At 39.5% G+C, this 72,089-nt stretch overlaps 2 pseudogenes; one reads left to right on the plus strand and one right to left on the minus strand.

The window, feature by feature from the left end:
• Positions 1–8,973: 8,973 nt before the first annotated feature.
• LOC134390205 (transport and Golgi organization protein 1 homolog) lies at positions 8,974–29,329 on the minus strand (annotated as a pseudogene).
• LOC134390875 (Parkinson disease protein 7 homolog) lies at positions 25,177–25,959 on the plus strand (annotated as a pseudogene).
• Positions 29,330–72,089: the final 42,760 nt, after the last annotated feature.

Below are 72,089 nucleotides of genomic sequence, written 5' to 3' on the forward strand. Positions count from 1 at the left end.
ATGACTCTCTTCAGAAAGATCAATCTGAATAAACATTCTGCCATAAATGACTCTTTCTAAGAAACACATCTGACCAATCCCTTTCCCACTTAAAATGAGTGGCCTAATGCCACTCTTCACGGCACACATGACTCACCCTGCCTCCCTTCACAGACCATCCCCCTCTGGTCCCACACGCTACCACCACCAACCACCCACGTTCCCCTGGCTTCATCAAGTAACCTCGTCTTCAGGCCTCCATTTCTCTGAACATGTAATTTCCTGTCTGGCTGAATGCTGCCCCCGTCTCCCTCCCCCAGCCCTTCTATTCAACCACAAACTACATGTCAAACTGCCATTTGACTCTGCTTCAAGCCTGTCTCAGCATCGTCCCACCACAATGATCCAATTTATTCAATATACTGTTCTACCTTCAGGTAAATACTTCTTTCTGCCTGTATCATATTATGTTTCAAGTGATTGTCTTTATCTCCCAGCTAGACCAAAAGATCCCTGAGGGGAAGAACCATTTCTTACACGTGTGCCCAGCCCTGGCAAGCAGCAAATCCTCCTCTTGTGCTGAACTAGGAACCCATCAAAGCCATACACCTATGGCTCATTTCAGGGGCTATCTTCAAAGGATCAGTAGCATTTTCATAAAGACATTTTAAGGTCTTTAGCTCATGCTCAAAATCAACTTAAAAACTGTAATAATCAACATTCTACTGTGTTTATAAGAAACTGTATGTGTCAAACTTGCTCTCTTAGTTAAATAAACCATGTATGAAAATAGTGAAAGAATTGTGTTTTTCAAAGGAGTAACACTTGCTGGCTCTTCAGCATTTGTCTCTAGTTGCTTTCTTGCATCAACTGCAGTGACAGGACTGCCTTCTATTGTTAGCCGTATAATTGAGGGGAAAAACAAGTATTTTATTTTACACTTTAGAATAAGGATTCTCTTCAGTTTAAATATTTACTGAGTATTCAGTAAGTATTAGTTACTGTGCCTTGAATAAGTGTTTCTCATAAAGACAATTACACAGAGGAAAAATCTTCAGAATCCCCATTATAGCCTTCATACCCTTTAATTATAAAATGAACATATCTCTTTTGGGAAAATATAGGAAAATGGTCAGGGCCCCTCAAATGTTCAGAATCTTGCTGAGCATTTGATGTAATTATGCACGTGCACCCAGGTATTCCTTGGTTATTGTCCAATGTAATTGCATATGTGCATCCAGTTGTCCTGGGTTACGGACTGAAGTATAAAGGACGAGTGGCTCTGATCCACGGGGCCCCCACCCCCAGAATGACCCTGAGGGGCCAGGGGGAGGCTGCTACTGCTGCTGGAGTCTGTTGCTGCCAGTGCCCCTGGGATGCCCTGAGAGACGACCACCGCTGCTGCTGTAACCTGCTGCTGCTACTGCTGAGGACTGAGCTCATGTCGTCTGCCAATGGCTCCTGGGATCTTTCCCAATTACCTAGCATGGACCTGCATGTGAGGGGTCTATGACCCAGTCTGTACAATGGGTTTGAATGGTCTGAGCCCTAGCCCTGACAATACAAATGGAAACTTAATATAACTAAAATAATGAAATGTTTTGGCTTTAATCAGGAAATGCCTAGCCATACAATTAGTGTAGCTATTGCCTCAACCCAACAACTGGCATAGTTGTGTAGCTTTACAATCTCCAACCCACCCTACCCCCCACCAGTCCCCCATCAACTCCCTGGCAACACAACTACTATGGGAACAATAGGAGTATTTACTCATGGGAATTGAGAAAATAAGAATTTTAAGCTTTCTCCATATAGACAGTCACATTCAACAAACTATTGTTTAGTGCTGGTGAAGCAAATTAGTAAAAACTTCAGAAAAACGAGGAGTGAAAAAGAGTGCGTCCTGGCTTGCAGATGTAGGCAGAATGCACTCGTGCTCAGCACAGGGTCTGGCACCCGGCAGGGTGTGCAGTAAGTGTCCTCTCAGTGAATGAATGGCAGCTGCATAAAAGAGAAGAGGGTAAATGCCAAGAGAGACCAAAGGGAATCGCTTACAGGGCAGAGAACTGGCTCCGGCCTCTGAGGAAGAGGTAGATACTTACACCTGAAAGTATCTCCATGTGAGGAGGCGGTGGGTGCGTGGATTTTGGTATGTCTTATATGGGCCTGGAGCATGTCTTACAAACAGCTAGGAGTCCAAAATGCTGATCAATTAGTGAGGGGTAGGACTAGTTGCCTCTAAGGTCCCTCCCAACCCAAAGGTCCCTTCCACCCACTATGGATCTATGAAACCTCTTGTGAAGTTTTCCCAATTAAGTCAGCACCTCAGTGCCTGCAATGCACGGAGAAGCATTTAGGAAGACTTGCCTGTGAAGGTTACTGATGTTATTTTGTGGTGGGACTTAAAAGATAGGGCAAAGAATTTGTTAAATCTGGAAGCAGAATTTTGCCTAATCCGGAAAGTTTCTGAGCAAGAGATTAACAAGTCTTAATATGCATAGCTCATCTTCAGCAGCAGAACATTTCAAGTAAAACAGTTTAGAAGTAGAGAGTATTATATATGAATGCAATGTCCTCTAGAACATGGGTCGGCCTCTGTGATGTCATTCCTTTGCAAATTAGCTTCATTCCTTTCCCTGTTGTGACCTCCTATACTTTGTGTGTGTGCCAGGGGTGGGCAGGTGTCAGCCCAGTGCTTCCCAGCCCTGCAGTGTCACTGGGTAATGCTGCACCTGTGCTCAGAGATCAGAACCTCTAAAAACACAAAAAACAGTAACGATGTCATCATGCCACCATACTGGACAGACAAAATAACACAATCAGCTGTTCTCTGATTCACTGGTTAAATCTGAGCTATGCAAGCATTAGAAAGCTGTTGATAGCATTATTGGGTTTCTAAAAAAATATTTTAAACTTTCTCATCTCCCACTGGATGTTTACTGTGTGCTGCAATGACAAATGACAGCCTACAATGGACTGTCACATGCTGCAAAGTTCTGACTGCTTCCTATGAGCACATAGTATACAGATACCTGGACCCTTCCCTGTATTTTAAAGTTTGTTCTTTTTTTTTTTTTTTTGGTTTTACCATGTCTAGGTAGCAAATCAGAAAAAGAACTGTACTACATTGTATCCTATTTATGGAAAAGGGGGTTAAGGTGGACAAAAAACACAGAATCGTTGAGTTTTAGAGCAGTGGTTCTCAAACTCTAACTAGAATCAGGCAAGAACTTGCTGAAGGGCTTGTTAGACACAGACTGCTGGTTCCCATCACCAGAGTTTCTGATGCTATTGTTTTGGTTGAAAACTACTATTTGAGAGTATAAGTCCTTTTAAGAATAATACTTTAGATTAAAATGTTCTACACAGGTTAGTAATAGCCAAACATTGGTTTGTAGGTTAGTTATGACCCCTGGCCTCTCCTATTTTTTATTTCCACCTTTTAGACGGAGTCACAGATCCTTCAAACCCATCCTGTGCAGACAGGGCACAGACCCCTCATATGCAGGTCGTGAGCTAGGTAACTGGAAAGACCCTGGGAGCCATTGGCAAGGATGACATGCTTTATTCAGATGCGAGCTCAGCCCCTGAAGGATCAGAGCCATTGTCTTTTATATTAGAGTCAGATAGCCAATTAACACATGGGTGCGAGTCAGATAGCCAAGGAACACTTTGGTGCACATGTGCAGTTAACGTATTTACAACAGACATGCTGTTGTGGTCAGCCAGGTACGAGGTGAGCGAGCCTGACCAGTCTGTCTCGACTTTCCTCACACCATCTTTTTAAACTCCTGCCTTTCTCTCAATTAGCTCTGGGATCTCTTAAAAAAAAAAAAAACACCTCTTATGTATCTGCATTATCTTCCCCTCTATTTCCCACCTTTGACTACAAATCTCCTAGAAGGTTTTCTCTATGAAGTGCCTCTACTTTGTGGAGAAAAATGAGCACGTTTTACCTGGGTCTAAGTTGTTCTCAGTATCTGGCATCTGTGATACCTCTGAGGCTCCTGTGTCATCAGTTGTTGGCTGATCCAAGTTGCTGAGCGCCGCAGTTCCCTGAGTACTAAGGTCTTCTTTACTCTCTTGTGGGAGATATTCACATGGTGATTGCTTCTCTATAGGGAGGGAAGAGGAGAGTGCACCAGGCTAGCACATCTTGACACCACCTGTGCAGCCCATCTGCACCTCAAGCCCACCCCCATCTCAGCATTCTCCCCCGCATGCCCACCATGCAGGGCCATCCCATGGAGCCCAGCTGGGCAGGAAATAGGAGTTTCTGTTTCTTTTATTCCACTTCAAGGATGACTAATCTACATTATACAACTTACAAAGAAGCCTGTATTCTCAAGTATTACATAAATAAATAGATTTATAATAGGGACTTCAATAATTTAATTCCCCTTGGAAAACCAACATATATGCACACAAATAAATGTGTAGAAGGGAACTTCAATCAAGAGCAAAAGTGTGAAATGCCTCTTCTATTCAGAGTAATACAGAATTTCATGCACAGTTACGCTTGTCTCACAGAGCTAGTACAGAGAAAGGCATTCCACATGATGCAGGTGGCTGAAGTGTCTTTCAAATATTCTCAAAGTATCTCAAGGAGCCAAAAGAGTACAACCATCCCTTTCCCGAAGACACTCAAGACTTGGTGCAAGGTGATCCATGGCAAAGACAAATTTCTTTGCAGCCTCACAATTTACCCTGAAAACTCATTTGAATTTTTTATTCCCATCCAAAATATATCTGCTTTGATTAAATGCAAAAATGTTTTCCTCCCCTAATTCTTAGGAATAACTGGCATCCTGGGGAGATATGTTTTTCTGAGGCTTTATGTCTTCCTGTTACTCTAACTTATATCTTCAGTTCAAATACCTCCATTTGAAAAGCCTGGGTACAAAGAATAGTGTATGGAACGAGGAATCAGAAAGTTTATATCAGGATACTGGCTTGGGATCAATTCAGCAAATGTTTACTGAATGACTTCTACGTGTCAAGGGCTGTGTTAGGAGGCTCCTCATACTGGTTCCACCCTTGATTATTTGGATGCAGGAGCCCTAGTTTAACTGGAGAAAGTGACTGCTGCCAAGAGGCACAAAAGAACATGACATCCACAAAAGACGAGCTTTGGGGGAAATGCAGGAACTCAGGCAAGGCTCGGTTAGTGTGCAGGTAACTTGAATAAGAAATTGTATTCACTGAAGCCCTTTCAGAATTTTACATGATATCTGTAATTTGTTAACAAGTGCAACTGTTACATCATTTTCTTATTGATGTCTTTCTCTTTAGCTTTCTATAAAGTTTCATATTGAAATGCTAATCAGTCTCATCTGTCCAGGAAAAGTAAGAAATTCTTCTCCATACTCCAGCCTAAACAAAAGAAGGCAGGAAGGAACATGTGGTCCCGTGTGTGGTCTCTGTCCTTCATGCACCCTGGAAAGGTGAACAGAGCTTTATGGAGAAGGTATGAGGCACTTCAGCGACCCCTTTCCCCACCTTCTTCTCCAGGCCTGCTCTATGAGGCCACAGGCAGGTACTTTACCTTCCATGGGTCTGCCCCAGCCCTCCTCTAGGGGTGGTGCCATTACCAGTGGGGCAGTCTCATCCACTGTAGAGTGCTGGTACCTGACCAAATAGATAAGGTCTTGAATGTCATCTAGCACCACAGCCTCTTCAAATATATTATTTCCCTTCATTCCCAGATCTCTGTTCTTGGACACACGTGTATCGAGCATGTTCTCTGCTACGTTCAGAATTTGCAACTCAGAAGCACGGAAGACTTTATCTAGGACTTTTTCCACATTGTCTGGCAGGTTCTCCCGCTGTGCTGACTTCAGTTTTAATGACATTTCTTGTAGCATGGCTTCCAGCTCACGGACATCGAAGTACTTCTGGAATCGCTGCAAGCACTGTTCTTCTTTAAAGAACCGGCTTATTATACGCTAGTCCTCCCTATGGTCACTGTGCTGATGTATGTGTACATCTACAGGTGTATGTGGAGTCCAGTGGGACAGGTCATCTTCAAGTTCTTCAGAAACAGACCCCTGGTATTCTGTGTCCATGAATTTCTCTATATCCTCGTGGTCCTCTTTTAAGAGTTCTCCCCCAGGCTTCTCTGCAACCCCGAGAGGATCCTGTGGGTTGTCTTTCTTCAAATCATCTCTATTCCTAAATGCTTTGCCTTGCTCTGGAGTCCTAGTTTTCTCCTTGTTCGGGAAATCAGTTATGTCAGATGGATTCTGTGCTTTCTTATCTACCAGAGGGCTCTCTTCTTTTCCCACCACCATAACGCCTGGGTCCCTGCCTATTGTGTCTACTCCTTCGGCCATGGGTTCACCTTTTTCTTTTAGTATCCCAAATCATACTGGTTTCTTGTTTGTTTTCTTCAGTTTCCAGCTCAGGATTAATGGTTCCTAAAATTGTTCTTTCGGCGACTTCCACATTTATGTCTGCCTGCCTGTCTTGAGTCCCAGGGCTCTTCTCTCTAGACTGTTTTGCAGTGACAGCATTTTCATCTTCCAGTAGCTCTTCAGGGGGATAGTCATCCTCTGCTGCTTCTGGATTTTCCGCATGGAAACCTGGCCTTCATGCACTGTCAGTCTGGTCTGCCTCCCGCGTGCCGGAGGAGTCCTCGCTGTCCTCTGCCGCAGCGGCCTCGTCTTCTCACTCACACGCTTGCTGCCTGCAGCGGTCACAGCTCTTCCTCGTTGCTCGGAAAGACTTCTTCCCGGAGAGGGAGCCTCTGCTTTCTGTTCTCTTGGCAAACAGATTTTATCTGCAAAGGAGAATCTAGGCTGATTTTGAGTTTTAAGAAATACTTGCTCTTTAAATTCCTCATGTTGATGCTCCCTGAAGGCATGTGTGGTTCTGGTTCACTTACCAAAACATTCACTTCTGCCACACTGTCTCTGGATGCATTATGTGGACTATCTCCCAAAAGTGGCACAATGTCCAAGGATTCCCATTTAATCTTTTTTTCATTCATTTGATTCCCCACCGTGTTATGTACAGATCCACTCTCTGAGCCACCTTCCAAAATCTGCTCCCCAGGCTTTTCTCCGTGGAGTGTGCCTTCTGAGATATGAATAGCTGCTCCTTTCTGGTCATTTTCTCTGTCAACAGATGTGGATTTTAACATGTGTCTATGCTTTTCAGCAGCTAATAAAGAGTCAAGGTTACTGTCTGGAATAGAGCTGTGCACAGCCATCTCTTCCTGCCTCTCATTGTCTAATTCATTCTCACTTTGTACGAGGCCCTTCTCAGGTTCTTGAACTTCCCTCCTTTTGCCTCTAATGTGAAAGTTCAGTGTCCACTTCTGGGTCTTCCCATTATATCTTTCAGGGACTTCTACAATCAAAAGACCTTCTTGTACATTTTCAGGGTCAGTATAATCTATGGCTGATCTTGGTGTCACCTGTTTGCTATTCAGGATGAATGAATCATCATCTTCCTTTTCTTCCTCTGAAGAAGGACTCTCTAAATCCATCACACCTGTTTTCTCTTCACCTCCCGTGACAATAGAGAATATAGTATCCCCCAAGTTGTTAGTATATTTTTATCACCCTTTTTGATGGCAGGAGGCAGAGTTATCTCAACCTTATCCTCTCCATTTGAATTCTGTTCTTTCTATGTTGAATATTTCTCAACTCCAGACTTCACTGGAGTTTTCATATAATCTTCACTTGTAAAGATTAGTAATGGTAGCTCATCAAAGTTTTCTTCATTCTTATCTTCTTTTGCAAATGTGTAATACTCAGCATCCAATTCCTCATCAAAATTATCTTCTAAACAAGTAACAAGTCTAGTTGTCTCATCGTCAGATACAAGTGCATCAGCAGTTGAGCCAAATTTCGTTTTCAAGTCCAGAGTCATGTCCTTTTGCAAAAGTTTATAAGCATCAATCTTTTCCTGTTCACTGGAAACCTGAAAGGTATTGCTGGTTTTGTTGTTTTCACTTTGTTTAAATTTAATTGACCTTGCAGCATTTCTTCAAGAAGTTCAAACAAAGACTGCTCTCCCTTAGCATCACCCATTTGACTGTTTGCATGTTTCTCCTCAGCTATAAACCATTCCTTGAGATCATTAGTGTTTTCTAGAAACACACTTGTTTTCCCCTGAGTCAGCTTCTTCTGGTTTAGGTTCAGGTTCATTTTCCTTAGATACTTCAGGAGTTTTTTCCACATGCACATGCAGAGAAGTTTTTTCTACAGCTTTCTCAGAAACTCCAGTTGCAGAATTGTATAATTCCAAAACCACTAAAAGTTCTTCTACATTATAATTCTCATAATTGTCTCTTCCCCATCAAAACAAAGAAAATCTGTCTCCTGTAAGGGAAAGAAAAACATTGATGTGTCACTAACCAAGTGGCACAAGAGCAAACTCTTACCATGCTACTGACAGACATAACTCCAAGTTCATTTTGGGTCTAGAGGGGCGCCTGTGTCAACCTCGAGTGATGACTACTCTCAGGCAGTGGGGGGACAGGAGGCTGGAGTCCACTTTCCCACCCAAGTAGTACTCTTGGCTTTGCTTCATTCTCTCTACCCCAGGTAAGTAATGATTCATGTGGCTGGTGCGTTTGCTCGGCCCCATCCCTGTGTTGTGTTTTGGACCTGCCAGAGGGAATTCACAGGTGACTTATAGGTTGAATCCTTAGCAGTAAGCAACAGGGAGTGTGCTGCCAAGTCACCATCTTTAGTTCTGAAGAGTTTGATTTACATGTTCCCCAAATGTCACAAGTATCATAATAATCAAATGAAACAGACACTTGGGAAATATTAATAAAACAAATCTTTATTAACTATTAATACAGAGAACTTCAGCAAGAGGGGAGATAAAGTTTACTGATCTTTAGTTAAACATTTTTAGCATAACAGTATTATAAACACCTTGTTATGTATTTATCTGGTGCATACTAAAAAGAGAATAATGGAAATACATGTTCTTAAAGCATTTCCACAGGAAATGTTTTTATATTTATGACATTCTAAATTATTTATCAGAAATAAAGTACTCTCTTGGGCCAAGAGAGCCAAAAGGTGTAAATGGTGTGTGTCCTGGTCCAAATCCCCGAGGGTCAAAAGGCAGGTCCCATCTTCCAGGTGGAACGCCTGGTGCATATTCTCTTCAGTCTAGTGGTGGACGCATATGAGGACCTGGAAAACAAACATTCAGTCATGTAAAAATACCTAGGAATATATCTAAATTAAGATGATTCCAGGTACATTAACTTATTCTCTAATTTCTCACAACCTTAGAACGTCAACTGGTGGCATCCCAGTTTTATAGATGAGGCAAACTGAGACTCAGCATTTTTAAGTTACATGCTTTTGGCCAGCCAGCCACCAAGGAGCATGGGCAGGATTTAAACATGGCTCTACCCAGCTCCACACCTGCATTCTTTCCACTATACAGTCTTGCCATCTTTTTCTCATAAGAGCTCAATTTGTACTTGGACATACCATAATACCATACCAAAAGTGACAGATTATGAAATAGGGCTTCCCTGCAACAAAGAAATTTTGATAAAGGAAACTCCATTGTGTACTACTGTAAAAATTCATGCAATAGCTCAGCATAGAACTAACAAACACCATCAAATTCAAGGTGCTTGCTCTGCTGGAGAAGACCTTCTAGCTTCAGCAATGAAAATCAGCAACATTCACTGGATAGCTATTACATCCTACCTTCTCTTTCAAAACTCCTCATCTATTCCCAAGTGAGGAGTGAGGCTTTAACCTTTCGTTCTTTTGTGTTCTGTGACCCATTTCTTATGCTTCTGTTATGGGTGATCACAAGCTTTATGTTGTAGAATCTATGTGTCTGTGACCTACAGGACATCTTGAGTTAAGGGATGTGTCTTAACCACCTTTCTATCCATTGCAGAGCCTGGTACATAGCCATGGGTGTTTAATATACAGCTTCAGAAATCAGATATCTGTCTATCAATAGCTCCTTTTCTTTTCTAGATGAGATAGTTACTGCCATCTTAGTACAGAGAGACTGTGGAGCACTCCATGTGTCCTAAGAACTTGAGCCAAAATTGAAATGTACTCAGTCAGCTTTATCCTTGTATTGCAAAGCCCTGCAATAGCAACTGTTTTAGCGAGGAACAGAGAGAAAAGATGAATATGCTTTACAAGTCAGTTACTACTATTCAAATCATCATACCGAATGGTGGAGGAAATGGCCGAGGCCAGAAAGGCCCGCAGAGGAGAGGAGGTGGTCCATATCGAATGGGTGGTGGGATGGGGCCTCCAACGAGGGAGCTCATGGGGGGCACCCCCGGAAAACGAGGTGGGGGGCCTTTAGGAGCCATATTAACCTGCAGAATAGAAGCAATTCAAGTTTTGAAAATACTTCGGTAGGACAGACAAAAGCACCAACACCAGTAAAAGGTAAAACCCAAAGAAGCAGATGTCAGACACCTGTCCAAAGAACAGAATCAGTGCAACAAAATTCTATCCCTCCCCCGTTTGTTCTCACTGACAGTTTAGAGAGGTTATAGGGATGCCACAGGAGTGAACGGTCTCACTGTAAGCGTATTACTGTTTGTGTCTGCGAATGGAAGGGAAAAGCTGGAGGACTGTCAAAGATTATCAATGGAGATGACTCTTGATTAATGAAGAAGCCACACCACACACACTGTGATGTCCCTCTAAGGCAGTCACTCCCTCCATTCACCACAATAGCTCTTTATTTTCATATTAAGAATGCAGAGAAGAAAAAGGAATGAAAAATCCTTTCTCTACACATGTCCTAATAGCTACTAGTCAGAGTACCTTCAGAAGGGCTTTCGTATATCTTGAATTCTCAGAACTCTAAATCTCTAAGTATGAACATCTTATTTTCATTATGGGAGAACAGAGTTTTAGATAATTTGCTGAAGGTCCCCCAGCATGGAAGAGGCCAAGCTGGAATTCAATACCAGGTTTGCCTCCAAGCCCTTGCTCTTTCCACCTCTGCTTCTCATCTCTAACAAAGGGGTCTCTACTCTCTCTAAAGTCTTCCACCTCAAAGGGCTTTTGGGTCTAACCCAAGCTTCCCTTGGATAAAGAGATCTCTCAAGAGATATGTGTTCCTGGAGTCCTGCCCTGGAACTCAGAAGTATCTTCCAACAGAAACAATGTTATATATACAATTAGGCAGGCACAGCTCTAATATTTACCTTCATTCATTAGAAATACTATATATTATAAGATACTGACTAATCATTTCCTATGGTAAACTGGGTTGGAAACTCTAAATATTTAAACTTCTTTGATTTCAACATAGAGAAGCACTATGAGGTATGATCAGAAGACTTACCAGCTATAACAGCAACAGAAGTAACAAGAGAATACAGTTATGTGAACATAATTTAAAGCCATTGCTGGGAACGGAATCAACAGGTAATTACAGATTTTCACTACTATTTCACTTGCAGCAAACATTCTTCTGTTATCAATCTGTAATTTCAGATCATTCAAAGTAGGCTTTGCCAGGGCTGGCCCGTGGTTCAATTGAGAGGGTGTGGTGCTGATAACACGAAGGCCGTGGGTTCGGATCCCTATGTAGGGATGGCCGGTTAGCTCACTTGGAGAGCGTGGTGCTGACAACACCAAGTAAAGGGTTAAGATCCCCTTACAAGTCATCTTTATCAGCACCGCACTCTCCTGAGTGAGCCACGGGCCGGCCCTCCTTACCAGTCATCTTTTAAAAAAAAAAACCAAAAAGCATAGTGGGCTTTGCCTAGCGTAGAAGTGGAGAAATTTTTAAATAGCAGTCTTCCTAATGAAAATATAAGAACTATGGGTTTTGCAACTTAAAATGAATTTACTTTGCCTAAGAGCATTCAACACTGAATCACACAATATAGTTGAAATGATGAGTTTTCACATTTTTAAAGGTAATTGCAATTATAGCAGATGCTCTGAACAGGTTGTCTAACCAAAACAGGCAAGTGGAGAAAAAAACAGCCAACCAACTAGTCAGATTTCAGCAACATTCCCAAATCAAGGACAAGAGTGAGATCAGTACTGCAGTGCAATTTAAAGCCAGGTATATTAGTACTCCTCATATCCTTTCCAGAAATACACCAAGAAAAAGCCCAGTCCAGTCCTCGACCTCTATGTACTTACTGCTCCTGGATGCTCAGCCAAAGAAGTAATGCTGGGAACTGAAGGGCCTTCAGGCTCTTGGGGAACAGTTTGCTTTTTAAAAAATAAACAGTAGAACACACAAAGAGAAGATGAGGCAAAGAGAGAGTGCTGTAGGAAAAGCTGAATGTTCCTGAAATACCTAATTGTAATTCACAACAGCTGTAGCATTTACCTTGCCTCCGTCTGTCACCTTAGAAGGGGAAGAGCTTCTTGAGTTGCTGTTTATCATGGCAGCTGGACCAGATCCTGGGTCTGTGAAAGGCCAGAGTATTTATTTAGACTGATTTTGACTTGTATACTGTGAAAAAATCCTCCACTCACCTTCCACCATGACTTTAGACTCTTTGAACACACTTAGGTCTCTTACCAGAGGCAGAGGGTTTCCCAGACACCTCAGAAGACCATTAGAATGAGACAGAGGCCTGTCCACTGACCCTTGAGAAAGAGATAACTGAGCTCTTGAATGTATATTTTCAGAAGAAATAAACCAATTGTGGACAGACCTGGGTTCAACTCTAGATAGAAAGTGGCATTAGAAATGGGTCTCCCAATACAATTAAGGGAAATCACTTGTAATTTATGCACGGGCTTAAAGAATTAAAATAAGAACGGTTGTGGAGTGAAATAACAGCAATAAACCCTGCACATTAGGAGCACTGGTCCTGTACTTCATTTAAGCTTGATACAATTCTATAGGCTTCTTTGTTTCACTATATAATCGGACCTCAATATCTTACCTAGCATTATAGACATATTTAGGATTTTTAAAACAAACGTACAGTATTTCAGATTATAGTGATGATATATAGAAGTATATATCCTCCATAAACTATAAAGTTTTAAGGCTAGTTTTATAATATTCAGGAGAGGAACCTCAAATTTAAAGATGTAGGGTGTTACTTCCCAGTAAAAAGTTAAAAGAAACAAAAAACAAGAAAAGGACCTCCACAGAAATAATAAATAAATGCTTTCTGTTCTAAAGTAGATCTTGCAGTAGACTATCCACCAACACAAATGAAGAAATTTGCTTCTGTCTACTGGATCGACCCAAAATTCTAAAATGTTATTTGCATTAGAAATCTTGAATAAGAGGGAAAGAGCACTGTTGAAAAGTTTATTTCAAGGTCACATGTGAATGCTCACCAAATTCTCTTCTAGGCATATCTCTTCGGTTGAGCGTATCGGAGAGAGGCCTCCCGGGTGGCTCTGCTGCCAGTGGAGGGGAGCATTGTCCACCACTCACAGGGGATGGGCCAAACGAGCCGTTGTGGCTCAGAGGACCTGAAGAAGACAGCGTCTTGTTACCACGTTAAGACCTTTTTTTTCTTTGGTAAGTTCTTGGAATTATTTCTAGGACATCATAATTATTACACACAAAAGAAAAAGTAATTTATATACACTTTACACCAAAAACCAGAATGCTGCTTTTTACGAAATGTTTCCCACCTCTCCGTGGAGGGTTTTGTGTGTTTGGTCTTCCTGGCATTGGTTTTACAGTCACAGGCTCTTCTTTCAGCAGTGCCACCTTCTGAGTTATTTCCAATAATCTTGAATATAGAGAAAGAATGGACTTAAATGTGAAATAGAAATCAATTCCTTATTAGAGACCACATAGTACAGCCTTTAAAAAACTAAACTGCATTAAAAATAGAGATATCAAAATCACTGACTTGTGTCTCAGGTCAGCGGCTTCCCTTTTCTCTTCAGCTATAGCCCTTTCTGCATCGCGAATTCTTATCTGTTAGAGAAAATATATTTAAATTCAGTTGTGGTAGATTACACACAAAGTAAAGGAAAGAAAGAAAAGCTTACCCAGTTAGCATGCACTTTTTTCTCCTGAGCAGCAATCTGAAAACATACATCAAAAAATATGTTTTGGAACTCATTATAATAGCCATTATAACAGTCTGTATTCAATGCCAAAAAATTCTGCAACTGTAGGGCAGTATAATTATTACCTGATCTTTAAATGAGCACTCTGATTTCTGCAATTCTTCCTCCATTTCTTCAATTCTGCGCCTAAGAATTACACTTGTTTTTACCAGTTAAAGCACAACTGGATAAAAATTCAAACAACCTGGCCACATTCCCAATACTCTTAAGAACTGTACCCTAAAAGACTTCATCCATACATATAAAAACATATTTACATGGTTATATAAATAGAGTACAAGAATGTTGAAAGCTAATGCTACATAATTTCCTTATTATTTAATGGCTAGAAATTCTTAGTCGATGGAGATTATGAGTTGATAAATTATAGTTTCCTTATATGTTCTTCAATATGTTCCCAGATAATTCTATTAATATCTTCTTTGATAAAGCTTTTTTACCCCCTTATCAGAAAACTTCCAAGAATTATGACTACTGCATCTATCAAATGGCACAGTAACTTTAATCGCTTTTGATACATCCTATAACAAATTGGTCTCTTATAGAATCACTGCAATATATACTCCCCTCTCCCCCAAACTGTTTGCATTAACCAAGTTCCCTTACATACAGTCTTGCCAGCACTGGGTATAAAATTTACTTTTTCTCTTGTGAGAACTGAAGGTATTCATGCCCACTGGCATTTATGCTTCTGTACAATTATTCTCTTCTACACAATGTAAAGATGGTTATAAAAAAACTAACACTAGTTTCATTAGCCATTGACACCACCTTTAGAAGCTGAACTCACTTGTAAGTTTTTACTTCCTCTGCGGCCAAAACCACCTTCTCATCTGCAGTTGACAGCTGCTGCTCTCTTTCTTGCCGCTCATACTCTTCTTCACTCAATTTCCTAAGATAAAATGGGTTGTCAAGTGAAAGTGTTTCTCTTTCTTCCCAGCAGTCTAGCTGAAATCTCTATTCAAATGTCACTTCCCATCCTACTCCCAAAAATACACAGACATACAGAGTCTAAGAAGGAATTCAAACCTGCCATTTAGGGATAAAAATCAAACTATGGCCTGTTTGAGAATCACCTGCATATTCTAACTCATAATTCTCTGCTCACTAATGAACAAAACAGATGTAAAAACACAGTGGGCAATCTCTTGTGCTGGACATGAAGAAAGCTCACGTTACTTCAGTGTGGAGACCCAGTCAAATCAACCGAGCATAGCTAAGCTTATTTGGGATAAGCAAGAGAGAATTAATTCTCTTATTTCTACCATGGAAAGACCACTAGTTACATTTCTTATTTTGTTATGGGTGAACTGTTTCTGAAACCAAGACATGATAAAGGTAGTCAGCGAAAGAGCCCTTGGAACATGTCATGTAACTATGCAATTAACGGGAGAACATTTTCACATGTCAGGTGTGGAACTCCTACTACCTACTTCGATGGAATCATGATTAAGGAAAGAGGCCAATCTGAGTATTGGCAATGTTTATTGAACAGAAAAAGAATCCAAACGGTCCCATAATCAGGGTGATATCTACTAGAAACTGGTTTCAACCTAATAACTTTGAAGTTCATGATGTCAATCGACTATAACATAGATTGTAAAGGGAGCAACATTTAATGGTTTAAAAATGCCATTTTCTAGTAACCTTTGTACTTCTTTACCCATAGTTCTGATTCATGATACTTAAATTGAAAGTTAACTTTCTATGAATCAGAAGCAAAATTAGAAGAGCTATAGTAAAAAAAAGTTTACTAACACCAAAGAATAAGGTTTACGTATTTTTTTATAACTGCTCATGCAGTACTTTAGGAAATATTTTACGTGTGGCTATAATACAGCAGTCACTTTGTAAGGTGCTAAGATAAAAGTATGGGTAAAGTACTATACCCACAGTAAAAAAAAGGAGCTCACAGTTTAACGTATAAAAGATATATATAAGAACTGAACAATCCCTCCCTAACTCTGGTTTAGTAAGAAATGTGAAAAAACTGAGACTTGAAGAAATACCAGTGAGAATTTTGCTTCCAATAGTGGATGAGTTAGTCTGAGAACAATGAGAAAATCTAGACAAAAATAGAAAGACTGTGCTTGAAGGCATCAGAGAGCTGATAAGGCATGAAAGGTACATGTGTATGGCCAAGATCCTGTAGGAAAAAGGATCTCACAATTACAAGTAAGACTGGCATTTTAAGCCACTCTTCCCCTAGGTTCATCCACACATTGAAGACAGTGCAGAGAGATAAGGAATCTGAACATAGCTTCCAACAGATCTCTGGTTCAAATAAAAAAGAGGTGGAGTTCTGGGCTGCTGGAGATGGGGGAACTCTATTAAAAGCCCTGGGCTTTGAGCTGAGAGTAAAAAGTGCTGGATGCGTGGAATATTAAACTGTTAATACAATGTCCTTTGAAGAAACTATGACATTTTTGAATGACCTTAACTGCTGACTGGATTAGGTGATGAGGACTTGCTAGAAATAACCTCAAATATTTCCGGTGGGAAGATCACACCATCCTAGGCCTCAAATTTCCTTTATCATTATCATAATTGTCACTCAATCTAAACTGAGCAGGCACTCCACAAGACAAGACAATGTGATCAAAATCTAAAATACAAGAGAAATGGACTCAATGGCTTCACATAATGGAATTATTTTTACCCAGATTTTTAAATTATTTTGCCTTACATATTCAAGGAAGTGAAAATGAAGGTCAAGAATTTCAGCAGAGGATTAGAAATTATAAAATGAATAATAGTAATTGAAATTAAGAACTCAATGACTGAGTTTAGCATCAGGTTTCATAACTGAAGTGAGATTTTCGTACGTTGGAAGACAGGTAAAACAAAACATCCAGAATGAAGCAAATTGAGAATGCAGGAGATAGAGGAAATAATTTTCAAAAAGCCTGACATGTTTAATTGGTATCTCAGGAGAAGACAAACTGAGGCAAAATTAATACGGAAAAAAAAATACCTCCAAATTCAAGAGGTGTTCATCACCCAAGCAGCAGGAATGCAAAAGAGAGACAGAGAAAGGGGGAAAACGAAAACCCCACTCTTGGGCACCTCCCCATAAAACTGCTGAAAACCAAAAAGAAATATGACTGAAGGTGCTAGGACAGGGGTGAAACATTTGAAAGAGGGGAAATAAGAATGATGACAGATTCCTCAGGGAAACTTTAAAACCAGAAAATAAGCAATTGGTTATCTTTAAAGTGCTGAAATTCAATAACTGCGAAAAATTCTACAGCCAGCAGAAAGATATTTTAAAAATGGAATCATAATAAAGACATCTGATACAAAGGTAAACTCATCAAATCTGTTTCTAAAGGATGTTCCAGTAGAATGAAAGTGATCCCAAATGTAAGACCAAAGATGTAGGTGAATAAAGAACTACAGGGACAATAAATATGTGTGTAAATTGAATGAACACTGCAGGACAGCACTGTGAAAGACAAAAAAGTCTTGTGGAGTTTGAGGTATACAGGATACTAAAATACACTAGCACAGAAGCACCTAAGTCAGGATGGAAATAAAGCCCAGAAAGAGGTAAATCTATTAATTTATGTCAGACTTTTTGATAAGTCTGGGATATAATTTTGTGGTCTTTTAAGCTATGGTCACGTGGCAATTAACAGGGATACATTCTGATAAATGCATTGCTAAGTGATTTCATCACTGTGTAAACACCAGACTGTGTACGTACACAAACCTAAATGCTATAGCCTACTACACATCTATAATCTGTGGGCCTACCATCATACATGTGGTGCATCATTGACCAAAATGTCATTACAAGATGAGCAAGATGACCTGTAACTAACTACCAAGCTTAAACAAGGGAAGAGAATAATTTAAAATGTTCAAACAATTCAAGAGGAAGAAGAAAAGAAACACAGTAGAAACCAACAAACGGAAAGCAAATACCAATATGTAGATTTAAACTCAAACACATATTTAACAGTTACTCATTTATAAGAATAAAATGAGTACTCACCCAGTGTCTATGGCTATTTATGCCACCACTCCCTCCAGAAAAGATTTTAAGGAGCATAAACATTTGAGTAAGCAGGAGATTGGCAGGTGGAAATAGAGTTAGAATACAGTTTTGCTACGGAGAAAACCACACACATGACAAGGAGCCGTGGAGTGGTATGAAGGGACTGTACTGTGTGTGGCTGTAGGTCAGGAAGCATCCGAAGGAGCTACAGGAAATGGACCTGGAGAGGCAGCTCGGGGCCATGTAAGGGGAGCAACCTCTATACCTGCTGAGGAGTCCAACATGGATACTGAAGAGAATGGGGTATCCTTGACAGAGTTTAGGCACATAATGAAATGGACCCACTTGTATTTTAGGATATTCACTCTTGGAGCTTCAAGAAAATTGATCAGAGTGTGGAGGAAGTTGCATAAGAAAGGGAGTCTGAAGACAGGTGATTAGTTAGGGGACTGGCAGAAAAGATGACATGTGCCTGAACTAACATAGTGGCTTTGAGAGAGGACAGTAGAATACAGACCAGACATGGTGACTGAAAGGAGGCTGGAGGAGCTGAATAAAATAGTGCCACAGTGCCCGAGTCCTGAAGAAAAACTGTCACTTACATGATTCACCCTACTATTAGGGCAGAGACATGCTTATTCTTAGAAAAGGTAATAAAAAGAGGAATGTTTCTCTCAAGTGGGCCAGGTTGTTAGAGCTGGCCTGAACAAAATTCAGAAATTTAAATTGGTTACTTGATGAGCGAAGAATTAGAGAAAGTTAACGGTGTGCTTTCAGTGTTTAATGGAATCAGGCAGTACAAGCACTTTTTAAGAAGTTAGCTTTATTCAGCAATACAGGCCTTCTCCCAGACTGAGTAGAGTGTAAGAGTAAACACAAATAGCAATGCCACAGACAAGCTATTTTTAGGAATTCAAATATTTTTGTGGAGAAAAACCACAAAATTGACTACAAAAATACATCTTTTGAGAGATACTTAGCTCCAAATTTGAGATGTATATTTCAAAAGTTTAATAGCTAAATATACACACCAAACAGATATTTCTGTATTCAAAACTCCTAACATCCTTACCATAATTACATCATGATTAGTCTGAATATTTGATTTTATTAATTCCGTTACTTTCAGTAACTATATATTCATTTGAAGTTATTATTCTACAAAAAACATGTTGTACAAATCACCTGGAATTTGAAGAGACTATATCAAGCACTAGTAAAAGAAATGTAAGACTAATCAGAATTACATAAATGACCACAAAGAAAGGCAAATGGAGGAAGTGGTGGACTACAGACAGGGTGTGCATCTGCAGAAAAGAAGCACGTGTGCAGCAGCAGCCGCTGCTACCAGTAAACCGCGCCCCTCACATGAATTACAGGCAACAATTGCTGATGCCTGGTCAGAACAGAAAGAAAAATGCAAGTTCTGGGGAAAAAAATGCAAAGAAGGAAAGACAACACATACTAATCACAGGTGGAAAAAGCCATAAATAATCTTTAAGATAAAATTATCTACATTAGTATACACATTTAGTCATGACAATTGTGTTAACAACTAACAATGAAAATCTTACTTTTGCAGAGCCATCTCATTCTGCTGGTATAGTTCACTCAAAATCTCCACTTTCTGTCTCAGGGTTTTACATTCATCCTCCAGTCCAGCTTTGGCAGACTGCAGTGAACTGCAGTCCTTTTCTAATTGCTTTATTCCATCTGTAAAGGATAAAACAGTTGAGCTCTATGTGTGTGCACAAGGACGTCAGAACGTGGTTGAGAAGGCGGTGCCGACAGGGGTGAGAAGGGCAAAGCAGAAAGCCATTCCTCGTCTTCCCAATGATATTTTGTATCTTTCCAATATGTGGTGCTTTCTTTTCAAGAAGCAACCTACCTTGCAGGTTCCATTTTGTGGACATGGAGGCTCTTAGCTTAAATTGTAAGAGTTTTAGATCTTCTTCAACTACTGATATTGTAGTTTGTGTCTAAAATGTGCACAAGAGAGAAGTATTCTTAAAAGTGAGTCATCGTTAGTATTCCCAAGCACTTATGGGACTCTATAAAAAGTATTATACCTGAGAGACGCCCATCATCTGCTTAATTCGAGTTTTCATTTTCCCATTTTGATTACCTAAAAAACAGAAGGTTTTAATTGCTTTTTCTTCCCTTGCTTTTTTAACTAACATTTTCTTGACTTCCTCAAAACTACAAAATTATCGTGTTCAAATACTAATAGAAAAAAGCAAATTAACCAACAAAACTAATGAGACTAATTGACTTTTAAGAGAGACATATAATTAAAAAGTAAATTCCTAGTATGTACAATAAAAATGTTATCCATGCTGTTTTTGAGCAAGAAGAAATATCTGAGATGAAGCTCTGTCTTCTGTTTCAGATCTCTGCTTGGGTAAGTGTCTTATTTTAGAAAGAGTCACTCCTCTGTTCTCCCCCAGGATCTGTTATCAGGTGTGGTTTAAAACAACCACTAATGCAAGCAGTAGCCAACTTGGGAAACTGTGTTTAGAAACATTTTCTTCATCAGCAAACACTGCTACACTTTAGCCTCCACTGTCACAGCCTAAGTTAGTTTATAGCTCCAACCACCTTAGTACTCTTAAAACTGGTTGTAAGCCTTAAAACCGCACAGCTACACAGATGAGTATTAAAATCATATGCCATCTCTCTGAAGCTGAGAAACAAGTTTCTCCTATTGCATGTGTTCAATACTTAGAGGTATAAAACATGACCCATACAGTTCTAATGCATATCAACTAGTTCTCAATGGGATGGAAAAAAAGTTCAGTGTTCTTTGCATTCCAATTGCTATATCACACCCAGCAAACCACCTGTGCCCAATGCAAATAGACCTATATAGAAATCTAATGATATGTTTCTATGACTGTAAAGCTTAAGAGGAAATTCAGCCAGCGGAGAAGCAGCATCAGTGTACTAAATTAAAGACAGGAAGGCAACAAGGGGTCCAACTTCCTGAGACTGATCTTACCTCCCACCTCTGCATTTGCTAATTCATCTGACTCCTTTCCTCCTTTATTTTGACTCTCAGATTCAGACTCATACTCTAACTGATTCAACTGTGTAATGAAATTAGTCAAAGCCTAGAAAAGAAGCAAAAGGGGATCCGTAAGAGCCTCTCAAATTTAATCCAGCAAATTTCATGAGAATTCATGAGAATTAAGCATGTATTCATGAGAATGAACTTACATTAATATTATCATCTTTGTGAGTAATAGCTACTTGTAAATCTTTCTGAGACTTCTTAAAGGATTGGATTTGCTCACTGAGTTCATCATGTGATTTACTCCAGTCTCTGATTTCCTGCTGCAACTGAAAGGTCAAACGTGAATTCCCACAGGTTAGGGCTTTTGCACTGAAGACATGAGAACTATGTGAAAGAGACTGGGAAGTAAGAAACTAAGCCCCTCCCTGACCTGTGACTATGGGTTAAAACCCTTGCTAAAGGAAAGTGGAGAGTGGTCTTAACATTCAGAGCTATAGCATGAACACCAGATCTGTCAAGGAAGTTGATCCAGTTCACTGTATCCTTCAGAAAATTGGGGCCAATTCAAATAACTCACTTCCAGTAGGAATGGAAGAGCATGTCCTATCGTCTCCCAAGTCCAGACTCTTGATTATGTAACCTTCCCTTGGCCAATGAAGCAGTTAATTACTCGAAGAAGGGTTAAAAAATACCTACTTCTTTGGTCTAAAAAGCCAATCTATTACACCTTTGAAGCTACTCAATTTAGTAGTTGGTTAATGTTTGATAAGACAAAGTCTAAACACTCTGATCATAAATTGTACAGAACAGGAGCTCTGGAACAGATAAGATTGTAGACATGCACTCAGTTCTGGAAGCAGAGTTTTAACTTTGCATATCCATGTACAGAATTCTGCATGCTCATTTCATTACCTTAAAAAACAATCTGAGAAAAAATATTCATGAGGCAATGGTATTTGGTTGTCTAGATTACATGACCTAAGATATCCATTATTTTTTTTTACCTGCTCTTTCTTCTTCTTAAGCCTAGCATTTTCTTCTTGAACCCGGTGGCATTCAGACTTCATCTTCTCTTCACTAAGCTGATCTTCTTTAATAGCAATTTGAACCTAATGTGAAAACATTCCTATCAGTGAATTAATTCGAAAGGACAAGCACGTTACAATTTCCCAACCAGAAATAATGTAGTTTTCATTTTCTGCATATTTCAGCACACATCACAGTTTTGCTCCTCAACAAAACTAAAACATAGTATAACTATTCCGTAGGAAGTGTAGTCAGCTTTACCTCTGCAAATTCTGAAGCGTTCATGCAAATAACATTGTTTAACTTCTCTATAGATTTCCTGTTTTCTAATATCTGCCATGTGGAAACAGAACACAAAACATATATTAGAATTTTAGTAGGAACATCAGGATATGTGCCAAAAAGAAGAAACAATAACAAAACGTATCCCCCTGCCATCCTGTATGTTTCAGGTAAAAGCATGTGAACCAATTTTGGCATAGGGGAAAAATCAAGAACTTAAAGCAGAACCATAATTGAGTGCACAAATATTTCATGACATCCACAACCTTCCTTGTTATGAGATAATGTAGTAGATGACCAGACAGAAAGGTGAAAGCACAGAAAAAGAACAAAGTTTCAAGTAAACCAATTCAAATCAGTCATTTTTTTCTAATGGCAGAGAAAACAAACAAACAAAGAAACAAACCCAAGAACACTTTAAAAATTCTCTTGCCTGAATTAAAAATGGCAGGATTTGAGGGAGATAAGATAAATTTCACATACAGAAGAAATTCCAAACAATTTATGAAGATACTGGCTCTTCAAGGAGGTGGGGCATAACTCTCCCCTCTTGGACTGTGGGTAACTTCCTTCCAAAGAGTCCAGTATATAAAAGTTGGAAAAAGAGTAATTTCATAACAGAAAAACTTGGCACGACTACCTTTGCTAGGTGGTCAAGCTCAACTGGGTGTCTGACATACAGGAAGCCTCTCTACTGTCTTTGCAACTTTCATGTAATTCTAAATCTAAAAAGTTAACTGAAAAAGAACTTACAGAACCAAATGTAAGGACTGTTACAGTTGTCACAGTCACAGTTTCTTGGTTGCTGTATATGCTTCAGAGGACAGAACCAAGTAATATGAAAATTACACAGAGCTGAGGACAAAAATACTTCCATAAAACCACTTTAAATTATATTAGTCCTTAAAATTCCTCAAAAATGGACAGAAGTAGGTTCAACTTCTCTGACTCCCACTCTTAATTTAGATAACAGCATGGAAAATATCGTGTTCAGCTCATGCAGTATACAGAATATTTAAAAGTGTTACACTACAGTGACACTTAGCAGCAAAACTCTTACCAAGTCCTGATTCCTGACAGTATGTTCTCGCTCAGATTCTAACATAACACGAAGACTTTTAACTGTTTCATCCAGAATTTTACTAGTTTTTTCAAGTGTCTTGATTTTATCCTACAAAAAAAGATATTAAGATTAGTAATAATTACTCATTACTTTAACTTCTGTTTTCAGAATGTAATCCCAAGAAGGGAATTTTACCTTATATTTAATCGCTTCATCGCGAAGAATCATATTTTGTTTCTTGGTTTCTTGAATATATTTCTTTGATTCCTTGATCTATATAAAATAAAGCATTCAGAATAAAAAATATAAGTTATAGTTCTACCAAAACTTATTTCCAAATAAGTGACCCCTTCCAGAACGAAACAGTGCTTTACACATATGATGACTGCTTAAGATCTGAATGGTTGGTAGCAAATAATAAGAAAATATGATTTAACAATAGTATAATAACTAAATTTATAGTAACTGTAAAACAGGCAGAAATAATTCAAGCGGGAACAATGGGGAACAAAACTAAAAAAATCATTATACCTTCTGTTCATAGTCTGACAACTTTTGAACAAGTTCTCTATTTTCTCTTGTGATGTTTTTCACCTTGTCAGAAATCTGCTGTTCAGTGACTAAAAAGGGGGCAAAAATCAATACGTCACTAAATAAAATTGTTACCCAATGTATTAGCAGCAAAGACATGTTACTTGACACTATGAGGAAAAAGAACTTCTTTTCAAAACTTTTATGACTTTTTAAAGAGCAATCTGTAGTTTACAGCAATAAGGATATAAAAATATTATTAAAATTTAAGAAAAATATTCTTATAATAGAATGGTTATTTAAATGAGATTCTAGTTTAAATATATTTCATAAATTGGAAATATAGTAAAACGTTATAGCTTGATGTTCCTTTCTGCATGAAGCACATTTCTTCTCAGAAAATGGGATCCCTTCAAATACATGTTATTTACAAAAAGAAACAGAATGAAAATGCAAATATATTGATTGATATTTCTATTCCTCAAATTATCTAGTTTAATAAATGTTTCATGTATTGTTTAAATCATTAGCACAGGAACGTTGTTCACCTGTAATAAATCTGCATTGCATCAACATTTAAAGTCAGGCTGCCCCAAATTAAACTACTCATCTTCTCTCTAGTCCCACAATTAACTCATCCTCATCTCCTATCCATTGTTATCACCACCATCTACTCCATCATCCAACCTAGCACCTCAGGAAAACTAAAACTTTCGGGAGCTAATAAGTCAATCAGACATAAGAAGTCATTATATCTACTTCTAGCTTGTATAAAACTCATGACAAACACCAATACAGAGGAAACACTACCAAAGATAAAATAAGTCTAAAATTTTACCTTGATAAACTCTACTCTTTACCTGGAAGAGAGAGAAATAAAATTAAATTTGATGTTAAACATTTTATTAATAAAAATATATAGTTCGTAATATAACGGTGAAAAATCATAACCAAGTGAGAGTTTTATAATGGTTTGACTCAGCCTAATGAATTCATAGGATTAAAAAAAAGAAAAGGTTAGAAAGAATTTCAAATATAATTGGTGGCGATACTTCATAAATAGTCTTGAGAGAAAAAAGCACTAAGGTAAATATACCTTGCAGCTAAAGATATGTTTATATATCTATTACATGAGCACCAATTTTACAAAATGAACACAATTTTAGAACAGAAAAGACTAATATTTCATAATATCCTAATGCTTATTTACCTAAAATCATTTATTTAATAACCCAAAATAGTCAAGATGAGGTCTAGAAACAATGATTGTTCAAAAAGAGTCTGAGGAAACAAAATTAAAGTTATAATCTTTGTACTAAGATATGCCTCTTTCATTCAACAGAAAACATCTTTGAAATCTTATTCAAAGTTGGCTGTTGGCTGAATTTAGAAATACTTCTGGGTGTGTGGTCCCTTTCAGTCAGGTTTGGGTCTTTAAAAATATTATCTAAAAATATTACCGGACCTTGAAAAAGAGCTCTGGTTATCCTGGCTAAAAGAGCAGAGGAAATGGAGACAGTCATCCCTGTAGATGTCATGAGATGAGTTGGGATTAAGGTCACCATTGCACATCTGGCTGGAAAAGACCCCGTACAGTGTAGCCATGATGTTGTCATTTGTCCTGATGCCAGTCTTGAAGGTGCCAAAAAAACAAGGACCATATAATGTGGTGGTTCTCCAGGAGGTAATCTGGGTGCACAGAATTTATCTGACTCTGCTGCTGGGAAAGAGACACTGAAGGAACAAGAAAAGAGGAAGGGCCTCATAGCTGCCATCTGTGCAGGTCCTATTGCTCTGTTGGCCCATGAAGTAGGTTTTGAAAGCAAAGTTACAACATAGCCACTTGCTAAAAACAAAATGATAAATGGAAGTCATTACAGCCATTCAGACTCGTGTGGAAAAGGACAGCCTGATTCTTACAAGCCGAGGTCCTGGGACCGGCTTTGAGTTTATTCCTGCTATTGTCAAGGTGCTGAGCAGCAAGGAGGTGGCTGATCAAGTGAAGGCTCCACTTGTTCTTAAAGATTAGAGCAAAAGAAGTTGATGGTGAGTTAGAGAAATAGGCCTTATAATCCATTCTCTCTGTGTTCACTTCAAACAAAAAATGACTGGTTAATGTGCTGAGAAGCTGTCATAACTGCTTTTGTGAAGTGTAGTTGTGAAGTAACAACTCCACAGAGATTTCTCAGCCTACAAATTGTCTGTACATTTCTGAACATTGTCTGCCAAATAAACAGGGCATTTAGACACACACAAAAAAATCTCATGAGTTAGATCGTTTAATTTTCCCAGGCCACTATAAACAGTGATCATACATCTGAAAGGGAAGGGAAGACTGCTAGAGCAAAATGCAGAAGAGACAGAGAAATAACAGCTAACATCTTTCAAAACGGGCAAAAACTAAATCACCCCCTGAAGACAGCTCTAAATTTACAGGATAATAAAATCTAAGCAGTAACTAATTTAAAAAAATTACTACTATATTTCTTTAGAACTCCAAATACGTTTCTCCTTTCAAATGTTATAAATGGTGATGGGATTTTCAGACCGGTCCACAAAATCATCCATGGTACCTCATTATTAGTACAGTATCTAAACACCACTTACAAGAATGCTGTTCCAGGAAAATGCATTCAGAAAATTCCAACGTGGAAAGAAATGACTATTTCTCTACTGTCACAGCCTAGCTAAAGAGAGAGTAAGCTTCCTTTGCTCCCTTTCAGCCAAACGAAAAGTTACGTAGGGCCCAGGTTTCCAAAAGGCAAATGCCAAGGCTGAGAAGCAACAGGACAAAGAGACTACATAACCTTGTGCAAATCAAAACAGGTGTTAAAGTTTTTATAAATGGGAGAGAGAAGAGTAGGAAATATAAAATGTTTTCACCTTTTCCCCTTCTGTTCACACTTTTATTCTCCCCTTTTCCTTTTATCTAAGGAAAAACCTCATGAGGCTAGAGAATCCAGGCAAAAGAAATCCTTCTTTTAGGAGTGATTTTACAATCAATTGGGCAAGGGGAGGAAACTTATTAACAATAATATGTTGAATTTAATATAGTTAAGAAATTAATAAAACAATACAGTACTCAGTTTGAGAAAGAATTGCATTCAATGCTTTTGGCCACTTTAACTGTTAAGTTTCAAATGAAAGCTTTTCATTTGCACAGTTCATTTACACAGAATAATTTCCCCCAATTATGTGAAACAAGTGTGAAGCAGAATGACATACAGTACAATAAAAAGTATGTAGGAGTATACACACATATACATACATATATATGTCTGAAAGTCAAATCCTGTACAGAAAAAAAGGATACAAAAGTTTAATAGTGTCTGAATATTATGTAATTTGTATTTCCAAATAAGATATTTTCTGAGCACATGATCAAATCAGAAAATCTGGCAAACACTTCTATATGTAAGGGGAAAAAACTGAAAATTTACTTCATCTCATAGATATAAGAATTTTTATCGTTCTATTGTATTTCCTTGCATTATTTTTTCTGGGTGGGTGCGAGTGTCCATATGTGTTTTATATAATGCACAGTTTACCTGTACTTTGACGTCTTGGTTTCTGCTTTTTTCCACTTCATGTTAAATTGTGAGCACTTTCGTCTCCTCAATGTCTTTGAAATATGTAAAGCCACCTTATATCCCATTATATGGATATACAATAATTTAACAATTCCCCTACCACAGGGATCATTTAGGTTGTGACAAGTTTTCACTCTAATAAGTTCTTTTCCACTGAATGCCCTTGTATTTGATCTTTAATGCATGATTGGTAATTTCTTTAGGACAGATAATTAGACATGATATTATACTATATAAAAGAATATGACCATTTGTAAGGCTTCTTATACATATCACTAAACGACTTTTCAGAGTGGCTGTATGAATTCCCAATTCTACTAACAGTGCATATGTGCACCCTCCTCATTCTTAATCTTTAGGTTTTGATATAAGGGATTCATAAATTGAACTTTGCCACTTGAATTTATACACTTTATTTTGTGCGCGTAAGTCTAAAACAGAAAGATTACACTATTGTAGAAGGTTAGCTTGAACTATAATCATTAATTACCATTTATGTTACTGAAAAAGAAGCAAATAAAAGGGCCAGTGATTATAAAACATCCCTTGCATTTATGAGTTAAAGTATAAATTAATTTACTCACAACAAGGACAGTTCTCCAGAAGAATACACCAAATGAAACAATTCCCAGGAAGGCTGTTATAAGTACAGGTTCCCATGGCAGTCCATAGAAATCTGGCCCAGGCTGAACATCATCAGGCAATGTAGCAACAAACTGAAATAGACATATTAGAAATAATGGGAAGCCTTAAAGAAATTTGCAATAATGCAGTCAGAAAGAGTCAGCCATAGAAATTCTATGCCAAACTCCACCAGATAACTACCCCCCAAAAAGCTTCAATGGCTCTTACTGCTTCAAAAAAGACATGATGTTGGCCGTCTCATTTCTCTTTTGACTAGTAGTGTTTTTAAGTATTACAAGTCTAAATGTCTTTAAGTTGATCATATATTTCCAGTTAGCAGAGACCCTGCCACATCATTTTGTCCAACACATGGCTAGAGTCCCTCTGGATCACACATTTTCTCTTGGTTAAGTGGTTTATGTTACTTAAAAAAACAAAAAGAAAAACAAAAAAAAAAAACCCACATAAGAGAAAAAATTTAAATCCAGTGAAAGTAATCAACTTTCATGGCTGCAAATAAAACCAATATGATGGTAATGGATGTGTTATTCCTCTCAAAATTTAAACTTTAATTTTATTCTACTCTTACATAAAGGACACATGCTAAGTCAGATAGCTCCTGGTAACTGGTCTAAATCAATCCTGAATTTAACTGTCTTCTATACAACTCGGCACCTTAATTTCAAATGTTTCCTGGGAGATAGTCCATCAAACACCTACCTGCTCCACACTGTTTTTGCTGCCCTCTACAAGAACCCGAGTTAACTACCATACTGATTGCATCCCCCAACAGTGCCAGTGGTTACTGGGAAAAGACGCACTGGCTCTCAGTGTTTGGATAGTGGCTTTAAACACAACACAGTGTCTGTCACTTCTAACTGTTCAGTAAGAAATGAGCAAGTGATGAAACATGAAATACACTCCCACTAGCCTCCCTAAACAGCACAGCAATGTACTGCCTGCCTCAGGCCTGACACGATCCATTTCCTTGGCCAGGTCGATCAGGGCACCCTCTCTGCTCAGAACTCGTCCACCCGCCTGCCAGAACTGGGGTCCCTCCGTGGGAACGTGGATGGTCACCTCCAGCAGCTTGGCTGTGAGGGTTGTATACAGCACTGACAGGGGTCCCCAAAGTGTCCTGTCCAACGTGGCTACAGGAGGCACAATGGCAGGGACTGCCTCCATCACGTATGAACAGGCAGCGGGTGAGACGCTTCGCTGCGGAACGGCACACGACTCGTCTCCTCTAATGAAGACCGGCTCACAGAGGAGACTGAACTCAGTCTGCCCCGTGGCCAGCTCTTTGGCCACAGAACACTGAGAACCCTGTTACCATGGTGACAATAGTGAACACTGTGAACACCGCGAGGGCGGGGCCTCTGTGGAAGGAACCAACCATGGAGCAGCGCGGGGGTGAGCGCGGCAGCCGAGCAGAAGCCTCCAAGTGGGGGAGGCAACTAATGGGGTCTCCTGCCATAGCAGCTGCGAGGATGGGCGACACAAGGGGCCAGAGTTAGGGAGCAAGTGGGCTACCGGGAGAGGACCATGTGCCAGGGCCAGGGTACAGGAGGAAGGCAGGCCTCTAAAGCTGCCCAGAACTGGCCCCTATGTCACAAAGTGCCGAGACCCCCGGCTGCCCTCCCGTCCGTACAGAAAAGGAGCCGCCGCGCGCCCTCCATCCTCTGCTGACTCTGTCTGCCCAAGCTCCAGCTGCTCACGCGGCCTCCCATTCTGGTGACACCCCTTTAAAAAGCCTATCCTGCCACAGTCATGCCATCATCACCACTATGTTAGTGGGTCCAGTCCTGGGTCCCACATTTTAAGGTTACTGACTCATGGAAAAGGACAGGGAGAATGAGTGGCCTGGAAATCACTCCAAAAGTTGATGATACTGGGCATATTTACACTGCAGAAAGAAAAACAAGTATTTGTAGATCTTTAAAGAGATGTCTTCGAGGTGAATATAAAGTTAATTCAGAAGAATGAGCATGAAGCAGGGAAATCCTAAGGAGAAGAGCAGTGAAGGGCACAGTGAGAGGGCAGAGCAAGTCCTGTCATTATTCAGTAGGGTACCAGCCCAAGGACACAGACCAACCACGGGATGGGACAGAAATCCAGAAACAGACCCCGCTGCAGTGGACATCTGTGATACAGTAAAAATCAGCTGAAGAAAAATAGGCTTTTTTCTTTTGACTGGTAAGAGGATTGTGACCCTTCGCACGGTGTTGTCTGCACCACGCTCAGCCAGCGAGTGCACCAGCCATCCCGGTATAAGATCTCAACCCATAGCCTCAGTGCTACCAGCGCCGCACTCTCCCAAGTGAGCCAGGGGGCTACCCAAAAAACAGACATTTTAATATGTGGTATTGGCATATCTAGATAACCATATGGAAGTGATAAAATTGTTTTCTTCACTTGTAGAGTCAGAAACTCAACAGCAGGATGGGAGGGTCAGCAGGCATTTGTTATGTAAAAATATTGAGGAAACTGTTGTAGGAAAACACAGTATTTGCTAAGAACAAGCTTTTGTTGGTGGATCAACTTAACCTTTTGCAAATTGCATTATGGAATGTCACTTTGTTTTTTCACCTATGTTACCAGCTTCTATTGTTAAACTATACTTAACCATTACTCCACCTATGTTCCTTTTATGTAACTTTCTGGCCTGGAGAATTAATACCGAGGCACAACCCCAGTTCAGGGTTAATTTCCCAAAGGAGGAATGCCTCTCTCTTGAGGTTTCCAGGAAATGAACTCCTTTGGGGTGTCTCACTGCTCAGAAGAGATGGGCTTTGAGTAATCCTTTTTGTATCTCCATCACCCTTTGTGAGGCAAAGCAACACTGAAAATGTCCTTGTCAAGTAGGAAGATGTGTACAGGGAATAAAAGCAGCATCTCTCATGAGTCTGTAATTTCAGACATGAAGAAATGGACTAGAGACTATGAGAACAGGAGCAGCTAAAAGATGCTGACCATGAAAAGGAGTGAAACTCTACTGCCTTTTCTCCTTTCCTTCTCCTCTAACCTGGCATCAGTAAAGAAAAGTGGATAAAAGTCCCATTTCTCCTGTTTTTTTTTTTTAAAGTCCTCATCTTTCTTTTTTTCCCTCCGTGTAGCTCCTTGCTATGGAATCCAGAAGTCAAGCTTTTTTTCTGCAGCTGCAGTTTCTTAATGACTGCTTAGCCTCTGAAGGTCTACTCATGGGCCTGTATTGGGTTGAATTGCGTCCTGTCAGGATTCATATGTTGTAGTCTGTCTCGGTCGTTTTATGTTGCTATGAGAGAATACCACAGACTGGGTAATGTATGAAGTAGAGACATTTATTTCTCACAGTTATGGAGGCTGAGAAGTCCAAGATCCAGGTGCTGGTATCTTGCGAGGGCCTTCTTGCTGTGTCATACTGTGGTAGGAGAGAGAAAGGATAAAAGAGCATGTATAAAACAAAGAAAGAGATTGGACTCACAGCCTCAGGCTCTTTTATAATTTGCATTAATCCATTCATGTGGGTGGAGCCCTCATGACCTAAACAGCTTTTAACAGTCCCACCTCTTAATACGATTATAATGACAGTTAAATTTCAACATGAGTTTTGGAGGGGCATTCAAATCATAGCATAGTCCGAGCCTGCAGTAACTCAGAATGCGAGCTCATTTAGAAATAGAGTCATTGAATGTGTAATTAGTTAAGTTAGGATAAGGTCATATTGAGGTAGGGTGGGCCCCTAATCCAATATGCCTGGGAACTAAGACCATATAATGGGTATAATGATAGCACCTACATTGTAGAGTATTTGGGAGGATTCAAAGAGTTCTTAGTATTTATTTATGCCAATTATTATTCTGTAGTCCTGGGGCCATTCAAAACCATGATGCTCTACCCCTGGACAAAACTTGGTTAATGTTTCTTGCAAAGATTTCAATTCACATGGGTTCAGAAAAGTAAAAGCCCTTCTAATTCATCACTTTGCCAGATCCCTCCAAACAGCAATTGTGATATGCTAATAGCTCCTTACTACAAGCTCACATTTATTAAAAAACAAATTCATGGATAAAGAACAGAAGTGTTAATGAATTTTTAAAGTCTGCTAGTTTGATGAACATTTAGGGCCATTAATAAATACATGGATTTCCATGGGAACATGCATGTACTTTGTCCTCTGCTATCCAAGCACTTAGCTGACACCATAGCAGGTTGTTACCAAAGCAGGAGTGTAGACAAGATTACAGGTGCTGAAGTTGACTGGTGATAACTTATTCAGGGGCTTTTCATAGGATTTTGAATACTCATCTGCCATTTTGTATGTATATTATAATATGCTGGAATATATTTGAAGAAGTTCTAAATCGATTGCTGTTTTTCAGAAAGGTGCAGCAATTTCAGCTTCTTTTCTTATTTATTAGGAGGGTTCTGATATCCAGGCCTACAGATGCTGCGGGATTTTGCTGAATAAAGTTAAGAAGTATTGATTCAGTCCTGGGCAGCATTGGAGATGAAGGACCCATTTCTGGAAGAACCTGGCTTTGGAAAAGAAACTGGCTCTTGCTGCATCAATTGGAATATTGTTAGAGAGGACTGGCTATTTGACAATAGGGGTGTGTGTGTGTGTGTGTGTGTGTGTGTGTGTGTGTGTGTGTGTGTGTGTGTGTGTGTGTGTGTGTGTGTGTGTGTGTGTGTGTGTGTGTGTGTGTGTGTGTGTGTGTGTGTGTTGGTTTAAGTTTCCAAACTGACAAAATGACAGTGAAGTTACAGCAGACTGGGTGACTTTTTGGAAAGGGTCCCTATTCCTGCAGCCTCAGGACTGGGCTTGGCCTTATGTGGAGCTATCAAGCCTGTCCTGTGGCTTTCTCACTCTTTTCTGTGTTCTTTTACTCGCATATTCTATAATGAGCATTTATACTCTTTCTGTCTTCTCTGTCCTTCCAACATTTTCTCCTGTACCTCAGCTGAATTCTAGAGGCAAAGGACCTTAGGATTTTCTCTCTCATTCCAAAACTTGCTCACCCTTAGTGTGAATTTTTAACCAGCTGATGTGCTTCCTCTCCTCGGAGTCATGTTGTTGAAGTGTGGTCTCTGATGGTTTACTCATGGGACCTGTTATGGTCCCATGAATGATGTTACCCCCAAATTTATATGTTGTAGTCATAACCTGCAGTAATTCAGAATGTAACCTATTTTGGAAATAGGATTATTGAAGATGTAACCCTAATCCAATATGACTGGTGTCCTTATAAAAGGGTGAAATTTGGACACAGGCACACACAGAGGCAGAACCTCATGTGTATATGAAGGTGAAGACTGGGTGCTACATTTAAAAACCAAGGCCTGCAGGCAGATCATCAGAAGCCAGGAGAGACATGGAACAGATTCTCCCTCCCAGCCTTCAGGAGGAGCCAACCCTGCTGACACATTGACCTCAGACTTTTAGCCCCCAGAACTGGGAGACAATTATGCTGTTGTTCTAAGCCACCCATTTGAGGAACTTTGCCATGATAACTCTAGCAAGCTAATACAAATGCTATTTGCTATTGAAGCTGTCTTGGGCAGTTGGGTGTTGGGACAGGTATATGGAAGGGGGGTGGAGCCCCCACGTAAAAGCCGACAGTGAAGCTTAGATCTACTCATGCAATCTGGAAGCAGAATTCATCTTGGAATTTGCTCCAGCTCAGCTCCAGCTAAGCTAACACTATTTTGTGAGGTTCCTTAAGCCAGCTGGAGATTCTTCATCTGTCTCTGTTTGCCCCTGAGTGACAGGATGGCTAGGGGCTAGAGGACCATCAGATAGTAATTGTTTTTATCATCATGAGATGTCATTTCTCACATAACCTCTTGACATGGCACAGATGGGGGCTGTCTTGTTGATTCCTGGGCTACACCAAGTACCTTAAATTTATGAAATGTGTTCTTAGAGAGCACATAGTTTGTGGGGCCCAGTGCAAAATGAAAATGTGGGCTAGGGAAGGTGTGATGGTGAAGTCAGTTCTTTCTTCCTGCATGCTCACTGTCCTAACCTGTGCCTGGATGTGCTTGGTACCTGGATTGAGGTGGACAACGTAAGTTTCCCTCAAGTCGCCTACTTCCTTTGATGGGAAGAGTGTTTCTGCTACTTTTATCTGTATACACAGGGCTCTCCTACAGCCCATAGTCTTGTTACTCACCCCTGTCCCCCTCATGAAGGAGACCCTGGTAGAGAGCAGGAGGCTGGGAATGGCTTCTTCTGATTCAGTATAATTTGATCTATTATGTTTCTTCAGAGAATATTTGAAAGAGTTAGGAGGGAAGCAGATTAGAGCAGTTGAAAGAAAAATGATAGAAATTGCAAAAATAAAGCATAAAATCCTTAGATTTTCAGCTTTAGGATCTAGGAGGTCAAGGGTTTTCTATGCTTCCTTGTGGGTCATGAGCCCCAGCTGGCAACTGGGGGTCCCCTGGCTCCTTGCTTCTCTGCTTTCTCACCCAGTGGGAGGCCTGTTTGGGTTCCTCTCACCCACCCTGGGAGTGTTTTCTTTGCTTAAACAGGGATGGGCAGTGCACCAGGAGGTGAGTGTTTTGGGGAAGGAGAGGCACTCACAGTTCTTCAGAGAGAACTTATGACTGTCAAAGTGGAAGATTAGGACTGGGCTCCTCTGAACACTGGGTTTTCATTCAAGGGAGGAGGGAGCTCTCTCTATTTGTGATTTTTTTCCAAGTTGCCTGGAAAGTGGGCTGAACTTTCCCCAATGTCATTGTTTTTGTTTCATGGGGTGAGTTGCACTCAGGGAGCACTGCTCTGTCCGAGGTGGGGTTTGTGCACCTCAGTCTCCTCTGCAGGACTCCGCCAGGGCTGCTCCCTTCTGAATCCCTCATCTGGGAAGAAGGGGGGGATTGGCAGACCACTGGAAAAACACCCCAACACCCTCTTTTTTGAAGAGTGGAGTGGGATGGGAAGAAGCCAGTGCCCAGGAGGATGGGGAACAGTGAGTGCTGTCATTGCTGCTCAGTGTCTGGCTGACCTGGCACAGTCTGAGGGTCCAGCAGGGCCCGTGGAAAAGGTGGGTCCTGCAGACTCTGTCGCAGTGCCTTATGGCTCCTGAGGTTAGGTCAGGCCTTCATGTCTTGGATTTATTTTCTTGAAAAGATAGAGTGACCGTGCAGAAGGAACTATGGCTGTAAATGGAAAGGAGCTACTTTTTTTTTCAGTGCTGCTTTTATTTTCACAGTTAATTATTTATTCATAAATCTTGCCTCAGAGATTTCATTTTGGCTCCCAAGTGATAAAAGCTCAAGGTCACAGGGGAAGAGTGTTTTCAAATGCTAAGTGTTCCTCCTGTTGTAAAATTTTTATTTCAGGAGCAGTGGGGCTCACTTGAAGGGTGATAACTTAATTTTAACTCCCAGATGAAATGTTGACTTTGTGCTGATGAGGGGACGGAAGATGGCGTGAATCAGCCTAATGAGGGCAGCTGAGCTGTCTCCACCCTGACATGGCAACCCTTCATTGTGGAATGACCCTAACAAAATGATGATGATGATGTGTATGTACGTGTGTGTGTGTGTGTGTGTGTGTGTGTGTGTGTGTGTGTGTGGTGGGCGGTGGTTGGGGTGGTAGGGCAGACGCTTCCCGGATGCTAAGCTGCTTCTGATTCCTGCCTCCATTGGAAACAAACAAAAAACATACCAGGGAAAAGCTCATTTTTTTCATATTCTGTTAGAAAGCTGCACATACAGGTCCAAGAGGAATTTTGCTGAAACATCCGTTGATAACAATGGCATCAAGAAATGCTGCATTTCCCCCTCATTGCACCACATGGACCACAGTCAATCGAAAAACGTGAAAATCACTTGAATGAGAGGAAAAGGTAACAGGTGAGATCCAAGCCATCTCTAACAATTAATTTTAGAATGGTTGATTTTTACGTCTTAAATATTACTTTTTTTGAATGGTTGCACATGAAATAACATTCCAAAGGCACCAAAAGTGAATCCTTTTCCTCTGCACCGTGTCACCTGTCCAGTTCCCACTTCCAGAGGCAGCCACTCAACAGTTGCATTGGTATTCTTCCACAAATACTCTATGCTCGTAGACCTTGCATACATATAGATCTTATAAAAATTAACTAATAGTAACACACTAGTAATTTTTAAAGGTTGTTCCATGTTGGTACAAATTTCAGTTCTAACATTTTATGATGTTAGGAGCCCAGCATTCTGTGGCAGGATTGGATCTGGAGTGCAAAGCCCTTCATTTCTCCTCTCCTCCCTTCCTGCAGCCCCAGGTTATTTCCCTTTGCTCCTGAAGTACTCAGTGGAAAGAAAGACATTCTAAGTGTACTACATAGGGTATTGGCAGGATGTGGTGACAAAGGAACCCCAAGGTAGAACGGCTTAAATGAGAGAGAAGTTTATTTCTCTCTCACATCACAGTCCAGAGGAAAGTGGTCTAGGGCAGGTAGGGTGGGAATAACGTCCTCCGTATACAGCTTCCACCTCAGAGTCCAAGGCAGATGGTCAATGATTTTCATTGCCCCAGCAAGAGGGAAAAAAATTGGGAAAGGGTTGGGGAAGTACAAGCACATTTTTCTCTATGGGCAGGAACTGTAGGTGGCACACATCAGTCTGCTCACATCCTATTGAGCACAGTTTATTCTAAGAGCTTCCCAGGATGCCCGCCTGAGACTTGGGAGTTCTGTTATTCAAGGAGGGAGAATGGGTGTTGGGGACCATAGCCTTCATTACAGCTGGATTTTCCCAGTTGGAGTTGGCTGTGGGAACCTGGCAATCCACAGGAAGATGTCTCCAGTCTTCCCAAAAAAGGACAGGATGATGTTTTGTTCAACAGCCTGGCTGCAGGACTAGGTCTCACCACAAATGGAAAAAGGAACATTGGAAAAAACGTAGAGGGCCTTTTTTGATGAGGAACCTTAGAAGGCTTTGTGCCCAGGTGACATGGTTCCAGGCAGACACGACCAAAGGTGCAGCTGTCCATCATTTCTTTATAGAACACACTGGTATCCTCCATTGGAGAAAGGAATTTACATTCTAGTGGGAGAGAGAGACATAAACCAGACACTGTAGTAAGTTATAGAGCATGTTTGGGGAATGCTTGGAGATAAATAATGAGGAAGGGCAATAGGGAACAGTGGGGGTGGGGGGAGATTGTTGCAATTTCTAAAGAGCAGCCTAGAAAGGCCTCCCTGAGAAAGGGACGTTTGTGCAAAGACCGGAGGGTGTGAGGGTGTGAACTGTGTGGCTACCTGGAGGAAGCGCATTTGGGCAAAGGGAAGAGTGAACCTGAAGCACTGGAGGTGAGAACATGCCTGGGCATTTGCAGATGAGCAAGGAGGCCACTGTGGTTGGAGCAGAGTGGGTGGGGGGAGAGAGGGAAGCACGTGGCATGGGGCCTTGTAGGCCATTGTGAGGATTTTGCCTTTATGTAGAATGAGATGAGGAGGCAGTAGAGGCTGTTGTGGAGGGGTGACATGACCTGACTTACTTGAAGCATCTCTCCAGCCTTTATGTTGAAAACAGATCCTAGAAGGGCAAGTGCTATCGTGATTATGTAGGTGAGGGGTGATGATGATTTCATTTAGGAGACCTAGTAGGAACATTGCATTTAGAATATATTTTGAAGGTAGACCTGAAGTATGATGAAGGATTGGATACGGAGAGTCAGAAAAAGAGAGGGATCAAGGATGACTCTAGAGTTTTTGGCTTGAATGACTGAAGGATGGAGCTGCCAATCACTGACATACAGAAGATACAGGAGGAGAGGAGCTTGAAGGAAGATCAGGAGCTCAGGTTTTCCCATATTAGGCTTGAGATGGGTGTTGTATATCCAAGTGATATAATTTGAAACCCTAAAATTAGCTGTGCCTTTAGTCAGATACATCTCTTAAATTTTCCAGTTCTATGAGCCAATATAATTGTTTTCCAGGAGTTTTTATTTTTGCCTTAACTACTGTAGGCAAAATTCCTGGTTTGTTCGCTGTCTTATCTGGTCATCGACTGCCTCTTTTTCGTGTCTGTCCTATAGAAGTTCACGTGACCATCCATGTCTCTCTGTATTGTCTGTCTTAGGTTATAATCCATGAAAAGGCAAGAGTTAAGACTGTTACCTTCTCTTCATTGCTCCTCCTAAGTTTTTATGTGTGTGTGAGAGAAAGAGAGAAAATGTTTTGAGGCAAACCATTAGTGAATTATTTTTGATGATAATTCAATTTAAAAGACATTTATTGAATGGTGAATAAGACAGTGACTGCTTTCATGAGCAAGGAAGACAGCTACATTAACAAATAGCTGTAATGCAATGTGACATGAACCATAATAGGAGTATGAGAATACAGATCTGAGAAAAATTAATCTGAGTGTAGAAATTTTGACATTTCTGTCTTTACGCCAGGAGAAGTGGTGTGAGAAAGCATCAGATTTGGAGACTACCATTCGGGTCTTGGTCTTGCTATGAGCTGTGTGACCTTGACAAGACATTTGACTTCTCTGAGATGAATATTGTATATCCAAGTGATATAATTTGAAAATATGGATTCAGCTGTGTCTTTAGTCAGATACACACCTTGAATTTCCAGTTCTTTGAGTCCATAGAACTCTCCTGGGCCTAATTTACTAAATGGGCACAATAAACTCTGCACTGCCTATCCCATGGACTGCAGTGAGAATTACGTGTTATTATAATTGTGAAGGTGCTTTATTATCTGCACAAGGCCAAGAAGATAGAGATTTTCATAATAACCAAAGGATTTCTGTGAAATACCCAAATTTCTTGAATTGTAGGGTTTTTTTTTTTTCAAGCAATAGACAAAAACAAAATCCACATGGGAAATAAGATAGACTATGACTTCCCTCCCAGGGACCCTCTATTTTCACCCCTCAAGTAGTAGTACATTGAAGGCATGAAAGCCCAAAGACCAAGTCTTGTGACAAATGGGATTGTCTACAAATGGTCTGAGAAATGTGGCTGCTGTTGCCCTTTCTTCTAAAGTGGTTAATGAGCTGTGAATTGTACTTAGTGGCTGCTCAGGGGCTGGGAGGTCAAGGGAGAAGAATGAAGGTGTGTACGAGGTGTGCGTATGGCTGAGTGAGTCATATTTACAGAACTTGTGTTGTATTCTTGCATCCACAATGTCAACAAAAGAGGAGGTTAGAAGTCAGTCTTCTTGCTAGGTTTCTTTTTCTCTAAAACGGCATAAATGAGTCATGTTTTATTTCTAAAAGTTGAAAAATAGGTATGTTATGGGTTGAATGAATCTCGCAAAAGTTAATATATTGGAAACTTGACCTCCATTGTAACTGTACTAAAAGGGTGGAAAATCCATTTTGGCATTTTAAAGGTAGGCCCTGAAGAGGTGATTAGATTGTGAGGACTGTGCCCTTGTGAATGGATCGATCCATTCACGGAGTAATGGGTGTGGTTCTGATGCTTAAAAAGGAGATCCAGTGAGAAGGTTAGCTCTCTTTTGCTCAACTCATTCTCGCCATGTGACACCCTGGTTGCCATGGGACTCTGCAGAGCTCCCACTCAGAAGAAGGCTTTCACCAGATGTGTTAACTGGACTATGGATTTCCCAGGCTTGGAAACTGTCAGAAATAAATTCTATTACTTTATAAATTACCCAGTTTCAGATATTCTCTTATAAGCAACAGAAATGGACTAATGTAATGTACCTGAACAATTGACCCCACAGATACCTGAAGCAGCTGACCTGGGGTGTCCTAATGAGGGTGGCTGAGCATGAATAATCTGGAGAGTCAGGCAGGGCTTCTCTGCTCTGGTTTGGAGTTCAAGAATATATGAAAAACTTTGAAGGTGGGAGGCAGGGTACAGAGGATAAATGTGAAGGATGGGCCTCAAGAGTACTAATGAGGCAGAGTTGATTTTTTAAAGAAATATTTTATACACACAAAAATGTATAAAATATACAAAATGATCACATTTACCCACTGAGGTGTTTTTTGAAGGCAGGTTTTCAAGATTTTTGAAATTAATGCTTGCATTTTTATCTTGGTGATGCTTATCTTCTTAGACATGGAACCTTAAAGATGTAAAATTTACAGAAGGATTATCTTAGTCTGCAAAGCATGGGGGTCATTTGTGGCTAAGCTAATAGAGAAATTTACAAGGACGGAATGTGATAAAGCATGTAAAAAGCAAGATCAGACTATTATTGAATTTGGGCCTTACTAACTCTTTTTATTTCCTCCTTTTCATAACACTTAATGTGCAATTAAGATGATGTGGGGTATTTCTAGCATATATTTGGATTTTGACTTGGGTCCAGCTTAATGGTCCAACTTTTGGGTGTCATAGATTAATAAAATATTCGGGCTGGAAGTTATCCATCATTTTCTTGCTACTTTTATCACCCTCACTTGGCCTCTGCTAGCACCTACAATCTACAAAATTTTTCCTTAAAATTCACTGCATGGACATTAGTTCTATAGGATATTAATAGTTATCTGGGCAAAGGGGCTTGGGTCAAAGCAAAGTTGAGTAAATTTGATTCCTCAGGACGGGTAGAGTCTTGTGCCTGCTAACAAACATGGAGAATGTCCAGATGAAGTGAGAGTAGAGAGCAAAAGTGTTTCCCCAAGTTATTTATATTTGTTAACAAAGATATGCTTAGACTTTTCTCTGCTTTATGTTATGTCTCAGCGAAATTTTGTGTTCTGAAACACTCAGGTCTTAAATGGCAGTGGTGGTGTTTTTTTGTTTAGTTTTGTTTTGTTTCTTTGTTTGTTTTATTAATTTGCTTTAAATAAAAATAATTGTTTCATTGTTTTGAAACGAAGTAAAAATGATACCCTGCCCTATTTTTTAAACAGCTTTATTGAGGTGTGTTTGGTATCATTGAAGTGCACGAATTTGATGTTTTGACATATGTATACACTTGGGAACCCACCATCACAATCAAGACACAATGAACATCTCCACTCCCAAAAGTTTCCTTGTGCCCCTTCCCTTCTCCCTGTCCTCTCCTGCCAGCCCCAACCCCACCCCCAGCCCAATGCTGATGTGCTTTCTATCATGACATATCAGTTTCTATCACCACAGATTAGTTTTTATCACTACAGATGAGTTTCTATCACTAAAGATTTTTGTGTGGAATTCTACAGTATGTATTTTTTTGTTTTGGTGTCTTTCGCATAGCACAGATATTTAGAGATTTGTTGTTCTGTGTTGTGTTTTCAACAGTTAATTCTTTTTTACTGCCGAGTACTGTATCATCATATGGTTGTAAAACAGTTTTTTTATCCATTAACCTCATGATACATATTTGATTTGCTTCCAGTTTTTTGCTATTAGAAATAAAACTGCTGTAAACATTCAGGTAAAAGTCTTTATATAAACACCTGCTTTCATTTCTCTTGGAAATACCTACCAGTGGGATGGCTTGACCACATGACAGATATATTTTTATACATTTCAGTAACTGACAAACTCCTTTTGAAGTGGTTCTGCCATTTTACATTGCCACCTGCAGAGTATGAGCATTCCGACACTTGTTATGATCAGTCTTTTACATTTTAGTCATTCTAATAGGTATGTAGTAATATCTCCCTGTGGTTTTAATTTGCTTTTATTTAATAACTAATGATGCTGAGCATCTTTTCATGCACTGTGTACCATTTATATGTCATCTTTAGTGAAGTGTCTGCACAAATCTTTTGCCCATTTTAAACATATTAGGCTGTTTTTCTCATTATTGAGTTTTGAGAGTTATTTACCTATTCTAGATTCAAGTCATTTATAAGATATATGATTTGCAAAATTTTCCAGGTTTTGACTTGTCTTTTAATCTCTTAACAGTGACTTTCAAGAGAAGACATTTTAAATTTAGATGAAGTTGAATTTATCAATTTTATCTTTATGAATCTTGCTTTAGTGTCATATCTAAGAAATTCTTTGACAAACTGAAGGACACAATTTTATGTTTTCTTCTGGAACTTACATAGTTTTAGGTTTTATATTTAGATTTATGATTCATTTTGAGTTAACTTTCACATATATCACATGAGGTTTAGGTCAAATTTCACTTTTTTGCTTTTGGTATCCCATCGTTCCAGCACTGTTTGTTGATGAGACTATCATTCGTCCACTGGATTGCCTTGCACTGCACTGTCTTGGTTTCTGTAGCTCAGGGGTCAACAAACTTTTTCTGTAATGGGTCAGATAGTAAATATTTTAGGCTTTGTGGGACACATATGTCTTTTGTAGCATTTTTTAAAACAACCAGTTAAAAATATATGACCGGAGTTCCGGTCAAGATGGCAGAATAGATGGTCCCGAGCATCACTCTCTCCCACAAATCAACCAATTTACAACTATAAAAATGTATCAACAGCCAAGCTGGGGCCACTGGGGCTCAGGAGAAGAGAAAGAGAAACCTACAGAGTTCATGAAGTGGGAGAAGCCACGATGAGAGAAATAAAAAACTGCTCTGAGCATTTTGGGCTGTGGCCACATTAAGGCTGGAACTGCTGAGTGCATGGAGCAGGAGCCAGCAGAAGCTGCAGCTGTGCCCTTTGAATGGAGTTGCTTGGAAATGGCAGAGGAGAAGAGGGCCTTGGATAGCAAGACCACTAACAGGGTTCCCATGGACCCATGCAGGTGTGAGGAGCCAGAGCAGCTGAAAATGGGGAGCCATTCAGAGGCCAGTGAGTCATTGCAAGGGACCATCCCAGGGCCTGTCTATGGGAAGTGTTTGGAGCATGAGTAGTGGGTGAGACAGGCCCACTGGGAGAACACTGGGACCCAGCAAGGACAGCTGATCTTCCCCCCAAACAGTGCAGGACCACTCAGAGGAGACTGGTCGGGAATGCAGTATTGCATGGGGGACAGTTTGATGAAAAACTCAGGCCCAGATCAGAGTTTCTGTACAACCCAGGTGCACTAAGTCTCCAGAGAGCTGGAAGCACATATAAGATCAACCATTAAAACCTGAGCTACACAAAAAGCCTTCCCTAAGGAAACAGCAGCAAAGCAGCAATTTAGTTCAACCACACAGCTCAAGTACTGGTTCCCACAGGAAGTTCCCCTGTTTTGGAAGTAAGCAAAGGACAAAAAATTAGTTCCAGTACAGGCACTACCAGCACCTCAGAGCCCACCAGGGGACCTAAGGCTTGGATCCGGGGACTGGATCCCTCCCCATAACCACTCACACCACCAGCATCTCGGGGCCTGCCTGGTGACCCAAGGTATGGAGAAGGGGACCGGACCCTGCTCCTACAAACAGGAACTGTGCCAGTACCTTGGGGCCTGCCTAGGGACCCGACGCATGGAACTGGAGAACAGAATACTCTCTTACAACCAGGCAAACCACACCAGTCCCTTGGGGCCTGCCCAGGGACCCGAGGCATGGATAAGGGGACTAGGCCCCCTCCCAGAATCAGGCATACTACCACCACCTCAGGGCCCCACCTGGGGGCCTTGGGCATGGATTTGGGGACCAGACACCATTCCCACAATTAGACACATCACCAGAGCCTCAGGGCCCCTTCCTGGGACCCAAGGTGTGGAGCTGACGACTGGATCTCCCTCCCACAACCATGCACACTGTGCCAGCACCATGGGGCCTGCCTGGGGACCCGAGGTATGGAGCCAGGAACTGGAACCTCCCCACAACCAGGCACACTGGCAGCACAAAGGAGCATGCCAAAAACATCACCTCCATCTGGGTGGCCCACTACAGCCACCATAATAACCATGGCTACTGAGAAAGCAGCTAGATGCCCCAACCAACACAAAGATGGTCCACTAGCCACTGGAGTATATTGACACAAGGAGAGTTGCCAGCAGAGAAAAAGAAAAGAAGAGGACATCTCTTCTCACAAAGCCCATTTCAGAGTGACAGAAGAAGAATCTTCTCTATGATAATATTGGGGGACCTGATCACACCTCTCAGCATTGGACAGATCATCTAGGCAACAAATCAACAGAGTAACCATTATTCTTTTAGAAGGAGAGAACAAATCTAGAGTTATCAGTCATGGGAGAGGGGGAGGGACAGGGGGATAGGGAGAGATTGGACAAGGGGCATAAAGAATAAGTACAACTTGTAACAATATGTATATGCTAGTAATATTGATTTGATCACCATATCTCAATGTTGACCCCCAAAATATGTATAATCAATTTTGATTCAATAAAAATTTTTTTAAAAAAAGGCTTTTATCTCTGAATACGTTCTGAGGTACTGTGGGTTAGGATCTTAATACATCAATTTTAGGGGGACATAGTTCAGCCCATGACAGGGAGAAAACATCCAGTCTTTCCTCATTACATATGATATTACCTATAAGTTTTTTGTAGGTGCCCTTTATGGAGTTGTGAAAGTTCCCTTCTATTCTTAGTTTGCCGAGAGCATTTATCAAGAATTAATGAAATTAATGTTAAAATTCATCAAATGCTTTTTCTATATCTGCTGAGATAATAATATGATTTTTGTTAGTTTATTTATAGTGTGCCTTTAGAATGTTGAACCAAACTGGCATTCCTGGAATAAACTCTAACTGGCCATGCTGTATGTATTGACCTTTTTTTCTACATTGTTGGATTCAATTTTTAGAGATGTACTGGCTAAAGAAACAATAAAACTACCAAAATATAAGTGACATGTGTACACAAAACATAGAAAATAAGTTCAAAACCAAAACAATTATTTGAAAGTATGCTGAATTAAAAAGATGGAAAAAATAAATGTTCAATATTTCATGTATAAAGTAGAACTTCATGTTTCCAACAGTAAAAGCCATATATGATTGCTGAAGCTGTTTGAAAGATGTTTGCTTGGAAATGTGAGATAAATGTGCAACACAGCAGCAGCTCAAATATCTATAAATGACATAATAGCTTATGGCTATGTAATATGGTCATGACAACTTGCAGATGATATGGAAGGCCACTTGAAGAACAAATAAATCTAGCAGAGTATTTTTCATTTCAACACAGTGTATGCACAGATGTTACTAATTTGAAATTCAATTTGAACATGGTGGTGGTTTGAAAACTTTATTTTTTAGCTTGAGTATTGGCGAATATGATTAGCTGTAAACTGTATGAAACTGTGAAGGATTGCAAACTTAACAAGTGTGTTTTAGAGCTGAGGTTTTGTGAAGATATATGCTCTGATGTCACAGTTGTGATGAAAAGAAGTTTGTGAAGTCATTTCCAAGATCAAGGATGTGTTGCTTCTTTTATCCATAAAGTCTTGCTATAAAAATGTCCGAAAAATAAATAAAGTGCCAAGTGACATAATAAAATTGTAATTAAGTAAAGGGTAGTGCATTGCATTCTAGATCATTCTTTTTACTCTGTGATAATGTGGAAAATGTAATATAAATGACTTTCCTTGTATATCGAGGCACAATAATTGTAGAGAAGAAAAGTCGAGAATGCTTGATCTATAGAACAAACTCTTAATCTTTCTGCAAGATAAGAAAGCTGTTAGGACTCATCTTTTTAAAGATATGAGTGGGGCAGCTGGGCTTGCTTATTTGTATGGTATCTTCGGTATTATAATGATCCTGATACTTCCATGAAAGGAAGGAGTACAGCATGATTTTCAATGGCAGATAAAATCAAAGGACAAGAACAAAAATTAGAAGCTTGGAAGAACAGGGTTTGTACAGATTGTTATGACAAGTTTCATAGTTTAGCAACAATTATCCAATAAGTTATCAACTTGATATTTCAAATATACAAAGACTTATTACCAAACACCTTATAGATTTGAGAGAATTTTTGCATTTTATTTTCCATTAAAAGAAGATCTTTACATAGGAAATTCATTGATCTGAAATCCATTTGTTTCATTGAGAGATTATTTAAATTTAATTATAACTTTACAGGAAAAAGGTATTGGAGTGTTTAGTGATGAAGGATTGAAAGTGAATTTTGAAAATAAAGCATTGCTTTCTTCACTTTTTTCAATAAAGATCAGACAAATATCCTGAGCTTGCTAAAATTCCTTTTAAAATCACTTCTGTCAACATACCTCTGTAAGACTGGTTTCCCTACTACTGGTATTATTAAGATGAAACACAGAAACAATTGAGATATAAATCATCACTAGTGAGAAGCATTGTGATCAATCCAAACTTGATCAGGTGTTAACAAGCACAAACCATGCTCATTTGTCATGTTAAGAACTTTAATACTGATAAATACGGTGTTTGTTCAAATGCACTTAAGCATTTAATATGGGGATTCACTTTTTCACACATAACTCTTTGTTTAGTTACAACAGCAGAATGATAAAAGCTGTAAATGTATCAGCAATTCATTATTCACCTATATACACACTTTCAATAAATATTTTGTACAGTTTTTGCCATTCTTTTTCTTTCTAGGTAATATTTGTCATATTTATTGAAATGTAATTTTGTGTGTGCTGAATATAATAAATCTGGAACTTGTATTTCTTTTTCCCCCCAATTTATCTTTCTAGTGCATTATATTTTAAATGATAGACTTTATTTTTCAAAACAGCTTTAGAAGTACAGAAAAACCTCAAAAGATAGTACAGAAAGATTCCATATACCCTACATCCAATTTCCCTTATTATTAATATCTTACATTAGTATGGTGCGTTTGTTACAATTGGTCTTAAAGTCTACAGTTTCCTTAAGTTTACCTAATATTCTTTTTCTGTTCCAGGATCTCATCTAAAAGACTGTGTCACATTTAATTATTGTGTCTCCTTAGGCTCCTCTCGGCTATGACTTTCCTTGTTTTTGATGACTTTGACAGTTTTGAGGAGTACTGGTTGGGTATTTTGGAGAACATCCCTCAATTGAGATCTGTTTGATGTTTTTTACATTATTATAGTAATTAAGTTATAGTAACCTATTTTTTGTTGTATTTTACCAGAAGCACTGATGTGTAGTGGATTGGATATTAAAAACAAACAAACTGGATCTTCTCTCCAGATGGTTGAAGGAGCACTGCTCTGGTAACCCTGGGGTCACTCACGGAATTGAGGTGCTCTTGAATGCCCTAGGGAAAGGTGGGTCCAAGGCTCCTCTGGATTTTCGGGTCCCCAGCTGCAAGACTTTTGCTCTGATGACTTTCCTCCAAAATCTTTCAGTCTCTGGGTCTCTCTCATTGATCGTCAGATTCCAGGGAAGTGACTCCTGAACTCAGCTTGGGGAAGGGCAACTAGCAAATGTGCAGTGACCTGGGGTGGGTTTGCAGGTGTGGGGCTCTGCCGGGATGCCAGGCTCAGGAGGCTGACGTGTCTGAGCTCGCTCATCCCCACTTCCATTACATCCTCGCCCAGGTCTCGTTTCTTTTCTTTCCTTTTTACCCCCCTACATACTCTTAGTTTTCTGATTCCAAAGCCCTGACTTCTCATTCTACTTTCTACAGGGGGATGATGAGATACCACTTAACTCTCTCTTCAAACAGATGAGGCTGGGACAATGAACCCAAGGTAGGAAACTAATCTCTATTGTCTGGTTTTAATCATAGGATGCATTTCTTGATAGAAAACGTGTGTAGCTGCAGTTCTACTTCTCTTCTCTTAAACATATTTTCTCTTAATGTTGCTCACTTTTGATGTGGTGATTCAAATAACTAATTTAAAGAACAGCCACTGCAAAAATGACACATAGATTAGTGCACTGTGATGTTCTATGTGTAATACATGTGCTATTGCTAACTCACAGTTATGCTGTGCTTTGTCTGCCTCCTTTTCCATCTTGGCCTCTGCCACAGCCTCCTAACTGGCCTCCCCACCTCCAGTCCTTGCCCCGTCATTGCAGCCTGCCCAGAAGCCCAAGGCCTCTAAGAGGCACCGCCCGACTTCTCACTACCTGCTTGAAACTCTGCCTGCTGCTTCCATTGCCTAGGGTGTGGTCTCAGGACCAGCAGCATCTGTGTCACACCAGAACCTGTTGGAAATGGAAATTCTCAGGCCCACTTTGGCCTACTGAATCAGAAACTCTGGGGGTGGGACCCAGCAACCTGTGTTTTAAAAACCCTTCAGGTAATTCGGAAGCATGCCAAAGTTTGAGAACTCCTAACCAGTGGGATAAAATATAAGCTTCTATTTTGGGGAAAGCCTGCTCCAGTCAGGTCCCCACCTGCCTCTCTAGCTTCTTCTCCTCCATTTCCTGCCTTACACTTTACACCATAGCAATGAGGAATTGTCCGCAGTTGCTTCCATAAACCACTCTCTAGCTCATTGTGGAGTCTCCCTTCTCCTCACCCAGCCAGCTCCTACTTGCACTTGAACACTCAGCTCCAGTTACATTTCTCCAGGAAGCATTCCTCCTGCCTCCCTGTGCCCCCTGGGGTGCTCCCCAGTACCCTGTACCCACCTCTATGACTAAAAATCATCACATTGTGTTTATCTGCCTATATCTGTTTTTGCCACTACATTGTGAGCTCCTTTTATTAGGGACTACGCTTTGTTCATTTTTGACCCATAGCACCTAGCCAGCCCAGTCTTTGAGCGCTTGACATGTAGTTGGTTACTGGACATTTGCCAAATGATTGATTATGAATGAGTGAAATAATGAATGAATAAATACTTGTCAACATTTCTGTCACATCTGTGGTTATATTCCTGCATTCTCTTTAGCCAAGTAAAATTCCCTTTAATTCACCAGATGTAGCAAGCCCAGGAGATATTAATTCTAACTCTTTTGCTTTTTGAGGTTACCAAAGGCAATACAGATTCTTCCTGTCTTAGTACTTACACATAATGTACTTTAAGGCTCTCATATTTGGTACAAGAGCCAATCTTAGCTCCCTCTCAGTCAAAGCATTATCATTTTGTGAATTTGGCAGCAGTAGAGTCTTCTGATTGATTTCTGTCACTTAACAGCAGACTCATTTATCTGAGTTTGCTGAGAAGTCATCATGAAGCTCATATTGACTGAATCAGTGCAAACATTTTTAAAAAATTATACTCAGTGCTCCCTTAGGGCTTCTCTTTGCTGCCAGGGGAGAAGCATATATTTAAAAGCAGAAAGCAAAATCACAGATTGCAGTTGGAAGTGGACTTTCTGGCCATGGTATGGATAGAGCAATAATAAAAATAATAAATAATAATGATGATAAGTAATTTTATCTTTTACGTGGTTTATATTTTTCAATGGACTCTCCCTTTCATTCTCACATTTCCTTTTTTTCTGATAGCTGAGATATATTTGTGAAAGGATTATTATCTCAAATGTATTGATAAGGAAGCTGTGGCAGGAAATATTAAATTTCCCAAGTTACCTAGCAAGTCACCTGAGAACCTGGAAGTAAAACACTTTCTTTGAATTCTCATCTAGTTACTGGACAAGAAACCAAGATGGAAGTGGTCAGATGACAAATTGTTCAATGGAGTATGCGGAATGTTCATGCAGTGTCCTTAGCAGGTGCACTCACATGGACACAGTAGGGCCGTGAGTTTCAAAGCAGAAGCTTTGGAGTCAGACCCAGGTTTGAATTTTATTTCTTCCACTTGCTTAACTGTGTACACTGAGCAAGTCACTTAAACTCTCTGAACCTTAGTTTCCTCTTTTGTAAATGGGGAAAATTGTAATAATTATCTCATGTTATTTTGAGGGTTAGATGAGCTAATGTCCAAAGAGCCTAAAATTATGCCTTAAAATTATAACAAGTATGTAATAAGTGTTAACTGCTATTATTGCATTCAAAATCCCTTATGAAGTCTTCTCTAATTATACTAATGAATCCATATTACTCTCTTTCTTCTTTGAACTCTGGTCATAAAGGACTCATTTTTTTGACACAACTTAGCAGTTCAGAATATACTTGCTTATACTCTTTAATAATTATTAAAGGTGTATTCAGCTTGTCTCCCTAATTATGTTGCAAACTCCAGAGGCAGAGTCTTTGCTTTATACATTTTCTGAATCACTGCCAAGCCCTGAACTGATATTTGGATGAATGATCTTTGAATCTGTCTGGCATATTTGATTTTTATATGTAAATTAGTTATTCATAGTTTACAATGACACCGTGCAGGTAAAAACATTTTATTATGTATGCCATTTCATAGGTAATGAACATGAGCAGTTGAGCATTTAAATGATATAGTTATTAAGTTCATTGGACAGAATTTGAACCCAGGTCTTCTGACTCCAAAATTAGTTTTTGTTTTTTTTTTACTTCATTTGAAAGGTCTGGTCAACGTAGACTGTACTAAATGGCTGTCAGTCATTTGCTTTACAAATTCCTCTTTTTGTTTCCCTTTTGGAGATGTCTGATTAAGGAGTTAAAGCAGGTACATTCAGAAAGGGATAGAAATCAAGATTTCAATTAGGGAGTTGTAGAAATAGAGTTGGACCACGTCATCCAAGCCCTCCCAGACCTTGGGGTCAAGGCCAAACTGACCAGGACTGGTGGCAAGCATTTTCTTTCTTCCTGGTCACACCTACAGAGGAGTTGAAATTTTAGTAGCATAGCCAAGTAGGAGATGACTTTTTAATGACCTGAAAAAAAAATTTAAAAAGAAAAACAAACAGAATTTCATAATAATATCAAAATACTTGTTAGGAAGAATATTTCCCCCAAATTTGAGAAAATACTTCTGAAATGTGAACATTTATTGTGCAGATACTGCATTGAAGTAAAACAGACATTCAATCTTAGTTTTCTATGCCAAGCAAAGACAGACACCATATTTCTTGCTATTTTCAGATTTGGAATATCCTGGAGTCACGATTAGGAACAGGTTCTCTCTATTGTGACCTCGTGCTTTGATTAACCTGTCCTGTCCGGCCTCCAGCCTGCTCAGGTTCTTTTCTTGGAGTTTGTTTTCTTCACTTGTAGAGTCAGAAACTCAACAGCAGGATGTGAGGGTCAGCAGGCGTTTGAAGAGAGTCAGCAAATGGACTATGTCCCAATGAGAAGGCAAAGTGTGGGAAAGCGACAGGGGAGAGTGTGGTGCCCCACAGGAGGCAAGGCAGGGCGGAGGGTGTGCGTGGGGCTGCAGGACGAGGCAGGAGTGCTACGGGAACCCAGAGGTAGATTTCCCAGGCAAGAGCTGGCCGACAGGAGCAGGCTGCTTCCACCTTGGGAATCAGCCAGGACTGCGCAGGGAGGAGGCCGCGGGTGCACTGACCTGTGTCTCCCTTCCTCCCTCCCATTTCATGCTAGTGTTCCCCATTGGCTGGACCCAAGAAGGAGCTAGAAAGTCTATGGGTGTCGTGTGTACGGGGTGGTGAGTGTGGACAGGGATGGAAAGGCAGGGGTGAAGGAAATGGAAGACAGCCGGCATCACATTAATGAGGCCTTGTCAGGGATGAGCTTTTTTTTTTTTTTTTAATGCAGTACAAGGCTCTGAGTGATCAGCAATTTCCTGTGTTATTTGGGTGTGTTTCCTGGGTATGCAGTGGGGTTCTCTACTTGCAATTTGTTCTGGGAAAATGGAACTGCTGTAGAGTTGGGGGGAAGAAAAGAGTGTGCTAAATACTGAAATCTCTGCCCCTAATGTGTCTGTGGTTTCTAAAAAGTCCTTGGGCAGGGGCGAGGGTTTGGGGGGAGTGGGGGGAGGGAAGATCATGAACCCAGAAGAATAAGAAAAGAAAGCGGTCTCTCCTGTGGTCAGATGGAGGGCTTGGTTGCTGCCTTCCCTTTGGGTGTATCTCCTTTCAAAGAACCCGCCACGGCTCCTCTGTTCTGAATGCCCCTTCTTCATCTCTTTGCTTTCTCCCTTACTCTGTGTGCTTACCTGTGTTCTCCTCTGTGCCCTGCTGGCTGCTGGAGAGCAACCTCAGCATGCTCTGCTGGGCTTCCTGCTGGGCTCCCAGACACTGCAACTCTCTGCGTGTGCAGCTTTGGCCATCGTCTCCCAGGCACTGGCTCTCTGTGGTTTCCCATGCGACAAAGTGGCTGCTGTCTCCTGCTGCAGGATGTGGGTGGACATAGCAGGTTGCCATCACTAGGGGAGAGAGCCTTGGGATAGGGTGCTTGGGTTCTGGCTAGGACACAGAACAACCAACAGATTTTCCAACAAAATGTGTTTGGAGGTGATTTTTTCCCTTTTCTTTTTATCTCTATTTGTAATATTTGGATGAATTCACTGGTGAAGTCTTGTGGACTTGGCATTTTTTTGATGGGAAGATTTTACATTATAGATTCAGTTTTAAAAGTTGATATATTGCTAGTCAAATTTTCTTTTTCTATTTTTTTTTTATGCACAGTTTATAAATGGATATTTTTTTCAAGGAATTCTTTGTTTCATTCCAATTCTCATTTTTTTTTTTTTTTGGCATAAAGTTGTTTGTAATATCCCCTTTTAAACTTTTTCTACCTTGTTATTCTTTGCTCAGATTTGTTTTCTTTCATTCTTTCTTTCTTTTGGTTTATCTGTTCTTTTTATACTTTTCATTTATTTTTATCCTTTCATTTTTTATTGATATAAATGTCCTGAACTATGTATTTCCTTTTACCACTGCTCTAATACATCTCATAGATTGATGTGCAGTACTTTTATTATCATTTTTTTCCAGAAATTTTGTATTTCTTTTTAGCCCAAGAGCTTGAAGGTTTTCAAATTTCCAGGTGAAAAGGCCTTTTTTTGCACTTTATTTTTATATTCTACCTTTTTTGCATTGTGATCAAAAAGTGTTGATTGTAATATTTCTACTGTATGGCACTTACTAATGATTTCTTTGTAGTAGAGTATGTGATCAATGTTCATTCAATGTGCACCTGAGAAGAAGGTATATTCTCTAGTATCAGGGTATAGTGTCTGATATATGTCCAAAACATCCACCTTATGTTGTTTACATATTTTATAACCTTAACTTTTTGATCCGCTTGACCTATATTGTTCTGAGTGCTATTGTTAGTCTGCTTTTACTTATTTTTCCTTGCATCGTTCATAACTTTCATTCTGTTTAGGTGGTTTCTGAGTTATATGGTGCCTGCATATTCATAATTGTTACAGCATCAATGTGGAATATAACTTTTAACTTTGTAAAATATCCTTCTCATCTCACTGAATGCTTTTTGGCTTGAAGTCTACTTTGGATATCAGGGTAGTGACCTCAGCTTTCTTTTATGTGGTACCTATTTGGCCACCCCTTCACTCCTACTCTTCTTGAACTACTCATTTTAAGTATATGTCTTAAATATAGCATAGACTTAGGTTTTGCTTTATACAAAAATTTGAAAATCTTTTCCATTGCCAGATATTTTAAGCCTACTCACATTTATTGATATAACCATAATGTTCAGTCTCAATTGTGACCAATTAGGTGATGTTGTGATTACTCTCTGCACTATTCTAAATTTACTATGTTTTCACCCCCTTTATTTGTTATACTTTTATTTTTAAAAATTTTATTTTGGTATTTAGGGAAGTTTTAAATTTTTTTCTAAGTGGTTACCTTTGTATTAATACAGTTTATAGTGTTCTCAACCCCCTTTATTTTTACTTAAGTTTTAATGTGTCTTTTCAATGGTGTCCTTTGACTCTCACCTTTTGCCTCTACAACAGTTAATGGTCTTATTCTACTTTCTCCCTTTTCTTCCCACTTTTGACTATGTCAGAACATACGGTCTTCACATATTATTACTCAGCTGATAACCCATTCTCTACAACTTACCTCTACAACTGAGTGTACAAATGATCACTGCCAGTCCTCTTGAGAGTTTTGCCCTGCCATTTTTTTTTTGCTGGGTGAAGCTTATCCTCTGCTATGTTTCTTAGAAATGGCACATGTGTATAGTATTTCCTTCATTCTGGCACATTCAAAACTGCTCTCCCATGGCCTTAAAACTTGAAAATAGCTGGGTTAGATATAATATCCTTCATTTACAACTTTTTCTTTAATTTCCTAAAAATGCTGTTCCACTGTTATCTTGCTTTGTAAGTTATTTTTGAGATGTTTGGGGCCAATCTATTTTTCTGCCTTTGAAAATTATTCTGTCTGTTTGCCTGGAGACCTCTGAGGATATTTATCTTGATCTTTATGGTCTAATAGTTTTGTAAGGGCATGTTTGACAATCAGTAATTCAGGTTAATTTCCCCCCATATCTGGCAGACCCTTTTGGTTTGTAGATTCAAATCTTGTTTTATTTATGAAAAGATTTATTGGACTATTCTCTTAATTATTAGTATGTTTCCTTTTTAATATTTCTTTTTCAGGGAATCAGTAAAATTAATGTTCAACCTCCTTTGCCTATCTTCTGTTTCAATGACTTTCTCTCTGACCCTTTATATGTTTGTATTCCATGTTTATTCTCTGTTGATTTTTTTACTTTTCTCCAATGCTCTTCATAAAGGTTTCATGACAGACTATCCTCTCTTGAGTAATTTGTAATTTTGTCTTGCTGTCTCATATGATTTTGCTTTTTTTCCTGTTTCTTTCTTCAGAGTCCACAGAATGGTTTGGATAAAGAAACCATGGGATGTAATTCTTCAATTATTTTCTTATTCCATGCCTTTTTAGGGCCAGGGAAGAACTCATTGAAATGTTTTTAACTTGCTACATATGAATGAATAATTTTTTCTAAAAATAGTATCTACATTATAGAGTTGTTATAAATATTAAATGAGTTAGTAATTGCAAAGAACTTAAAACAGGGGTTCACAAACATTTTCTGTAAAGGCCAGATACTAATTGTTTTAGGATTTGTGGGCCATCTGGTCTCTGATACAAGTATTTTAGTATGAAAGCAGACATAAAATATATAAATACATGGGCTTGATGATGTCCAAAGTAAACGTTATTTAAAAAAACAGGCAGCAGCCTGGATTTGGCCTGTGGGCCATAGTTCACTGACATCACATTTAGAACAAAACTTGGCACATAATAAATAATATATAATTATTGACAAATAGAACTAACTAAATAAACTCTATGTGAAATGGCGGTTTATTTATTTTTTCCTATTTTATTTCTCTTTTAAAAATTTTTATTATTTATTATTATCATATTCATTATTACAAATGAAAGGCCTACTTTTTAAGGTGACAATCACACAAACTTGTACCACAGGTTTGTATCTGAGGCAAACACATGAGATAGACATGCACAGGTGCACACACAGACATGCACACACTCACACAGCCTCATACATGCCACACCACACATGTTCACGCTCTGCACACATGGCTTCTTCATGTCATGCTTCAGTGGCACTACTCTATTCACTTCTCACTGACTGTCCCTTGCCACCCAGAACACGCTGAAGGGTACTCCCCCGTGATCTGGCTTGGTGTGTGAGGGAAAGGCAAGCTAATTTTAGTGGTACCTGAGCACATATCAAATCACTGCAATAAAAATTCATATAATATTCTTAAAGTAAATACTGATGGCATCTTGGTTAAGTACTGCTTTGGTTTAACTACTTTATTCTTTTTTTTACTAATGAGGATAATGGAGATTTGCTTATATATTCATGATCTGTAATTTGTTTAAATGTATAATTTAACAAAATGTCTCAAAGTATCTTTCAATGAATGATCACTTTGGTGCTTTATATTGGATGGTACACTTTGGTTTGGTTCCACTTGCCAGCGTGTTTGGGACCCTGCTTTGGACTGTGCAGGTTAGTGCAGCCAGCAAGCAAGAAGGAATAAGTCACAGTATCTCCAGTGCAGGGACTTATGGACTACAGAAGAACATGCTTACACAGTCTTGCACCATTAATTCCAATAAAGGGTGGAAAACTAGACCCAGAAAGGAGCACAGTGGGGACCTGGAGAGGGAGAGATTGCTTCTGTGGTGTTTGTTCTGCACCAGGTCCTATTCTGTATGCAGGTGGGGGTTTGATTAATTCCTGTGTGTGATGATCATGACCTTAATGATGCTGATGGCACTGATGAATTAGGTTTCCCAGGTGGCAGAATCTCAAACACAGAGAATAGGTTGATTTTGGCCACATGATGAGTTTGGGCCACCTAGGCACCTGAACTTCTGAGTTTCCTGAGCTGCTGGCTGATTCTAGAAGTCCCACCTGCCTAAGGAATATCTTTGCTTCCCAGATTGCAATTCCAGACAGGCCCTGACACAGCTGGAACATTTGCTGATGATAATCAGTCAACCAGCTGTTCTTACAGCGAGTCAACTGTTTTTGTGCCCTACTGGTCAAGTCAGACCCGATGTTGAAGAATAAGTAGCTTATTCTTTAATAGCCAAGCTGCCTTTTTTTCCAAATCCAAAGGAGAAATTTAAAAAGTACAACATTTTTGCCAGTTACATTGTGTTTTGAAAATATGAATCATCCTCATGTTTGAACTCAAAGACATCTAGTTAGGTGGAAGATGATTTGCAGCCTAATTTTCTACAGGAATCACCTCTTGACAACAGATCAATATCAGAATTAGTGTGTCCTCTGGTGAGGAGAAAAAAGGCACACATTTTGCTGGTTAGGAGAAAAGTTGAGATAGTACCTTTCAAATATATTACCATAATGTTTTTACATATGCCAAAGCTCATAAATGAATAAAATTACATTTAAAACACTAGCAAACAAAATCTCTGTTAATGGTTCAAGTAAGTCTCAGAAATATCCTAAAGCAGCTGCTTACTCTCTCTTTAATCAGTTTCAGATTGGGTGAGATTGTAGTTTTAAGGGCATTTAAAACTCCTTACCTCCTGGATTTCTCCTATTCTTTCTTGTACTGGGCAAATAAGTCTGGAGGCTGGCAAAGCACATGGCAGGGAGCCCAGAAGAATCAGGGCAGTGTCAAGGACACACACTGCCTTTGAGAAACCTAAGTCATTCACTGATCTATTTAGCTTTGATTGCAGGGGGAGGGTGCTTGACAGAAATTTCTGTACCCAAGAATCATCAATAGCAGCATTTTCAGTGCAAGCTACAGATAGGGCAGATTGATAGTAAATTTCATTGAACTTTAGCTAAAAATGGAAGTGAGTAAAATTATTTCTATCCATTTTTATTATGAAGGAGTAAACATTGTTGCCAATTAAAACACTGGATACTTTTTTAGTGAGGGGCCAGAGGTAAAAATGACGACTCAAATTCAAAGAGAATTAATTATGCCCAAGTGTTCTCAACTCTCTCGCCCCTTTGCTTTAGAGCCTTTCTCTGTAAGAAAAGGACCACGTTTTCTCTCAGGCTTCCTCTCATTTGTTAGCCATTCCCACAGATCTGCACGTTCTGTGAACTGGTCTTTTTTATTATAAATGTAAAAACATGCTGTCTTATTGTTATTGTTGTCCTCATTATTTTAACCAATCATTCCTGCTTTTTTCACTGGTGTCTTGCATCTCTCCCAGTTACCTTTTTGAGTACCACTTTGTTATACGTGGGGAGCTTTTGGAAGCTACTAAGCACTGTGACCTGACTACAGCTGTGTCTAACTAGCGTTAAGCCTATGTTTTTAACTTCAGCCTAAGGGTGTCCTCTGAAGAGCATGAAAAGCCACAGCATTTTCTAAGCTGTCATAAAATGTGACTCAGCCATCCTGAATGCAACCTTACAGGGGTTGAGAATGAACACTGACCCTCAAAAATGATTAGAAATAGAACCAGCAGCAAAGTAAGACCTGTCCCTAGGAGACTTGTGGTTTATTTTCTTCTCTTATGCCCTTAGAGCTGTACCTATTTCCAGTGCCTACAATTTGGGGGCTTGTATTTATGATGTCCAACTTGGCATCTCCCAGAGAATATGGGGTATGGGGTCAGTAGCTGATACTTATTCTGAAGGTGAAGCTTACTCAATGCAACAGTCCTTTCCAAGCTCTATTTTATAATTCCATATAGGCCTTACCTATATCCTGAAGACCCCAGAAACTTTCCATGAGGATCGATCAGTTGGCATTTGCCCTGATGCTGAAGCAAAGTTTTCTATCCCTTTTGCCATTTTTTCTTATGAGATCAGTTGGCCCAAGTGGTTGAGTGGATGAGGCTCTGGAAGTCATTCAGATTCCATAATGCCCCCCACACAAATGGCACATGCAGGTCCACCACGTCACCTGACGGAGTTTTGCAGGCTCCAGCTGGAGACTGCTCTGCATTCTCCAAATCACTTCTCTTCTTCCTTAGCAGAGGTAATGGGAGTTGGGTGGAGAGCCGTACGTGATTGCTTTCCTAGCCTCTTGACCACCTGACTCCTTCCATCATCAAATTAATCATAGTTCACAGGCAATTGTTCAAATGGCAGGGAACATTTAGAATCTGGAGCAGAATGCCTGGGAGAAAGGTTGAAACGTGGAGAGAGAATTAAAGATTTCGGATAGCTGGGTCTTCCCAGGTCAGAGTCATTGCATGATTCTTAAGAGACAAGTACTGCTGGACCTGGCCAAAGGGTGCTGAGTGAATGCCAGGTGAAGGCAAAGCCCTCAAGGGCAGTTCCAAGACCAGGAGCAGGTCAGAGCTGCAGCAGCCCCAGACATATGAATGCAGATGTTTAATCAGTGGTGTCAATTATTTTAAATTGTAAGTTGAATTTATTGTTTTTTTGTTGTTAATGTTGTTTGGCTTTGGTGGTGGCTGGGAGGGTGAGGAGGGCTGGGATTATAAAGACCTAAAGCAATGTTTTTCAAAATTCCTTTCACAGAAAACTAATTCAGTGTGAAATTAATAGGTATTATGAGAGAAAAAAGAGATTGGTTAGTCAAATATTTTCAGGAAACTCTGGCTTAGTCAAAGTTAAACACCCAAGTGCTCCTCAAACGTTTAATACTGTATATATTTATGCAATATGAATCCATGAGATTGGTGTATAAAACACAGGGTTTTTCCAACTTATCAGTGCATAAAACTCTTTATAATGGTAATCTCATGCAACTAGTCTTTTGGGGAATACATTTTGGGGAATGTGTGTCTAGGCATGTCCAATACTGTCTTGAAAGTCAGGCTGGAGGAAGGCATCCAGTTCTGATTTCTAGATATTTTAGCCAGTGCAGAAAGAAGGGCACAAAAATGGGAGTTTATCAACTTCAGAATTTTTTCCAAATCTTGGCTCAGCACTGGTACTTAAAAGAAAATACAATAGCCACCAAAACCATAAAATACTTAGGAATTGATTTAACCAAGGAGCTGAAAAATCTCTATAATGAGAACTACAAACCACTGCTGAGAGAAATTAGAGAGGATACAAGAAGATGGAAAGATATCCCATGCTCTTGGATTGGAAGAATCAACATTGTGAAAATGTCCATACTACCCAAAGTGATATACAAATTCAATGCAATTCCCATCAAAATTCCAATGACATTTTTCTCAGAAATGGAAAGAACTATCCAGATATTTATATGGAATAACAAAAGACCACACATAGCCAAAGCAATGCAGAGCAAATCAATAAATAAATAAATAAAGCTGGAGGCATAACACTACCTGACTTTCAACTATACTACAAAGCTATAATAACCAAAACAGTACAGTACTGGCATAAAAACAGACACACTGATCAATGGAATAGAATAGGGAATCCAGAAATCCACCCACACACCTACAGCTGTCTAGTCTTTGAAAAAGGCACCAAGCCTATACACTGGGGAAGAGACTGCCTGTTTAGCAAATGGTGCTGGGAGAACTGGATATCCATATGCAGAAGAATGAAACTAGACCCATACCTTTCACCATATACTAAAGTCAACTCAAAATGTGTTAAAGAATTAAATATACACCCAGAAACAATAAAACTTCTTAAAGAAAACATAGGAGAAACACTTCAGGAAGTAGGATTGGACACAGACTTCATGAATATGACCCCAAAAGCACAGGCAACCAAAGGAAAAATAAACAAATGGGATTATATCAAATTAAAAAGCTTCTGCACAGCAAAAGAAACCATTGTAAGAGTTAAAAGACAACCAACACAGTGGGAGAAAATATTTGCAAAATATATATCTGACAAAGGAGTAATATCCAGAATATACAAGGAACTCAAGCAATTTTACAAGAAATAAACAAGCAACCCAATTATAAAATGGGCAAAATAGCTCAATAGGCATTTCTCAAAGCAAGATATATGAATGGCCAACAGATATATGAAGAAATGCTTAACGTTACTCAGCATTCGGGAAATGCAAATCAAAACCACACTGCGATACCATCTCACCCTGGTTAGGATGGCTAAAATCCAAAAGACTCTGACTGATAAATGCTGGCGAGGTTGGGGAGGAAAAGGAAACCTCATACATTGTTGGTGGGCCTGGAAAATGACACAGCCTCTATGGAAAATGGTATGGAGGTTCCTCAAACAATTGCAGATAGATCTACCATATGACCCAGCTATCTCACTGCTGGGAATATCCCCAGAGGAATGGAAATCATCAAGTCGATGAACATTCCCCAATTTTCATCGCAGCACTCTTTACAATAGCCAAGAGTTGGAACCAGCCGAAATGTCCATCATCAAATGAATGGATATGGAAAATGTTGTATATCTACACAATGGAATACTACTCAGCTATAAAAAGGTATGAAATACTGCCATTTGCAACAACATAGATGGACCCATAGAGAATTATATTAAGTGAAACAAGTCAGGCACAGAAAGAGAAATATCACATGTTTTCACTTATTTGTGGGAGCTAAAAATAAATAAATAAACACACACACACAAAATAATGGGGGGGGAGGAAGAGATAAAAATTGCAATTCCTTGAAATTGATATGACAGACAAACAGAAAGGACATTGTTGGGAGGGCAGGGGGAGAGGGAGGAGGGAGGGAGGTTATGGAAATTGGCCACAATTATCAACCACATTGTATATTGAGAAAATAAAATAAAACAAAATATTTTTTTAAAAAAACCACTAAAATTACAAAGAAGAACTTACTGATGCAATATATGAGGGCAGTGGCTGCCAGTTCTCTGTGGTCAAGAGAGATTGAATTTTAACTCCAGCATTTAGGAATTCTGGGAGGGTTAGGGTTTTGGTCCCCTCGTTTGAAGATTTTCTCTTGATTGGTCTCTAGGAGATATTTAGTGGAGGTTATGAGAACTGGATGCATTAGGGTGGAGAGAAGGAGATAGGAAACCTCCGTGTTGGTGCCCTAAGTCTTGAGGGCTCTTCATTTAGCTGAAAATATTATTGGTCCAAGGATTACTTGAGTGAAAGCTGAGGGGTCCCAGTGTGGTGTTTTGAACAGTTTTGATCAGTTTCCTTATATTAGGAGAATATAATTGGCTAGAATAAATGTAAAAATAGGAGAAATTATGGTCAACTGTGTTCACATCTTGAGTTTTGAAAACTGCTTACCTATTTTTTTGCGATTTCTACATTTCTCCAGGACTTGGTACTTTTACTAATTGGAACTTTACTGAATTTGTGGAGGGATATTGGATGGTATAGTGAAAAAAACCCAATTTTGGAATGTTAGGGCCAATCTCACTTTTCCCACTGCTTAGGGCTTTGGGGTACCTCAATCTGTTTGAAACTTTGTTTCCTTATTTAATATGGACACAATGACTTTACCTGTTCTATGTCTCTCTTATAGTTAATTCATTAATTCATTCAACAAATAATTTTGGAATCCCTTCTTTGTGCTAGGCACTCTTCTAGGCATGGGGGCAGGAGTGCACCAACTGGACAAAACAGAATTTAATATTCTTGTACAGGAGGCAAATGGCAAAGAAATAAACCTATAATATAATGTCAGATAGTGATAAGCATTATGAATAAAAATGAAGCAGCATAAGAGATTAGAAAGACAGGAAGGCAGCGGTGGTACTTCTGAGGATGTCACATTTGAGTATAGACCTAAATGAAGTGAGGGATGGAGCCAGTGAATATCTTGGAGAAGAAGTAGCAGGTACAAAGTGGGAGGTGTGAACGTGCTTAGCAAGATAAGGTAACTGCTGTAACAATAATGACAATGGGAAGAACATAACAACAAAACAGAACAAAATAACAACAAAATGCACCATATCCCAATGGCTAAATTCAATTAAAGTTTGTCTTTCATTTATTTATAGCAGAATCTAGTAGGCATCAGTAGCAATGGGAATTCTGCTCCACTTAGTCATTCAGGGATCCAGGTTGGGCATGGGGTGGGGGTTCTGCTACTTTTAATAATGGCTCCCAGAGTTGCTGGGGATCATCTTTTGTCCAGTCTGAAGAGCGTGCAGAGAGTGAGTGCATGTGTTGCAGGAGTGGTTTTGGAGACCAGGTGTGGAGTTGGCGAACATCACTCCCATCAATGACCCAAACTCGCACATGTGGTCTCACTTAATTACAAATTGCTGGGATTTGTAATCCGTCCGTGTGCCCTGGAATAAGAGGAGCAACAGGGATGGCAGTGGGCACAAGCATTCTCTGCCACAGCCTGTTTGAGTCACTTTAGGAAGATCAGTTTGGTTGGAACATGGAACTATTTGTAAGAAATAGTTGAAGGGATCAAGTAAAATGATAGAACCTGGAAAAATGGGAAATACTGCTGTATTTAATTAAACTCAAAATGCTGTTGGCTGTAAGCTACTATATTTCATGTACTGCTAATAAAGAAAATTTTCTTCAAAGCAAAGTTACACTGATTTTTATTATTTAGAATTTTTATTTTAAGCATATTGAAAGAATTTTTTTAGACATATATAGACATTTAAAAAATATCACTGTCAGGTTACACTAATTGCTACATGACTATGCTAATTCTATGGCTAGGCAATTCATAACTAAAGACAAAACATTTCATTATTTTAGTTATACTAAGTTTCCATTTGTATTGTCAGGGCTAGGGCTCAGATCCTTCAAACCCATTGTACGGACTGGGTCATAGACCCCTCACATGCAGGTCCATGCTAGGTAATTGGGAAAGATCCCCGGAGCCATTGGCAGATGCCATGAGCTCAGTCCTCAGCAGTAGTAGCAGTAGCAGCTTACAGTGATCAGAAGAAATTCCACCGAACACATCTGCAACTGGAATCTGAATAAAGAGAAGGGCGTAAAGTTTTTCTTTTTCTTTTTTTAGGATATTCTTTTCAGTTTGATACAATTCTTAGTACTGGAGTGAGGAAAATGAATTATAGACAAATTTCCACAGATGTTAAAAAATGCCAGTCCCCTGCGGCTGGCCTAGCTTGCCCAGGTACACCTCGGAGGGTGGAGGGGCCAGAGGGGCCTTGCCACCCAGGGTGTAAGACCCAGTGGTATCGCTCTGGCCCTGAACTCCCGGGGTCCACCAGGCCAGCCCCTCTCCCTCTCCCTCTCCCTCCCACATGCCCCACGCCCAGGCTATTGACTTTTGCATATTATATTTTAGCTTTAATTATTAGCAGGAATCAAGTTACACAAATGCTGCCCCTCACGCTGTATGACAGATTATTAGTGTTAAAGCATTTCTGAAGATCCATGTGGAAAAACCTCCATACTGTCTCTGGTTAAAATGCCTGGGAGACCTGAGGAGATTGTCACCCTGCACTTTGTATCAGGAGTCATGGAATCTGAAGATTGTTCCAGGATCTCATCATCCCATTACAGTCCAAATCCGGGAGCCAATATAGGAGAATAATGTAGCAGTGGGCTTACATCTTGGCAGCATCTAAGGTTGATAAAGGTCTAGGATTTTGAGGTTTTTATCTTTATTTCCTTCCATTTATGTTTACTCTCTTTTTTGAGTTGAATTTTTAATTCACTTATTTTGATTATAATTATTGACATAAACTATTTAAAGCGATGAATTTCTCCCTGACTGCTAATTTAATTGAATTCCATAAATTCTGACATTTTTTCCCCCAGAAATTTTTAATAAAGAAAAAGAAAGTGATTAGGTATAAAACAAATATTAGGGTTAATAAATGGTAGTTCTCAAAAGAAAAAAGAAAAGAAAGAATTTTCTAGCTTACCTTTCAAGAAAGAAAGGGACAAATAGCCACCCAAACAAGATATTTAAACAAACAAACATAAGATTACTCTGCATAACTTGGTACAAATAAATTTGATAAATGGATGATTAATTTCCTAGGAAAATAGAATTTACTGAAATTCACCCTAGTGAATAGAAAATTAAATTTTCATACAAGAAATAGAGAAGTTTACTAAAGAATCACCCATCACAAAAAAAGCATGTGGTCCAGATGGTTTCAGGAGAAAACTATCAAATCTTTTAAATGCCAGATAATGTCTAATGTTGAGTACACTGTTGTAGAATATAGAAAATGAAAGAAAGTTTAGTTTCTTTTTATGAAGCAAGTATAACATTGATGAGTAAATCTGAAAAAGATTTATACAAAGAAGAAAACAAATCCATTGCACATACGAATATTGATGCAGAAGTCCTAAATAAAATATTAGTAAATGATCTATAGTGCCTTTTAAGATGATATGGCATGAGCGACAAAAAGATGGTTCAATATTAGGAAGTCTGTTCATATAATTTACTAATGACAAACATAGCTCCATGGATGATGAAAAGGCTTTTGACAAAATTCACCCAGAAGATTTTTTTTTTTAAATAGCAAAATCTAGCATCTTGCTTAATGAGAAAACACTCAGCATTACCCATCAAAGCCAAGGAACAAGACAATGACACCCACTACCTCCATTACTTTGTAACATTGTATTGGAAAGATCAAAACAATCAGACAAAAGAACACGATGAGGAGAAACATAACTACAAAGGAAAAGGCATCAATAAACAGGTGACTGATAGTTTAGGTGGAGAACACAAAAGAGCCAAAACTAAAACTAATACAAACACTACCATACCTCAGTAAGGTAGTAAGATATGAAATGAATGTACAGATCGACAGTTTTCACACACACTATTACTAGTGACATGATGTAAATACCACCAACAAAAAGAAATACTTAGCAAGAAATGTGCAAAACCTATAGTGAGGAAAACCTTAAAATACATCTGAAAAATGTAAATGTATACTTTATGGAAAAATATCTTTTATTCCTGGATAGATAGACAATGTTTTAAAGAATGTCAATTCTTCCCAAGTAAACATATAACGTCCTACTCAGAGTACCAATATGTTGTTTTGGTTTTTTTGTTTTGTTTTTCTAGAGTTACACAAGTTGATTTGAAGGTTCACGTGGAGAAATAAGAACAGACAGGAAGAATGCCAAAAGAGAATAGTGGAGGTATACTAGTCATATCAGATGTTAAAACATACTATAAAGCCTCTGTAATTAGAATAATGTAGTATTGGTGAATGAATGGGCAAATCAGTGGAACAGAAAAACCAGAAATAGGCTCAATCATATATAAAATTTTAGTGTGTGATTTAAGTGGCATCTCAAATTACTGAGGAAAGAAGACACGTTAAATGAAGAGGGTTGGAAAATAAAAAATAGGGTTGGATATCTGGATATCTACTTGGAAAGAAAGAAACTTGGGTTTATAATTTATATACCATAATAAACTCCAAATAGATCAGAGATCTAAATGTGAAGAATGAAACCATATAAATACTAGATGAAAACATGGGTAAATTTCCTTATAACCTGGAACTGAGGAAAACCTTTGTAACATACCTCAAAATGCAACCATAGTAAAAAAACAAACAAGCAAACAAACAAAAACCCCAACATTTGACTATACATAAAAAGAGAAACTTTTGTATGGCAAACAAAACAAAACACATCAAGAAGTTAAAAGATAAATGTCAAACTGGAAGAAAATATTAATATTTTTGCTATATCATGGAAAAAGGGCTCATCTTAACAAAATAGAAACACGATATAGACCTAGTAATTCCACTCCTAGGAATAGATCCTGAAGATACATCTCCACAAATAAGGCATAACACAATATTATTCTTTGTAATATTATTCGTAATAAGAAAAGATTGGAAATAATCTGTGTTCATTGGGAGAGGACTGGTTGAACAAAAACCCAATGAAGTAATATGATGCCATAAAAAAAATGTGGGACACAAAAATTTATACATAAATGTTCATAACATTATTCATGATAGCCCCAAACTAGAAATAACCCAAATGTCCATCAATTAATGAATGGGTAAATACAGTGTGGTATATTGATACAATGGAATATTACCCCGCAATAAAAAAGAATGAAGTACTGATACATGCTCCATGGATGAATCATGAAAACATTATGCTAACTGAAAGAAGCCAGACACAGAAAAGCTACATGTTGTATGATTTCATTTATATGAAATGTTCAAAACAGACAAATCCATTGAGAAAGAAAGTAGATTATTGGTTGCCTAGGGCTGGGGGAAGGGTTCGGGGGATGATGAAGAATGTTTGCTAATGGATAGTTTTCTTTCTGGGGTGATGAAAATGTTCTAAAATTAGATTATGGTGATGGTTATACAACTCTGCGAATATATTAAAAACCACTGAACTGTACATTAAAAAAATTTAAAAAAAGAATGTGGGAGATTCCCATGAACTGATAAGGAATGAGTTCTAGGTTATAAGTGAAAAAAGCAAGGTACAGGGCAGTGTATATTTTCTGTATAAGAAAGAAAAGTTTTCCTCCTTGTCTTGGCTATTTTTCTTTTAGTTCTGAATTTGTAAAACATTTACATGTTTTAAAAATCAAAGCTATATAAAAAAGATCTAGTCAGGATGTCTTGCTCCCATTTCAAACCCCTTCATCCTGTTACCTCTTTCCCAGCTTTTTCTGTTTCTTTTTAGTTTATCCTGGTATTTGAAGTGGTCATATCTCACTCAGGTGAACCTTTAAAATAGTGGAAACCCAAAACTTTTCAGTTGTGGTCATTGATTTTTTTGGCCTGCAAGCCTGCATTCCTCTTTCTGGTAGTAACACCACACAGTTATTATTTTTTAACTCACCTCTTCTGCACTGGTGTCCAGCACTCACCTGTCCATGGGCAGTCATGTGACTCAAGTTGTACTAACTGGACGCTCCTTCCTTGGAATATGAATCTTGATCAGGGAACTGAAAAGAATAAAATGGTGGGTGCTCATCAGTTCCCGCCGCAGTACCCTGGCAAAACCATTGAGTAGTTTCTATTATCTATTCTATACCCTCAGAATTGCTCTTAGCCTAGTTTTCCAACTATTCTTTCATCTTCGCATCCCCAACCCTCCATCTCCACATCTCTGTCCACTAAATTTCCCTCTTGTTTAATTTAGCCAGAATGAGTTTTGGTGCTTGCAACCCAAATACACTAACTGATACTTATACTCCTGCATGTTAATGAGCTTGTAGTTGGAGTGGGGGTGGGGGAGAGAACGAAGATGAGAAAAATAAAGCCCTCACCTATTATAATTTCCTTCTTTATCACTGTAGGCCACTCATTTACTCTTCTGAAAAGTATTTATTGAGATAGATAAATATTTATTGAGATAAATATTTCCTAGGAACTAGACCAGGGATACAATGATGAGTAAAAACAGGCATAACTCCTGCCTTCATGGAGATTATATTACAATGAGGGAAATTAATATTATAAAATAATTACACCAACAATTGCAAAATTCCTACTATAGTGGTGTGACAAATGAGAGAAATATAATAGTATAAGAGCAAATCAAAGGGACATTTGATTTACAGGTATTCTTTAATATGATACTTATTGGAGGTCTTGGTCAAAGCTATAAAATAAGAAAAGGAAATAAGAAAACGGTTGGAAACGAAACACCATTATTTGCAGACCATCTTTATGTAGATCATCTATATAGAAAGGACAAGAGCACCATAAGGATTCCTGAAAATAAGCAAGGTCAACAAGGGTTTTAGTCCTTTTAGGCTGCATATAACAAAACACCTGAAACTGGGTGATTTATAAAGAAAAATGACATTTATTGCTTGAAGTTTCTGAGGCTGGGAAGTTTAAAGTCCATCTGGTGCTGGCGACAGTGACCTAGATAGTGGTGGAAGCAGAGAGAACACGAGAGATGTACTTTCTCCTTTTAAAGCCCTCAGAAACATGCCCTGACCACCATTATTAATCCATTCACTAGGGCATGGTCCTACAATCTAATCACCTCGTCAAGGCTCCACCTTTCAATGACCATAATGGGATTTCCCACCCTCTTAACAGTCACAGTGGTGGCTAAGTTTCTAATACATAAAAACTTGGGGGACACAATTCAAGCTTCAGTGAGTTTTGGGGGGATGTAATTTAACCCACTACAACAAGTTTGCCAGTTACAAAAAGAACTTTAAAAATCAGTAGCATTTTCCAACAACAGCAATAATCAGAAAGAAAAAATACATAACAACAACACAGCAACAACAAAAATAATATTTCTGGAACTTAACCGATCAAAAATGTGCAAGACTTAAATAAGGAAAAATTTTAAAGTGTATTAAAGGAAATAATTTAATATTTACATAAATAAGGAGATAGTCCATGATTCTGGATGTAACAGCTTAACACTGAAAAGATGTCAATTCCTGACAAATCAGTGACTACCAATTACCCCAAACCACCTGGGAGAAAGTGTTTACTCTATTTGGGTAATGTAACAAATCTGGAAAGTTAAATTTTAATATAAATTATAGGAGTGGAATAACAAAGAAGATTCAAAATTAGTTCCTGAAAGCATAGAAAAGTATTGGTACAAGAAAGAATACTGCAAAATATTGATATGACCACTACGTTTATTATTGTGGAGAGGAAAGGCTAGGGGAGATTATCAAAGGATTCCAATACATCTCAGTGGCCTTCCTTTGATCATTTTGGGCTTCTCTACCTATTGAGTTACTGAATTCAAAGTTCTGAAATCTCATCATAAGTCTGCGTTCATCAGTCATTGTTGAGATACTCAATTTTTCTTTAAATTTTATGTTTTTGAATTGCTTATACATTCACAAAATTCAGAGTTCCAATAGTACAATAAAGATATGTACAATAAAAGCCTCTCATCTCTGTCTCCAAGTCACTCAGTTCCTCTCCCAAGAGTCAACCAACATTATCAGTTGAATTTCTTTTTTTCTACTCCCTTTTGAGGAAGATTGCAGCAATCCACACATTCTCTTCTTTTCCTTGCTTTTTCCCACTTAATTATCTTGGAGATGATTTCATGTTCATACATGAAAGTCCCTCTTGTTTTTTTTAATGGATGTATATTCCATTGTATGGAATTCCTGCAGCCACAACGTTATGAATCAGCAGTTAAAGCTGCAGGCGGCCACCACGTCGGTTCGGTGTCTAGGATTTACTGCTGGCAGGGCCAACACAGGTCTTCTCTGAGTCTTCAGTTGGTTAACGGGCCGTAGGCCTTTTCCCACTTGCAGCAAAGATACTTCCATGAAAATAACCCATCTGTGGGGGAATCCAAGCAGAAATGACTTGGGGGGAGGTGCGCTGGGCCGGGGCTGGAAAGTTCCAAGAGTGAAATGAGGACAGGTCAGGGCCAGGCACACCAACGTCCCCCCTCAGAGGGACAGGCCCCGGCGGCTGACCAGCCCCTGACAGTCCCCACTGGCGCCTTCCGCCCAGTTCTAAACACAAGCACCGAAGAGTGGATCTTCCTGGAGGAGAAATACAGCCAGACGGCCAGTTTCACCTTCTTCCAGCCCCGGCCCGGCAGTCATCCAGCCCCGAGACGCCGGGTCCTGCCAGGGAGGCCTCTCCCGGCTTGCCTCGTGTCCGCAGCTTCGTCCCCACTCGGCGGCAGAGGCAGAGACAACCAAAGCAATGGCGCAGTCAGGCGACCACGGCGAGCGCTGCGCGGGGAGGACACAGCGCAGGGAGAGAAGCAGCCGGACCCACGTGCCCAGCGCCGGCCCGCCCACCGCGGGGCCCTGTGCGCTCGCCCCGGCCGCCGCCTCTGCAGGCTCCGGGGACCGGCAGAACTGAGCTCTGCGGGAGCCTCCGTGTGCACACGCGTGCTGCTAATAGTCAGGCTTCGGAGGAAGGGTGCAGACGCCTCACAAAGACGAGGGGCTCGTCTCTCGTCTGCAGGGTCCGGATGAGTCGGGGTCCCGCTCGCAGGACAGGACAGCCTCCGGTTCTGGAATTAGTCACCTTGGAAACGAAGGAGGGAGGAGGGTTCGGTGCTCCCAGCTGGTTTTCCTGGGGACACGTGATCAGAAGATGCTAAGGCACTCAGGGAGCCTCCTGCGAGCCCAGCTCGCTGCCGCCGCCCGCCGCCCCGCGGCACCTTCAGGACGCGGCGGGAGCACACCTGGTCCCAGGACGTTGGACGTCTGGTTTCCCACCGTCTGGACTGTGTTCTTGGTGCAGTTCAACACGTTTCTCCGTCCTCTGTATTTCCTGCAAATCGGCTGCTGGAGCCAGAGGCTTTCTTAGACTTAGGTGTCATCTCTTTGAAAAGACCAAAGGCGCGTGGTGTTCTCCCGTCAGGAGGCACTTAATGTCTGGTTTTCTCTTGTTTTGTGATATTAGCAGCTGTTGATGCCCCATGTCTAGATCCATTAATTTATTGGGAGTTACAGAGTACTAATATCCCAATTCAATAATTACTTCTTGTTAGTTGGAATATTTTTACATCCATTTATAAGTTTAAATATTTTTCTAACAATACTTTTTATAGCCAATAATCAATAGTGCAATTTTATATAGGAGATATAAGATTAATTTCTTGGTTCTTTCTCTTACCAGTTTTCAAGATAGTGATTTGGATCCCTATCATAATCCGAAATCGGTCGGTTAGTTAAAAAAAAAAAATTATTTGAGTCTATGACTTTAAAAATATTCAGAGTTTTGATCAATTGCAATTATTATGCCTTTTAAAGCTAAGCATGCCCTATTTTTTGTTTAGTAGAAACCCTCTCAAGTTAGTTTCTGAATCATGTGACATGACCCCAGTGGCTTTGTTGTTATATGTTGTGAAAATATATTCCAGATTCATCTGTACTTTTCCTGGCTGAGGCCTGGAATAAACCATTTTCCCCACAAAGCTTTTGTTTCTCTTAGACATGGTGTTTCAAGACTGCAATCTGTTTGGGTACAGGAACGGCTAATTGCTACTGGATTGGGCATTGTTTCTAGGCTTCTTCAGTGGATAGAGCTAGGAAATGTGTACACACACACACATGACAAAGTATTTCAAGTTCATACTGATTCTTCCAACTTCCAATTCGAATTCAGGACTAGGGGATGTTGTACGTAATCTCTCCTATATTACGTTAATATTCTTATATTCCGCACTGGAAATCCTGATTTTCAAGGACCTATGATAGAATTAGAATATCCTGTAATCACTGTAATCCTGTTGTGATAGAATTAGAATATCCTGTAATCACTCATTTACTTTAACACACATTCTTCACACAAAAGTCTCAGAATAATACAGTTGCTGAGAACAGTAATTTTTTGCCTGTGAACTCTCATCAGAGTTCACTCTTGGTGTATGTTCTGTGAGTTTGGACAAATATATAATGACATGTATCCACCATTATAGTATCATATAGAGTAGTTTCACCGCCTTAAACATCCTCTGTGCTCTGCCTATATATTTCCTCCTTCTCCCCAACTCCTGTCAACCATTGATCTTTTTACTGTCTCCATAATTTTACCTTTTCTGGAACAGCTGGAATCATAAAGTATGTAGCCTTTTCAGACTGGACACTTTCACTTAATAATATGCATTTAAATCTCCCACACATCTTTTCACTGCTTGAGAGCTCATTTCTTTTTCGTGCTGAATAATATGCCATTGTCTGGATGTACCATGGTTTATTACCCATTCACCTATTGAAGGACAACGTGGCTGCTTCCAAGCTTTGGCATTTATAAATAAAGCTGCTGTAAACATCCGTGTTCAGGTTTCTGTGTGGACGTAAGCAATCGGCTCCTTTGGGTAAATACCTAGGACTGTGATCACTGAATCATATGTTAAGAGTATGTTTAGTTTTGTAAAAAATTGCCAAATTGTCTTCCAAAGTAGCTGTACCATTTTGCATTCCTACCAGCAAGGAATGAGGGTTTCTGTTGCTCCACATCCTTGTCGATATTTGGTATTGTCGATGTTCTAAAATTTGGCTATTCTATTGGTGTGTGGTATCATCTCATTATGGTTTTACTTTGCACTTCCCTGATGACACATGAGAGTACATTTTTTCATTTGCTTTTTTGCCATCTTCCTGTCTTCTTTGGTGATGTGTCTATTAAGGGCTTGTTTGGCCCGTGTTTTAATTGAGTTGT

Source organism: Cynocephalus volans, chromosome 11, assembly GCF_027409185.1.
Source record: "Cynocephalus volans isolate mCynVol1 chromosome 11, mCynVol1.pri, whole genome shotgun sequence".
In the NCBI taxonomy this organism is placed as follows: Eukaryota; Metazoa; Chordata; class Mammalia; order Dermoptera; family Cynocephalidae; genus Cynocephalus; species Cynocephalus volans.